Raw genomic sequence first — 71,805 nt, forward strand, 5'->3', positions numbered from 1 at the left:
CTGGGCAACATGGTGAAACCCCGTCTCTACTAAAATCCAAAAAAATGGCTGGGCGTGGTGGCGTGAGCCTGTAATCCCAGCTACTGTGGAGGCTGAGGCAGGAGAATCGCTTGAATCGGGGAGGCGGAGGTCGCAGTGAGTCGAGATCGCACCACTGCACTTCAGCCTCGTGCCACTACCTCCGGAGCGAGACTCCGTCTCCAAAAAAAAAAAGGAAAGTATTTAAAAAGTGCTTAAGTGCTCTGAAAAGTCTGAGATGTTATGCAAATAGTGCGGCATTATCCTTATTTTTATTATTAAAATGAGCGAGACTTTGCCCTGACCGGCGAAGAATGACTCACTCAGTTTTGAGGGAGGGGGCGGAGGAGTGGGAGGAGAGGGGCCACGCTTGTTTTCTCCGAGGGATGGGAATTTCCACCCAGCTGGAAGTAATAAGCGCCCGAGGCTTGGGCCTCACTGTCTCCACCCCCGCTTTCCCTTTCCTCTGACCAAGTGACAACTGCTCGGAAACAGACAGGACAGGGAATCTTAAAATAGAGCAGCAAATATTCGCGGCTCGCCGCCCCAGGCTGGGTGGCGCCATCAGCAGCTTGCGCAGGACACACAAGTCGGTTTACGCGCCGCAGCCCTCGGCCCCGGAAGAGCTGCGGCCGCGGAGCAGTGAACGCCTGCCTACCAGGGAAAAGCAGTCACCAGAAACGCGGCGTTTTGGTCGGCTGCCCATCGCCAGCCCTGTCCGCGCGAGATGCTCTGCTCCGAAGCTCCCGTGAGCTCCGCGGCCTGCGACTCCGGAAGGCGCAGCTCTTCCAGGAAGCAGCGGCGGCCCCACGGGCCCTCTCAGGCTGCAGAGAAAGGGCAGGAGGCCGCGGGGCTCTCCAGGACTCAGTGGTTTCGGAGAAGCTCGACTTCCCAGGCTCGGAGGGCCAGTTTGGGATTGTTACAGAACAAAACGTGGGCTGCATAAAGTGCTCCGAAGTGAAGCATCACCTTGAAGACTGGGCCCTTGGCTTTGTGACCCAGCAGACCCGAAATTCCAATCTGGCAAACTTTCAGCCTGACCCTAGGGAAAGGATCGCTCCCGGACTGTGGGGGTGGAGGTGATGGGACAAAGATCTTAAAATCCTGAAAAACAACCGTTATTGTCAACTGAATTTCTGCTAAGTGCATTCATTCATAAACGCTACGTGCCTGGCGCTCTTCACGTGTATTAACTGGTTTAATTCCCACAACTCTAAGTAGGGGCTGTTAATCTCACAAAGGCAGAACCATCATTCAAAGCCAGGCAGTCTGGCTCCAGCCTCTGTGGGCTTAACCGCTACCCGCCGCCAAGCAGCTCCTAGGAGCCTGGCAGGGAAAGGCATGGTGAGAACAGCAGACGAGGTCCCTCAAGTAGCTTGCATTCTGGAAGTGAAGAAAGATCGTGAACAAGTTTCAAATTGATAAAATAATTGTCAGTGGAGATTCATGCTATAAAGGAAGTGAGTAAAAGAAAGAACTACTTTCAGTAAGATGGTTTGGGATGAAGTTTCTGTTCATAAGGGCAGAAATGGACTCTCTGACTTAAAGAGAAAAAACTATGTTAAGAGTTTGGGGTAACCCACGGAATTATCAGGATGTCTCAGAATACAGACAAGAACAAAGGGAGGTTCGGCAGCCAAAAGTCCCTCCGCTAAACCACTTTGATGAGGACAAAACAGGTGCTACTGCTGAAAGCTAGACACCACATCCTACTCCACAACCAACGCTGGAACTCCCCAGACACCCCGCTGGCTCTGCCGCCCCTAAGCCGGATGCGGCAGCCACCGCTGACCCTACAGCGTATTCTCCACCACCCCATTTCTTTGCATTGCATCACCACCTCCTGAGTGTGCCTAATCGGCACCCCGCTGCTTCTGATGCAAAATTCCAAGCTGTACTGGGCAAACGCGCAGCCTCTGGCACCATTCCCAGTGCTGCTGAGCATGCAGACCTGAGCACAGTGGAGGGGGAGGGCTTGGTGGGGAGGGGGTCTTACAATTCTTCCACTCTATTGAAGTCCCCTCAAACACACACGACCCAGTTTGGCCGGTGCAGCCTTTTCTTTCCCCTCCCGATAGCATTTCAGCCTCTCTTCCAATAAAAAATAGTAGCTACTAATTTTGAGTGCCTGTTTATATGCAAATGTACCACAGAAGTAAGCCTTCATTTCTGAGGCTACCCCTTGCAAGGTAGTTAATTACTCTCCCCATTTTCAAATGCAGAATCTAAAGGCTTAGAGAGGTTAGGAATCTTGTTCAGGTTCTCTGGAGTAAGAAGAGGTGGAGCCCAAATTTGAACTCAGGTTTGTAATGCTCTGGGGACCACACACTCCCTCCTAAGGAGAAAGGCAAAAAAAAAAAAAAAAAAAAAATCAGCATAGAAGGAATCCCTGCTCCAAAATCCCAGTTATGACACGTGGGGAGAGGGGACACTCCATCGAATTCATGACCACAGGCTCTACAGCCCCTAACCCTGCCCACCACCTACAAACCCTCCTGACACCCTGACCACTGCAGCCCTCCCAGCCTCCCAGGTAGATGAGCTCTGTGAGGCAACTTGGTTTCTCCTGTGTCAAGGTAGACTTCTCCACCCCGCTGACCTGTAGCCCTCATAGCTTCCACAAAGGTCCTCTGAGGTTCTATGGGTTTACACTGCTACAGGTAGGGCTCACTTTACGCAAACGCATATGTGAGTTGAATGTTTGTGAACTGATTCTATACTGATAGGATTACATCATCATTTCAAAAACCATTGTTAATCTCCACCTGCTCTTCAGCTTTCATTGACAACCAGGCACTTTAGCTTAAAGTTTTATTGCCCCCACTTCCTTACTTTTCTTGGCAAGCAGCAATCTATAAATCAATATTTAAATATACCAAGGAAGCTCATCATTAATGGATTCCCAGGGGAATCATCTTATAAAGTGAAAAAATTACTGCTTGATAAAAAAGATCATCCCCTAAGACATTTGTATTGTGAATTTGATTTTTTTTCTTGGCTTTTACTAATCAGGTTGCATGCATATACTTAGTGGTGTAGTAATATATCAGTCCTTTAAAATGGGTAATCTGGTCAAAAAGAATGAGGAAAAAGAGGACCGACAGAGGCAGTAAAAAACAAATATGGATTTCTGGGCCTTTCTATTACTGGTTAAATGTGGGCTACCCCAGCCAACCTTTCAGGACTAGGTTTCTGTCATTGCAATATAGAGCAGAGTCTTTAGTATACATCATGAAGCTGCCATGAGATTTTAATGAGGCACTGTTTAAGCCCCTGTGAGATAAGCACAAACTATTATTGAACTGCAATCTGTGTGCACCTATGAAGAGAGAAACATATCACCTCTGGGTGTAGTGGAGAGGCTGCTGCCCCCTCTTGCTATGTGCCCTCCCCTGGGTCAGGTTTCTATTTTTTTCCCAAAGTGCCAGTGCCTGAGTCATTTCTAACAAGTGGTGGGGGGTGGCATTACATCATTCACACTTTTCCCCAAGACCTGAGAAAACACGACAGGCAAACTGACAATAAGGTTGAGAATTGTCTCTGGCTGCTGCTGGAAATCTACACAGAAGTGTTTCCCCTGGCAGCAGACAGCTGCTGTGTTAGGTGTGAATCAAACATGCAAACCTCTGGAGATTTTTCTTTCCCTTCTCTGAGACACAGCTTAGCAGAATTGCTGAAAATATGGTGACACACTGTCTCAGCGCTGGGGCTTTCAGGGAGATGGAGGAGGGGAGCGAGGGCTGCTGCTCACCAGCGCTCAGGAGAGAGTCCAGTCCCTTTCAGCATCTTCCTGTGTGCCTCACTGCTCTGAATTCATCTCTCTTTTTCACCCCGCCTTTCTGGAACTGTCAGACTCCTGCCCTGGATTCCTGTTTGGGACTGTGATTACATCTCCAGAGGCAGTGGGGCCCTGCCTAGAGACCCCTGGGCAGGGTTTGGGAAGAAAGTGAGCTTGATTCCCCCATCTTTCCTGTGATTGCTAGAATTAAGAACCCAGTTCATGTGTGCATGCCTATGTATATCACATGTGTGATTCCTAAATGAAAAGATTGAAATTCTCTCCAGAAATGTCAACAGCTTCAGCTGCATTTATTTAGCTTTCCCACTGTAGAGTTGGTGATTCCCAGATGATATATGGCTACAGTGATACAGGGAGAAGCATTCTTCAGCCTCCTCCAATGAGAGATACAACCTAGACCCAGAATGTAGAGGCTGAGGCCAGTCAGGGGCCTAAGAAGCCTATTCGGAACTCCTGCATTTGGAGCGTAGGAATTTATTTAATGTCACTATTACTTAATACACTTGGCATTTGTTTAAATGCAAATGGTGCATACCAGTTATGAATCTCAGTCCACAAACTGTTTTTTCTATTTCCTATAGCTTAACTTGATTTCTCAGAGTTTTCCTTGTGCAGACTGTTAGGCAACAAAACAAACAAACAAGAAATCAGACCTTCCCAAGGTACCTCTCTATGAGTGGTACCAAGATTATGAGGCTTTATACAATGCCAAGGCACCAAATAGTGGGTGTGAGTGATCCTCTGGTGTTTGGTCTTCTGTCCACTCAGGTTTCTGCTGAGATAGCCAATCCCTCTCTACATGTTGCTCGGGTCTGATGGCTCTCTGCTACTCCGTTATTTCTCTTGGTCTGTATGAACTTCTTGCAGTGCTGTCTATGGACCCCTTGCCCTCTCAGCCACTCCTCTCCAGCTTCTCGCTGAGTCCCCAGGGATGCCCTGGAAAACACCCAGGTTGCTTCCGCTTTAATAATCCAGAAGCTATTTATTCTTTCATGTCCCAGCCCCGACAGAATCTCTTTCCAATGGAGAGATCAAACCACTCCAGAGAAGAGACCAGATGCTGACATTTGGTCTTCCCCATGGAAAACAACAGTGAGTTGCTGTAAAAGTCCTGCTTACACACGCAGAGGTCACAGTCTTATTGCCTTGGTTTTAAATATGAGTGAACAATCAAGGATCACCAGACCTTAGAGCAAAGCCCTGAACTTCAAAGAAAGAGACTAAAATAAACAATAAAAAGGAACCCAAGAGAAACAGAAACAATTCAGGAAACAGAATAGAAGGGAAACAAATTAAAACAAAACAAAACTCATCATTCATATCTTCAGGGAAATAAGAGAAAATATTGCATCTATAAAACAAGAACATAATTTTGTTTTCTAAGAAACAGAAAAATTATAACCTCTTGGAAATTAAAAATATGATACCAAAAAAATCAACAGAAGTGTTCAAAAACGATGTTGAGGAAATCTTTCAGAAAGTCAGAAAAAAGGGACATTAGGAAATAATAAATTAGAAAATTAAAGGATAAAGTCAAGACATTTCATTTCTAACTAAGAGGAATGCCAGAAAAAAACAGTGGGGAGGAAATAATCAAAGAAATGCTCTAAGCAAGCCATACCCAAAGTATCAGTCTCCACACTGACCAGGCTACCAAGCATTCAGCTTATATTGAATATAAAAACAGACATCATTATAAATTCAGAACCCTAGGATACAAAGGAGGTCCTAAGAACTTAGAGACCGGGGGATGGAGGGGGATTGGGGAACAGACCACAAACAATATACAGGAATTGAAATGACATCAGTCTTCTCAATGGTAACATTGAACACTTACAAGGTTCTAAGTGAAAATAATAATAATAATTATTATTAAAAATATAATAATATAAAATAATATATAAAATATATATTTTTAATAATAATAATTTTTTTGAGACAGAGTCTCCTCACTCTGTCACCCAGGCTGGAGTGCAGTGGCGTGATCTCAGCTCACTTCAACCCTTGCCTCTCATGTTCAAGTGATTCTCCTGCCTCAGCCTCCTGAGTAGCTGGGATCACAGGTGAATGCCACCACACCCAGTGAAAATTATTTTCAACCTGGAATTCTATGTCACCCAACTCAAGAGTGAGCAGAGAATGAAGATTTTCAGTCAGAAAAGTCTCAAAAAAATTATCTCCCGTGTATCCTTAGAAAGCTACACTAGAAAATATGTAAGTCCATAAAACAAGAAAGAGGATGGAGTGAAAGACAGAACTTGAAAGATAAGCGGAAGGTGGAAGGAGTTCTCAGGAAGTAGACAAAGGAAGGGTAGGACAACAACGGGTCTAGAGAGCAGCCAACCTTGAATAAGACATCAAAGAGCTCCAGGAAAGATGTCTCAGAGGCAAAAAAAAAATCTGATAGACTTGACAATGTGGAAATGTTATTGAGCCATGTTTCACAGAGCTGTGGGAGCACATGGGAGGGCTTAGTCAGGTGCTGATAGAAAACTAAACAAATAAAAATTAGAGGCAATTACTAACTCCAGGAAAAAAGAAAAAATATGCAAGAATGTACAGATAATTATGATATATTACTCGGCTTAATAGTAAACAATATTTGTATAATCACAATTACAAAAGCTTTGTTAACCAGAAATTGGGGGACTAGGGAGCTAACAGAAAAGAGGAAAATGTACATGATTTTAATATCTTCATTACCATAATAGGAAGTCTATAACTAATGTCTGAAATTAATGACTCAAGAGACAGCCACATACTCTGTGAGTTAGAAATATAGGGGAAGTACCAGTTGAATACCTTAACGTTGAAAGTGGTTTTCACTGGGGAAAGGGAGGTGGGGCAGAGGGGAGGTGAATAAGAGATAATTTTACTATTTTTTTCTACATATACAACTTAAAGCCACTTGCCCAGCAATACTTTTATTTAAAATAAAACTATATTAAATAAAGTTTACAAACAAACACTACTGGTTATGTATGTAAAACAGACACATAAACAAATCAGTGAAGGAAAAAGTTTCAGGTGCTACCTGTGCACAGGTAAGGTATGGGTATGAAAGAGAGAGTAGCCAATTCCATCTTGGAAGGGCCAAGTACTCCCTGATTCCTATTTTCCCTTCTTATTCAGAAACACCACTGCCTATGTGCATCTACAGATTTGGCTCTCTTGAGAAAACCTGAGGATCAAGGTAGAAATTCACCAAACAGCTGATGGAGGGGCAGCGAAGTCTACTGGCCAGGAGCCAAGAGCAGAGTGCCAGACCACCTGGGTTTCAATCCTGGCTCTGCCACCAACTAGCAGTGTGATTTTGGACAAGTTACATACCCTCCTCGCCCTCCTCACATGTCCCTACCTCATAGGGTTATTTCAAGGATTAGATGAGTTAATGTGTCAAGGGCCCGGAGCATTTCTTGGTACATGTAAGCATCATGTTCTCTCAGCAGACATGAGATGAACCTGCTGAGTGCAGGCACTGGATAAGCACTGGAGCGCACAAACAACCTTAAGCATGGCCCTGTCCTCCAGGAGATTAAGGAGGGGTGGAGAGTGGTGCAGAAGATACAACTGTAAATAGCATATTATCAGCAATATCATCTAGGTGGCTAGATGTAGAATGAGGGGGGCCAGTTTCCTAGAGAAGTGGCTGTTAAAATTTGCTCCATGAGAGGGTTTGGGAGACACCTTTTGGATTTTGGTCCCAGTACCCCTCTCTAGAAAATTTCTCTTTCCCTCTTGCATCCACATGGTTGCAGCAGAAATGCTGTGCTCTGATAATGCGATCTTGCCTCCTTGACCAGAGTGAGCACGTTCAGATTAACCTGGGCCAATCCGTCTCTTACCTGGGAATTTTGGACCCCAGGCTGAGGGATAGATTCGTTTCCCTCTCAGTGTTTTTGTGTTAAGACTGATGATGTAAATGTGGGAACTACTGACCATGTTTTGGCATGTGAACTGGTAAACGGAGAACTGTCTGCAAGAAAAGAGAAAGGTAGCGCACGGAGAGAAACTGACAAGAGGAGGAAAGACAGGGCTTCTGTGTTCCTTAGGGTTCTGCTCACTGTTTCTGCTCATAGATTCCATGGGGTGTTCCAATATTCTCACCAAAACTCCCTTTTATTCATGCTGGTTTGAGTTGAATTTCTGTTGCAAACCAAAATTTCTCTAATAATAGAAGGGGCCTCCCCTACTTCTCCCTCCTGTATAGGCAGCAGAAAAATAGATCTGACTATATTCACTGGTCTGGCAAGACATTTGATAAGTCTAAGCCTGGAAAAAACCCCAAAGAGTCCCTAGGGTTGCATCAAAACATAACCTGGCTCTGGGCCCAGGACAGAGCAGCTCTGGCTTCCTAGGGAAGGGTTAGGACTATGGGAAGGGATGAAAGGAAGGACTGGAAAGGTTGAGGTCCTGGGTTAGGTGAGAGCATTTACAGCTGAGGCTCATTCAAGCTTAAAGTGCAGAGGCTGTGGTGGGAGGGCAGGAGAGTGGTACAGAGAGAGGACCAATAGCCATAGCAACAGGAGGGTCTTCCTTTGCCACTGAGGCAAAGGTGAACTCGGGGGGAGGTAGCCAAGCAAGGTGTAGGGAGAGGCCAAGTAAGTGGCGGTCTTTGTCATCCATGGATTGTGTCCTTTCCTGCACATTGTATGCTGGGCAGCAACATTTTAGGGAAGGGAACGAAATACTTGATTTTCAGGGACCTGGCTATAGAGGTGAGTCATGGAATTATGGGATGTTCTCATTGTGCTCCCTTGGGCACATGTGGCTGAGGAGTCCTTGGTCAGCAGGTGAAAGCATCATTCAAAGCTACAATTGAGGCAAATACCAGTGATTACAGCTGATTGAGAAACCTAAGAAGACTTCATGGAGGAAATGGACCTTGAAGGATGGATAGGATTTAGACATTTAAAGGCCAAACTTTACAGAATCCTGTAGCTAGATATTATTCCTGTTTGTAGCTCTACCTCTCACAGTTCTAACACAGCAGATGCTCAAAAATGTTTGCTTAATTGAATTGGATTCCAGGTATAGGAAACAGTATAAGTAAAGTCAAGGGATGAGAAAGGGAGTGGGGTGCATGTATCGAGGCCTCAAGGAGAAATCCTATTTGTTGATTACAGCAGGCACAAAAGGAATCAGTCAACGGAATATGTGCTGAAAAAGAAAGCTGAGGCCAGAGCTGAAACCTGGAGGTGGCTGATGAGTCCTCCAACTCCTGGAGGACAGGGAGAGGCCAGAACATTTATCCTGGCCTGCCTAGTGATGGGCTCAGGGCTATTGCAGGGTAGGTGCACAAAAACCATTTAAATGAATGAAAGAATATAAAAAGTTACCCATTAGCAAAAAGTTCACCACTGTGTTCCTTCAAATCCAATATCCCTTAGTCCATTTAATTTAGGACTCAGTGCACATGAATTAGTTTGCACAAAATTTTTAGAATGAAAACCATGGATGTAATAAATGCTTTGGCACATGAATCTGGGTCTGAATCTCATTTAACCATTCAAGGGAACACTTCTTTTTGATTCCTGTGTTTTCATGAGAAAGGGTTGCCCTAAAGTTATAATTGTGGCCTCTCTCCCCAACTTTCCCCTAAATTTAGTAAGCCCTCCCCATACAAGTAGCAACTCATTGCTTGGTGAGTTGAGAAAGAGGAACCAGACATACCCACTTCTCTTCAGGAGTGGCCTGTCCCCAGGAGACCCAAGTTCCTACTCTACGGTAAGTTTAGTGGAGCCTGCGAGGAAGTCTGCAATTTGAGAATTAAGTTCAATCAGGAGAATCTATTAACAGACCCATTTGGCAGCATGTGGCTCTTAACCAAGCCCTCAAAACCAGCTTTTTCTGTAATAAAGCTGATGTTTTCATCATCAGATGTCTGACTCCTGTGTCAAAGGGTTCTGAACTCAGGAAGTGAGTGAAAAGCAGAGGTGTTAGTTATTGGCTCCCTCAAACCCCAGCTATTACTGGCTTGAGAATGTCCTTACCAGGAAAATGGATATGATGATAATATCCGTCATGTGGAGCTTAGTGAAGATCGAAAAAGATAATATGTTTGATGTTCGGTAAATGTCTGTTCTCTTTACTTCCCGTTTGAAACCCTCTCTTTTAAGCATTTCCCCATGAAGGCAGGGGGATATTGTACCCCTCTGCATATATTCCCTCTATACGTCTAGCAAGTATTTGGATGTTCTGTAAGTGTTAAAAAGGTGGAAATGATTATGGCAGGAAGGCCCAGCAAGTGAGTCATTTATGCCCATATTTTTAAAAATAGCTTTAGTGAGGGATAATCAACATACAGTAAACATGGTTGAAATGGACAACTTGACAAGTTTTGACATAGGCAAACACCTAGTGAAATCATCACAATCAAAAGAGTGGGCACATCCACTACCCCGAAAGTCTCTCATGCCTCTGTGTAACCCCTGCTCCCCTCCTCCTCACCCTCTAGCCCCAGGCAACAACTGATCTGCTTTCTGTCACTATGGATTAGTTTGCATTTTTTAGAGTTGTATATAAATGACATCATACAGTATATTCTCTCTTTTTTTCTGTCTGTCTGCTCATATTTTTGAAGAGCAATAAGCACTCACCATTGAATGCTGAAATACTGATCTTGGAGCCCAGAGTCCAGGACTGTTGTTCTGGTTAGACAGCAACATGTTGTTTGACCTTGGACAAGTCATATAACCTTTCTGTGCCTCAATTCCCCTTATCTGCACTATGGTAGGGAATAATTGTGTCTGCTCTACCCCCCAGATTTATTTAAGGTGGAAATACTGCATAAGGTATAATACTAAAAAATGGATAATGCACAAGCCATAAAACATTTATGTGTAAGTAGCTAGATGATATTTGGCAATATTAATATGTGTGTGTGTGTTTTCTACCTAAAATTTCCTATTTCCTTTCCTTCAAGCAAATAGCTGATTCTGCACCTTATTTTGTCAGGCAAGGATTGTACACAGTAGAAAAACAAAAGTAGCCTGCAAATTTTCCTGGCTTTGGCTTTCCCAGACCTAAAGCCTTTAGAAGGGTTCAGGTTTACAGAAAAGGAAAAGGAGAAGGAATCTGTGGGTTCATAGAGATGGTATCTTAGGGAAGTGGAGGGAAGGGTAAAGTGAACACTTCTCAGTAGGCTCTGAAACAGTTCTGCTTCCATCAGCATCCCTCTTGCCCACCTTCCTGCTGATTCCTCCAGTACCTGAGCCTTTCAGGGACTCTTGAGGCAAAGAACTTGCCCCTTTTCAGTTAACCCCCACCCCTCCCTTCCCTGCTCACCCTTTGGGCTCAGGTTTGGCTTCCATTCTCTCTGGTGAGTCATTTGTCATTCCTCCCTCTGCTGTCTGTCTTCATGTGGGTTACAGATGTTATCTAGTTTCTCTGAGCTAAAGTTGATTTTGCCGTTTCTTATTCTAATTGTTTGCCTGTTTTTTTTAAGAAAGAAGGGTACAGAAAGGACTCAACTCTGCCTTCTTTCAATAAGAAACTAGTGATTTATTTGCCTAATATGTTTTAAAATTTGACTTTAGTTTTAGAGCAGTTTTAGGTTCACAGCAAAATTGAGCAGAAGGGACAGAGATTCCCATAGATTTCTGGCCCCTAAACATGCACAGCCTTCCTCATTATCAGTATCCCCCACCAGAGGGGTACATTTGTTTTAACGGAGGAAGCTGCATTGGCACATCCTTATCACCCAGAGTCCATAGTTTATGTTAGAGTTCATTCTTGGTGCCCTGCGTTCTACGAGTTTGGACAATGTATAATGACATGCATCCACATCACAGTATCACACAGAGTAATCTCTCTGCCCTAAAAATCCTCTGTACTCTGCCTATTCCGCCCTCCAAAGCCTCTGGCAATCACTGATCTTTTTACTATCTATAGTTTTATTTTGCAGAATGTCATTGCCTAACTTTCCTATGAGATATAATTTACAGAAAGCAAAATGCTGGGATCTTAGCAGTTTTAGTTCAAGAAGTTCTGACAAATGCATTCATTCATATAACCCACCTCAATATTGATACATAGAACGTTCCCATCACCCCAGATAGCTCCCTTGTACCCTCTTCCAATTTCCCACTGCCACCCTGTCCCCAACCAGGCATCTACTTTCCTGATTTTTTTAAAACATAGATTAGTTTGCCTGCTCTAGACTTTGTACAGAATGTATCAAATTTGATACAGATACTAATAATGAGGAAGGCTATGCATGTATAGGGGCCAGAAATCTATGGGAATCTCTGTCCCTTCTGCTCAGTTTTGCTGTGAACCTTTCTGCATCTGGCTTATTGCACACTACATGTTTTTGAGATTCACCTGAGTTGGTGCATTTATCAGTAGTGCGTCTTTTTCCATTGCTGAGTAGAATTCCACAGTATGACTACACCACAATTTCTTATTCATTGTCTTGCTTGTTTGGGTTGTTTCAAGTTTTTGCCTATTGTGAATAAAGCTGTGATGAACATTTGCAGATATGTCTTATTGTGGACATACGTTTTTAGACCTGTGAGTGGAGTAGCTGGGCCATACGGAAGGCATATATTTAGCTTTATAAGAAACTATCAAGCTGCCTTCTAAAGTGCTTTGTACTATTTTACATTTATACCAGCACTGTATAAGAATGGCAGTCATACTACAGCCTTACCAATCCCTTTCTGTTATCTGGATTTTCATTTTACACATTCTAGTGGATACATAGTGGAACTTCACTGTGGGTTTTGGCATTATTTTTCCTAATGGTCCCTAGTCCCTGGAAGACCCTCTTACAGCTCTGAGCAGGGGCTCTTAGCACTCTTTTTGGTTGTCATTTATATTTCACATGTGCATCTGTTTATGGGCAGGAGAAAACCATTATGGTAATACACTAATAGTAATGTGCGTTTCATGTTTACAGAGGGCAGTAACTGCAGCTCACTGGGAGATTGCTCCCTAGCAAAGAGAAATATTAATACGTCATTTGTGAACTTAGAAAAGAGGCCTCCAGGGCCACAAGTGAAGAATTACATAACCATTGACATCTATGGAAATCTAGCTGTCTCCTCATGGCTTTAGTGCTGTAGATAAAAATAATTTGGAGGCAGAGAAGGGATATGAAAAACATTGTATAACTAAAATAGGAAAATGTACTTGGAGATCCATGGAACAGAGAAGGGCACAGGCTGTTTCCAATTCTGGCACCACTGTTTACAAAGCAAACTGTTGGCAAATTATCTGATTTGCATTCTTCTAACAAGTGATGGTGTTCACCAGGTTTTGATTTGGTTTATTGGCATCCATGTATGTTATTTTGTAAAGTGTCTGTTCAAGTTTTTTGATTAATTTGAAAATTGTATTTTGTTTGTTTTATATTGAGTTGTAGGAATTCTTTACATATTCTTGACACAAGTCTATTGTCAGATATATGTATTACAAATATCTTCTCCCAGTCTGGCTTCCCTATTTATTTCAACAGTATTACATGATAAGTGGAAATTTGCATTTTTGATTTAGTATAATTTATCAGTTTTTGTTTGTTTGTTTTTGTTTTTGACGGAGTTTCACTCTGTCACCCAGGCTGGAGTGCAGTGGCATGATCTTGGCTCACTGCAACCTCCACCTCCCGGGTTCAAGCAATTCTCCTGCCTCAGCTTCCGAAGTAGCTGGGATTACAGGAGCCCACCACCACACCTGGCTAATTTTTGTATTTTTAGTAGAGATGGGGTTTCACCATGTTGGCCAGGCTAGTCTTGAACTCCTGACCTCAGGTGATCCACCTGCCTCAGCCTCCCAAAGTGCTGTGATTACAGGTGTGAGCCACTGCACCCGGCCAATTTATCAGTTTTTTTTTCCTTTTATGCTTAGAGCTCTTTACATCCCAAGAAATTTTTGCCTCTCCTCCAGCCATTACAATATTCTCCTGTTTTCCTCTAGAAGCCTTATGGACATTGTTGCTGCTTGAACTGGCATGGCCTCTGAGAAACCCATGAAGGGCCTATGGGGGCAATGGTGAGGTCCAGGCAACAGCACTCTGGCCTCCCTCCTCCTCCCCTACCTTCTCTGCCTCTCCCTTCTTCTACCTCCACTTTAATCAAAGCAGCTCCCTTTTCATTTTAGGTATTGGAGTTTTAACTAAAGTTTTCTTTAACAAAAAGATTTCCACCTTTTTAAAAGTCTCTCCACTGAACTGTAAATTCCTTGAAGGTAGGAATCATGCATATATTATTCTCCTTTGTATCTTTAGCTATATACAGTGCCTGAGCACATTGTGAACACTTAATAGAAGCTTTTAATTGAAATAAATCAACCCAAATGTGGACTGGAAAGACGGGCTCTATTCAGTTTAGCCAAACCTTACATAAGATATATTCCTGAGTGTCCAATCTGGGTCGGGCTCCAGTGAATGGAGAAAGGCTCCTATTGGGAGTGAGATCAGAGGCCTTCTCCTGCAGCCAGCTCCATAGGGAGCAGTCATGAAAGCATCGCCTTGCTCTTACGTAACCTTTTACTATTTATAAAACACTTTCATATACCTTATCTCAAAAAAGAGCTCCCAAATATCATCCCTACTCACAAAGACACAAAGACAAGCAAACATCCCAGAGTTTCAAATATATGGGAGGGTAGGGGAGAGGAGAAGGCAGGCCACATTTTCAACTAGGACAAAATTCAGCTCCTCTTGCATGGTGAGCAGGGCACCCAAAGGGCCTTTTGATTAAACTCTCCCTTCTCTCCCAAATTCTGACTGATGCTCAAAATCTCACCAAGTATTCTTCCCAGCTTGCTGTAACTGAGGTTTTTGTCTCAGCTAAATGCAAATGTGGCTGTTGTGATGGGCACATGTTAGTCATCCTCCATTTACCATGTAGTGTGGCAGGATTGGCTCTGTGGAAAGGTCAGTAATGAATGGCAGGGCTATTTCTAACTGAGCTGGGGACCTCCAGAGCCACCTTCCCCTCCGAAGTCTCATAGCTGTGCCCTGGTCAAAATCCGCAGACACCACCCCCGCCTCTGAGTTAGACAGGCAGGGGTGACCTAAGATACAGGATGCCCTCACTTCCTGTCAGTGGCAGCGGGCAACGCCCACCGCCATCAGTCACCTCCACCCCCACTCCTGGTTTCTGCACCCACATTTTCACTGTTTATCTCTGGGTAACCCCATCTGACCTAAGAAACTGTGGCAAGTCTGTTTCTTACCTAGAAAAATGAATATTTGGAGACATTCAATGGTTAGATATTGTGAAGATTTTTTTTTTATGTGTATAAAAACCTTAGCACCATGGCCAGCACATAGTGGGTGTTCAGTATATCTCTGTTTTGAAAATAAATGGCAGCGTTCACTCCAGGCTTTCTGTCTGTATCACAGACTGAATCATGCTACTGGGCTGGGCTAAGTCACATTTTTGGTAAAAAGAGGTAACTTTCTCCAGCCAAGCCTAACAATCTTTAAAAGGCCTATGGTTTATAAAATCACCAGTGCCCCTAGTCAGTCCTCTCTCCCAGCTTCTCTCACCATCAGGGCTCTCCAGAACTGCTGTTCAGTGATCTCTTTTCCCTCCTGGGACTGCTCTGATTGTTCCATTCCCTTGGTTCCATGTAGCACACGGTTGAGAAAAGAGACACCTGTGTGTGTGACTTGTCACATCTTTTCCCGGCGTTCTGCTCCAATAGCTGTGGGGCTCAGGAGGCATGGATGGGAATCAGAAAACTGCTTCCAACCCCATGAAAAATGTCACCTATCTGTCCTACCAACTTGTCAGCATTGAAACTCAAAGCAACACTTTCCTGCCAAATCTAGATAAAGCCATTTCCACTCCAGTTGGAGTGAGTGTACCAGCCAATCTCCCAGAGGGAAACTAGGGCCCCGGAGAGGATATGGGGTCCAGATTCAGCAAATGTTTTTGGAATGTCCACTCTGTGCCCAGTATTGTGTTGGTTGTGAGTGTGTCGGCTTAGTTTACATTCCAAGCATTCCAAGTTGCATTACACAGATGAGAAAAGCAGGGCTCAGTGAGGCTAATCAACTTGCCCACTTACATACAGCCAGTGAATGAGAATCTCAAGATTTTACAAGATTTTGCAGCTCCAAGTTCAAGTCCAAGGTACTTTCCATTAAGCCCACAGATGTCATTTCAGGTGCCACCTCAGGCCACCTTTTCCAGTATCCTCCTAGAATATTACAGATCACAGAGTCTCTCTCCCCTCCGAACACCAAGAGCATGGCCATGTGTCCTTTCCATCTGTGAGTGAGCCTCACAAAGGACTGGAGGCCACCTAGGCTCAAGAGTTGTATCTTCTTCTTTTATCCACTGATGGAATACAGGGCACACAAGAAAACAAGACTGTATTGGGGGCACTGAATAGTCTCAAAGCCTTCTCATATATCCTGTTCCCACAACTCTTAACATAGGACAGAGAAGATTTATTTGCTCTGGGGTGGAGCAGGAGGGTAGAGGAAGGGAAGGAAGAAATGGAAGGAAATTAGTGGGCGATTTAGGATTCAGCCCTAAAGGATCAAAGCACTAAGAATCCTGAGTTATAAGAAGCATGATAAGGTCCCTGCTTGGCTAGGAGAGTAGAGAGATTAACTTTATTTTTGAACACCTGCTGGATGACAGCCAGTGCATTAGTAGGTCATGATGTACATTATCTCATTTAATGCGATCTCACAATCCCTGCAATCATATTCGTTAATAGACTTTAGTACACAAAATTGAATTAATCTTTATAATCCTTGGTTCATTTCATGCTATACTTATTGGTGCATGCTTGGGTCTTAAATATTTGTTTGTTCTCTCTTTCAATCATTTATTTTAGTGATTTGGTGAAGAGCCTTGAACCTATACCCAACCCAGGAATTACACTGATGGTAACTTACATCTATTCATCTGCTTCTTTCCCTCCCTTCCCTTACCCAAGCCAACCCCATCCCCAATCATTTCCTTGCTCTCTTTTAGATTTATTCCATGTATATGGAAACCTTAAAATATATTGCTTATTTTGATTATATTTAAATTGTAATAAAATAACTTGCCTTTTTCCAATATTATTTTGCTAAGGTTCATCTATATGGTTACTATAGTGTCCCTAGAGTTCATTCATTTTCACAGCTTAATGATATTCCACTGTGCACATGTACCACACTTTATCCTTCTCATTCTTCTCATGAGAGCTCTTTGTATGGTCTCCAGTCTTTTGCTATTGCTAACAGTGCTGCTAAGAGCATTCTTGTACATGTTTTCTAGTGTTCACATAAAAAAGGTTTCTGAGATTTACATATTTAGGAGTGGAGTTGCTGGGTCCATTTTACAGATGAGGAAACTGAGGCTAAGAGAAGTTAATGAGACTGTTCAAAATAATACGGCTAGTAAATAACCAGAATCAGGATTTGAATCCAGGGTTGCTCTGAAGAACAGAAGTTGAGGAAAACATTGGAGATGGGGGATATAGGGGGAAATCAGAGTGATGATTTACAAACTATACAAGCTTGAGACAAGATTTTCTATTTACTGAAGGTTCTGGGCACTTGCATACCTGTTTTCATGTGCCTCTGCCTATGCTGGGAAGCCCCAGAGGTTGGGAAACCTCTGGCCTTGGTTCTGAACAAGAACCCTTTAATCTCCAGGACTGAGGGCTTTGTTACAGAAGTGGCAAATCTTTCCGGGCTTCAGGATGAGCCTGTTCCCAAGACACTTACTCCCTCTCATCAAATAAGGTATTCCCAGGCTCTGCCCCAGCCGGGCCCACCCTCCCCCACAGTACACTAACACAAAGCCTGAGGCTCCCTTGTTGGAGACCTCTGGCCCTCTAGCCTGGGCTGTCCCCAATCCCAACCCATACATCCACTAACCAGGGTGAGGCCACCCACAGAGCCATTTAATTATCCCTGAGTGCAAGGCCATGCCGCAGGCGCATGAAACAGGAAGGAAAAACAAGACCTGCAGCTGCACTATGATGTCAGTGATGGGGCAGATGGGCATTCAAATAAAAATTAAAATTACCAGGCAAATATGCCCTTGGCACACCAGCTGTCCGCTGCCCTCAGGCTTACAGGGTTCACCGATCTGTGTCTATTTACGTCATGGCAGGGCCTATAAAACCCCTCTTTGGAGTCCCTTCAGGCTCAGGGACAGGAGTCTCACTCTTTCCCAAGGCCACAGATCTTCCCTCAGCCTGGCCTTCTTCTTCTGGTGGAATTTACTGAAGATTTTAAGGGAGATAAGGAGAGAGTGTGGATCATAGCTGGAAAAATGACCTAATATTGAAGCCCTACATATAGAGGGTCAGGATATCATCTTCGCACAGAAGGACAGCCCCGTGTTACCTTGATGCATCGCAGAGCATGTAGGTGTTAATCATGCATCCGGTAAGTGTCCCGGCCAGGAGGTATCAGATTTGAGTCTTGTCCTCTGAGAGTTTATAGTCTGGGTAAAAAGGGAGAGAATAAACATTAGAGAGGCAATGTGGCAACTGTTGGCTCTGATCGGGCCTGCAGGGTAGGCTGCATGTGTCCTTGTGGAGGAGAAAGAAGAGTAGGTTGAAACCCCGGAATTCCTCCAAAGTGGCCTGGCCTCACTAACCTCTGCCCAGCCTCCCGCTAGTTGGCCCAGCTCTGCAACAGTTGCTGCCTCTGGTGCAAGGAAGTGGGAGCAGGTCTAGGTGTTACTGAGACAAAAAGGTCAACAAGCAAGGACAGTTAAGGGGTCCCTATGCATGGAACCTCAGCATGCTGAGGGTTCCCTGTGTATGGGACCTTAGGTGGGGCGGGCACCCAGGCCACCTTGGGAAACTAATGACCCAGGCTAGCAAAAACACACCATGCTCTCTCAACACTGTACCTCCAGCCCTGTATTCTAGGGATCAGGCTCCTATACTCCTGCTCAGAAAAGGGCTTAGCCTGGGCTGGTGAGCAGGTGGCCAGCAGCTGCTCCCTCGACAGAGCAAGTTTGTCTCCAAGACTGCAGAGCAGGCCCAGAGGCTGCCCCTCTGCATGAGGATGTGTCCTCCAGGCTGAAACAAGTCTCTCCACAGAGTCACCTGCAAAGGGCCATTGGCCAGCAGGATGAGCAAGGGTGCCATAGCTCCCCTCCTCTTCTGCAAGTCACTTTACCACAGCAGCTGCAGCCCCTGAGTCCAGAATGCAAGCCTATTTTCCCTCTGGTCTTGGATCAATCCTCACTGGGCCTGACTCATTTCAACCAGGCCATGGCCAAAATGAGGGCCAAGACTACTTATAAGCACTTGCTCTATATTCATTCCACAGAAGCCAACTCTCCTTCTCCCCATGTTGCAGGGAGACGGGAGAGGAAGCTTGCCCTGACCCAGCATGCCACTGTCTCCTAGGCTGCTGTGATTTGGATGTGATTATGATACACACGGTCCCACAACCCCTTCCAAGCTCCTCACCCTCTCCTCACCATTTCCTGGGAGATGCTGCCGATCTAGGCTCTGAGGAGTTGCAGGTTTCAATCAACCTTGTTTATTGGTAAAAACTGACCTAATAAAGCACCTACTGGAAAATCCTGACCATTTCATTTTTAGAACATATGATTAAAACCATTTCCCTTAAAATCCAGCAAATCGGCTGGGCACGTTGGCTCACTCCTGTAATCCCAGCACTTTGGAAGGCCGAGGCGGGTGGATCACAAGGTCAGGAGTTTGAGATGTGGTGGCACATGCCTGTAATCCCAGCTACTCAGGAGACTGAGGCAGGAGAATTGCTTGAACCCAAGAGGCGGAGGTTGCAGTGAGCCGAGATCGTGCCACTGCACTCTAGCCTGGGTGACAGAGCAAGACTTTGTCTCAAAAATAAATAAATAAATAAATACAAACCCCCCCCGCTCCGGCAACAAACCTACACACAGCTATTCTGTTATCAAGGTGGGTTCCATTTTAACCTATTCCAGAGCCGCTTACAAACTCTGCACCTTGAATGAGAACATCCACATCAGTTATGTTTCCCGTGTTTCCCAAAAGTCAAGGCAAAAGTACAATTCCGGTCCTCCGAGGATAAATGAGATAACAGCATGTCGAAAGTACGTGATCAGTTGATTTGGCTCAGGGATTTTACGGGTTTTTTTTAACTCTGCCAACTCAAATATCCAGTTAATCTGCTTGCATTTTGGGGGTTGCAGGGAAAAGCCTGTGTGAGCAGTCCATCATCCCTGTTATATTTAGCTCATAGGGCACCTAAGGAGGGCTGCTAATACCCTAGTTGGGGCAGAGCACAATTCTGAATGAAAGGCATTTTGTTTTGTTTCTATCTGACAGAGGGCCTCCTTTTCTGCAAGTACACTTATATTCAACCCAACTCCATTGACTGTCTGCTGCTAACTGCTCCACAATATGCTCTGTCCCCTAGACAAGATTCAGAGACCAGCTGGGTGTGGTGGCTCACACCTGTAATCCCAGCACTTTGGAAGGGAGAGGCAGGCGGATCACGAGGTCAAGAGATTGAGACCATCCTGGACAACATGGTGAAACCCTGTCTCTACTAAAAATACAAAAATTAGCTGGGCGTGGTGGTGCGAATCTGTAGTCCCAGCTCCTCAGGGGGGCAGAGGCAGGAGAATCGCTTGAACCTGGGAGGCAGAGGTTGCAGTGAGCCGAGATCGTGCTGCTGTACTCCAGCCTGGCGACAGAGCGAGACTCCGTCTCATAAAAAATAAATAAATAAAATAAAGATTTACAGACCCAGTGCCAAGATGTCTACAAGCCAGGATATCTCCAATTCTCACAGCTTCTAATTTTTGAGCACCTACTCAATACCAGGTCCTGCTGCAGATGCTTTGCACATCATCTCTTATCCTTGCAGCAACCTGCCTGGAAATGTGGGTTTTGTGATCCCCCTTTTTCTAGTAAGAAAACTGAGACGATGAGCGGCCAAGTACCATCCCCAGCATCTCACACACACCGAGTAAGCAACAGCATCAGGATTCGAACTCAGGCCTGTCTGCATCCAAATCTCACCTCTATTCCTACATCACATGAATCGGGGAGAGCCCCCTGCCACTCATGGTGCCTGTGAGCTGGTATTAGTGTGAGAGGAGATGGGGGCTACTTCTGTCTCCTTGAGAAGGGCATCCCTGCAGCCTGCACCCCACTGGTGTGCTCTCCTTTTTGCAGATTCAGGGGATGGAGCAACACTTGTCTTCGGAGTTGTGGGCATGGCCAGGACTCTGCCTCCCCAGGAAGAATGACATGCTCCGAGGATGTGGGACAAACTCGCATGGCTGCGCCTGTACCTGCTGCCTGGAAACAGACATCTTGGGCGGATAATTGCCTAGTCCAATTTCCAGCGGGCTTTGCAGCATGTTTGGAAGAAATGGAAGGAAGTTAGCCACCAGCATTTCCCACCAGGCCTCCAGCTTCTCCAGGAGCTCACATTTCTGAGCGAGCAAAAGACAGAGAGAACTGACCCTCCCATTTCTCCTTCTACCTTCATCTCTAGCCGACCAGCATTGGTGTGGACTCATCCATGACATCCTATGAGCAGTTTAGCTCCAGCACCCCTGACAACACCCTGCCACCCCCATTTCCTTGCCGCCTGGCACCTAGGCACCTGTCCCACTCCCACCCCTTCCCCATATTTACATCTAGTCCGCAGCACAGTAGAGGTTCAGAGCACCAGCTCTGGACTTCTATATCGAGGGTTTTAAATCCCAATTCTGCCACGTACACACTGTACAGACTTGGGTAGATCACTGAAGTACTTCTCTGTGCTTCGGTTTCCTCACCTGTATGTGGGGATTAATAATAGTGTCTATCTGTGATGGGCTTAACTGAGTCCCCCAAATTCCTATGATGAAGCCTAACCCTAGCACCTCAAAATATGACTGTATTTGGGGAGAGGGCTTGTACAAGGTGATTAAGTTAAATGAGGCCATTAGGATGGGACTTTAATATGACTGGTGTTCTTACAAGAAGCGGAAGGGACACCAAGGGTTAGGGTACAGAGGAAAGATTGGGAGGACACAGCAAGAAGGCAGCCATCTACAAGCCAAAAGGAGAGACCTCGGAAGAAACCAACCCTGTCAGCACCTTAATCTTGCACTTCTAGCTTCCAGAACTGTCAGACAATAAAACTCTTGTTTAAGCCACTCTGTGTGTGACATTTTGTTTTGGTAGCCCGAGCAAACCCTTACATTGCCTCATATAATTGTTGCAGGAGCTGGGGTTGGTGGCTCATCCCTGTAATTCCAGTTACTCAGGTGGCTGAGGTGGAAGGAGTGCTTGAGCCCAGTTCAAGACCAGCCTGGGCAACATAGGGAGAAACTGTCTCTACAAAACAATTTTTTAAATTAGCTGGGTGTAGTGATGCACACCTGCAATCCCAGCTACTTAGGAGGCAGAGGTGGAAGGATTGTTGAGCTCAGGGGTTTGAGGCTGCAGTGAGCTATGATAGCACCACTGTACTCCAGCCTAGGTGATAGATGAGACCCGTCTCTGAAATAATAATAATAGTAATAATAAACCGTTGCAGGGATCCAACTAGATGAACCATCTAAATTGCTGGTAAAGTACCTGGCCCCTAAGTGTTTCCTATTAGTATAGCAGCTTCTCATTACACAGCCATTTACTTTCTATACCACTCATTTGGTAAGTGCCAAAGCTTATAAAGCATTAAGTCTTTCTAAGAATCAAGTAACTTCTACGAGGGTCCAGGTTTTAGATTTCTTGCCTCCACCCCCAATCTACCCAAGTGACTATAAGAGGTGGGGCTGGGCACGGTGGTTCACGACTGCAATCCCAGCTCTTTGGGAGGCCGAGGTGGGCGGATCACAAGGTCAGGAGATTGAGACTATTCTGGCTAACACGGTGAAACCCCATCTCTACTAAAAATACAAAAAATTAGCCAGGCGTGGTGGTGGGCGCCTGTAGTCCCAGCCACTCGGGAGGCTGAGGCAGGAGAATGGCGTGAACCTGGAAGGCAGAGCTTGCAGTGAGCTGAGATGGTGCCACTGCACTCCAGTCTGGGGGACAGAGCGAGACTCCATCTCAAAAAAAAAAAAGGTGCTCAAAAAATATTTGTAGATGTAATGTTCTTCCAATAAATATTTAGGAACTAGGGCAGTAAACAAAAGAGACCCAGGGAGTCTGGGTCTGGAATTACAGTCTCTCTACCTTCAGGGATTTTAGAATTTAGTAGGGAAGGGATGTGATGTTGATTCTGTAATATCGTTTGCTTTGAGTGTTTTCCTTTTGCGTTTATCTGAGAAGCAAATGAGCTATGAATGAGGTGCTGGCTTGACTCCCTAGTGATTCCAATATGAGAGAACGATGCCACTTAGCACACACTGTGTGCCTACTAGGTGCCTTGTTCTTCCTTGCTTAATGTTCATAATGACCCCAACCAGTTGAGGTTATTATTTTAGTTTTACAGATGGGAAAACTGAGGCACAGGGAAGTAAATTCCCTAGGATCACACAACATGTAAGAGTTAAAGCTGAGATTCAACCCAATTTGGCATCACAGCCCAAATTATCAGGAACAGTGTGCTCACATAACCCTAGTCAAAGGCTCTCAGGCTTATAGCTTTTCTGTTTCCATGGCTGGGCATCCAGCCAGTGACCTGGGGTGTGGACTGGGATGTCCCTCTGTTCTGTGGAATGAGGCAAGAACAGGGGAGGCATGTCCCTACCCTTTCCCTCCAGCTTTATTCTCCTTTCTGGATAGGGGACCAGGATAGACTCTAAAATGGACTGAATATTTGTGCCCAGACCCCAAAACTTATATACTGAAACCATGAACCCGACGGGATGGTATTTAAAAGTGGAGCCTCTGGGAGGTGATTAGGCCATGAGGGTGGAACCCTTGTGAATGGGATTAGTGACTTTTATAAGAAACCAGAGAGCTAGGTAGCATTCTTTCCACCATGTGGGGATACAACAAGAAATCAACAGTCCACAACCCGGAAGAGAGCCCTCCCCAGAGCACAACCGTGCTGGTACTCTGATCTCAGACTTCTGGGCTCCAGAACTGTGAGGAACAATGTCTGCTGTTTATAAACCACCAGTCTATGGCACTTTGTTACAGCAGTCCAAACAGACTAAGACAGGCCCAGACTAAGCAGCACATCCTCCAGAGGGAGTCATCTCAGTGACCTCTTCTGTCTCTCTCTCTCCATGGCTTTGTTTGTAGATCCTAGGATCAGAAGGGACTTGGCTTGTGTTTCTCTACATGTGCTGCATGTTAGCGAGATGCCAGGCATAGTGCTAAGTGTTTTACATGTGTAAGAGCCTCTGTCAAGGTCTAGGAGAGTGATCTCAGATACCAAAGTAGGTTCCAGACCAAGCCTACACTGCAGGGAGGGAGTGGAGAGCCAGTGAGTGGCACTGAGAACCTGTCCCTCAGCAAAAGATCAGGGGCTGGAGAGAACTTGTGAAGGTTTTCGGAGAAAGCTGTTTGTGTGCTGTGAGTCCCAGCCCCCTGGAAGGACGGGCAGGGTGCCTACCTCTCACCTCATTCCAAGGGAGTGTGGGTTCTGTGGGTCCTTGGAGCCTGACATGTGCCCCTCTGATGCTTGAGGACCCAGGAGACTGGTGTCTATTCCAGCCTGGAAAATAAAAAATGTGAGCAGTGGGCTGGCTCGTGGCTCAGGCTGCAGAGCAAGAAGAGCAGCTGCTTTCTTCTAATTCTAGGGAAAAATAAGATCTAAGTGGTGCCAGTGGGCCCGCTATGGGCCTCTGGAGAGGAGACTACCATGAGTTCAACCTAGGACCTGTCCAAGTGGGCAAGTGGACAGCAGCAGAGAGAAGCTGGGGCACTGTCAGGAAGGACCAGTCCACCCGCCAGAGGGAATCATTCACCCTCACCAGGAGACTTGCAGGGAGCAGATTCCCGAGACACAGGGTCTCCAATGAACCAGAAAGGACTCCCCTTTCCCCTCCATAGAGTCCTCCGAGGCTGGAGAGCCCACAGCCTATCTCAGATGGCAACTACATCAGGCCTGACCCCCCGCCCACACCCCTCATCCCTGGCCTCTTATCTTTCCCCTTCCACTCTCTCCTGCAGGGGTCAGGAGCCCCAGGTGGGAAGAGGGGTAGAAGGAGTAGAAGAGCAAAGCCAGAAAGACAGAAACCAGCCACACCCCGTCCCCAGTGGTGGACTCCTGTCTGCAGCAGCCCAACCTGCCACTACTCCTTGCCCAACTGGAATTGAAGGTGATCATTTGCTTTACAAAAGGACTTTTCTTTTAACCCAAAGGATTCACCTTTGAAGAAGCATCAGCTTTCCTTTAAAGACAGACCTTTTCCAGAGCATTTTCAATTATTTGGATGGTTAAGGTTTTGCATATCTCTGTCTTATCACCCCACCTGAAGAATGAGCTTTTGTGAGCAGATACAGTGCCTTATTCTCCTTCCTCCCCTCCACAGGACCTGATCACCAGAGGCACTTAAAGATCTGATGACTAATACACACTTCTCGGGGACACGTTGATTGTATAAAGTGAGGTACAGCCCTAAGCAAGATCAACCCACTGCATTTCCAGATTGCTCCAGCTGAACAAATACACAAACCATCCTCACCCTTTTTTTCCTCTCTGCATTTTCAAGCAGTAGGTGGTAGTAATAAAAACACCACCTCGAATTGGGACAGCACTTTACAGTTTCAAAGCAACTTTCATAACCCAAAGTCACTCTCCACCCCACGCTCATCCCCAAGCCAGGCCCATCCATTTCCACCCACACCCCTGCTTCTGCTGATGGCCAGCCCCGTGCCAGCTGCTGCCAGATGGGGCCACGTGCCCTCCCTCCAGCAAGTCCATGTGTGATGTGGAGAGTTTCCTCATAAAGAGTCAGCTGGGCAGAAATGTGGGCAGAGACCAGAGGGCAGCTTGTTCAGGTTCTGTTTATTATGTTCTCACAGCCTTGTTTATAGTAAAGGTGAAAGACATGATTCCACTTTACATGGTAATGAAACAACTCAATGAGGACACCATCAGCCAAGCGGTTTATATGGCAGATGAGCTGCTACAAATCTGTTGTGTGCTCGCCGCGTGACTCAGCTAATGCTACTGGGGTTGGAGCGCACACCCAGCCCAGCCACCTTTTCCATACCTGGCAGAGGGAAGGGAGCGGAAGGACCAAAAGGGAGTAAGAACCAGGAAAGGAACAGTTTATTAAAAGGACCCAGAGCCCAACCTAGGAAGGCCAGTGGCCCCATCCTGAGATCTCCCGTCTTGGTCCACAGCATCTTGTGGAGTCCTGAGAGGCCACGGGAACAGGAAGGCATCTCTGCTCTTGGTTTCTTCCTCCACCATCTCATGCCGAGTGGCACGTTGGAACAGGCTCTCAGTGCCAGGGAGGCTTTGCCACCTCTCTTGCTTCTAACCCAGAGGGATGCAGATTTAGAGAGGCCTGACACTTGGCAGGGTGGCCTGGGATGGAAAACCGTGATGCCTCTGCCTTCCGTGGAACTGGGCACAGACAGGGTCAGGAGAACTCTGGACACTCTTGTTGCTGGGAGACCATCCTGCCTCTGCATTTTCTACTCATCCCTTCTCCTCTGGTCCATGGAGAAGCAGACACCATGTTAGCGGCTGGTCTCTCCCACCCGCTCCTTCCTCTTCAGTCTTCCCCATTCTACCCTCCCCAGCTTTCAGCACAGTTAAGTTCACAGCTTGCCCTCACAGCAGAGCCAGCTGAGCTGCCCAGCTCAAGCGCCCAGGGCCTGCACCCAGAGGCTGGGCCCACAGCCTGCGCAGAACGCTCTTTCACAGCTTTGGTTTATTCAGAGCAGCAGTTCTGGGGAGAGCACCGGAGATTAAAATCAACTAGGACCTTCCCAGCTGCCCACCCAACCTGGGACCAAAGAGGGAATGGTGAGGGCTTGGAAAGGCCTCACAGATCTTGATATCCCCAGGATGTGACACTCTCCATTGATAAATTTGGAAGTTGTGTTACTACTATTATTATTACCACGACGCTCTTCACTCACCACGTGAGTGGGGGTTCCAACTACCTTGTCGTGTGGCCTTGGGTACAGAGACACACCCTAATGCAAAAATGGCCAAACACAAGGGCGCAGGAAAACAGACAGGGGAAACAGCCTAGGAGACAAGCTTGGAGGAGACAGGACTCGGAAAGCACGGCAGAGCATCTTTCGATCAAGGATCCCTTCAGCTACCACCTTCGGCATGGCCGCTGCCCAGCAATGCACGCAGCTTGGGCCAAATCACCTTTATCTCAAAAGAGCAAGTCAGACCCTGAGGGCATCGAGGCAGCATCCCGAGTCAGGTTCCAGGACCAGCCAGGTTCCTCAGTATCTACGTGCTTGCATCTGGAAATGCGCCAGCCCCCTTGGTCCACACAGCTGTGTTCCCCCCTTTCCCCTCCCCCACACTGCGTTCCTCCTCACTCCTTAGACCAATGCTTTCTAAGTTCAGCTGCACATTGGAGTCACCTGTGGAGCTTTAAAGTGACTGATGCCTGGGTCTCTACCAAAAGCTTCTGATTTGGCTGTTCTGGGGTGGGACCTGGACATCTGGGTTTTAAAAACTCCCTAGGTGATTCTAAGGAGCAGCCAAGGTCATGAGCCACTGTCTAAGACCATCCTTTTTCCAAGTCCACAGGCCACTAGCCACCTAGGAACTTATTAAATATATTGATTTCTGGGCCCCATCTCAGGTCTATCAGATCAACATCTCTGGGTGTGCACCTGGGAATTAGCACTTGTCACAGGCTTTCCAGGTGATTCCTGTGCGTGCTCAAGTTTAATGAGAAGGACTGCCTCAGAGGATTCTTCCTCACCCCAGAGGTGCCCAAGGCCATGAATGGTTGATACTGACAGTATTCTATTTAGTTTGCCAAGGGCAATGATGAATCTCACACCAGCCCCCAAACAAGTTAGCCCTCCAGTGTGGCAAGGTCACTCAGGGATGGAGAGCAATTCTGGAAGTCACAGCTCTGCCTGGACTCCTGCCCTGGCTTGCCTGGAGCCTGCACAGGCCCAGGACCCAGCAAGCCTTGAGTCCAGAGAGCAAGTCCACAGCACAGGCCCGGCTTGAGGAGCAAAGGAAGACAGGAAATAAATGGAAGTCATACCCAAGGACATGAGCTTGTGGAAGAGGCAATGGGAGAGAGGGCAGGACTGGGAAACATGGAAGCTCAGGGATGAGGTATGCTTGGATATTGCTCTAGATGTTGTAAACATTTCTCTTTGTTTTATCACAGACCAAAATCTGGGTTGGCACAACCAGAGTGCCTAAAACTAGGCATCAGAGTCGAGAGCTCTGCGCCTCTTGTGGGAAGCAGGGCATACAGGGTATGAGGAAAGCTCCACCCCATGGGAAGATCATGTCTGCCATGTACTAGTCTAATGCTCACAATTGTCACACACACACACAAACACACAGAGACGCTCCACAGGAGTACCATAAATTTAGCTATCACGTTCCTCTACACACGGACACACGCCCACATACCCTTGCTTAGCTGCAAAATTCAGGATCCCCAAGCTGGGTCTTTCACACCTCCCCATTGTGGGAGGAAGTCACCAGGGCGCCATGATACCATCACCTGCAGCCTTCGTTTCCTCAATAGTTGGCAAGAACTCTAGGTCCCTCTATGAGGCCATAGCACGACACTCTCGTTCAGGCTTTTCTCCTTGGGATAGTGGAAGTGGTGAAAAAGGCCCCTTTTAGAATGTTTCACATTTCTATAACTCTGTGCAATTCCAATTTATATGCACCTCATATTCGACAGTAGAGTTGGCAGCAGATGCACATTTCATATGTAAACAATGTTTAAAATACCCTGTTAGAGAATTTAATCATTAAATTAATTCTGGCAGCTTTATCTAAAAAAGAGTGATTTGTTTTTTTAACCACGGTTGGGAGGATACTACCTGATCTAACTAGGACCACCCATTTGAGGCTTTGGAGTTCTCGAACACGAAATTCCACAGGTCTTTTCGGTGTGAGGGCTAGGAGACGTGTGTTCTTCTCTCCCCTTGAGGTTCACACAGTCACACCCACCCTCACTCACAGATAACAATGTGCCGTGGCAGTGCAGTGGGCCCTAGCACTAGTGGGACTCAAGGGCCTTCTTGGCCTGGTCTAGCTATAGCTAAAAAAGGAAGAGATTCTCAAAGTTAACGGAGAGGAACACAAGCACTGGAACACCACCAGCATAACCTTAAAAGGCCCCTCACCCCTTAAAACGAGAATGGTTCAGCTCAGTTTGCAATCGCCTGCACAGAGCTTATGCTTAATCATGTGCTGTTCCACTTAGTCAAGCTGAAAGTTTTGTAGATCTGCAGTGAATCCAAATCCATTGGTCGTGAATTATTCCAACAGTAACTCCACCCTGTTAGCCTCTCCACCTGGAAACCAGCCTCTTGCATGCCCCACTTTCACTTTCTGGTCTCTCTGCTAAAGGTTCATCTCCTTGGCACTACTCTTGTGCCAAAGTCAGCTTTTTCCTGGGTAGCTAGAGTAGGTTCCAGGCTGTTCACTCATCCTCCAAGGAAGAGTTGCCTGACACACTTCCAAGAGCAGCTGTAGGATACCATGAAAGCATTTTAGGAAGGTTCTCCACATCCAGATGCTCACAGTGATCTTCTTAGCCACACTTCCTATTTCATGCTCAATTCCAAAAGGTCAAAGATCAAGAAAGAAGCTGCTTCATGGTATCCAAGAAAGAGATCTTTCTAAGTAAGCATGTTCCCAGGAAGTATGCTGGAAAGAGTTTCAGCCTAAATTCCCGTTCTCCCCCATCATAATTACATGACCGGCATGGAAGGGGGGAGGTGGAGATACAGGGAAAGTACTAGGCACCGTGGGAGCACTCCATGCTACAGGGATTCACCTCCCTTTGCCAAGTTGTCATCCTAAGAGATCAGTGATGTATGATGCTGCAGAGAGGTGAGGGCAGAGAAGACAAAGAGCAACAGACAGGTTATATGGTACCCCTTTGAATAGAAGTCTACTGGTGCTACATTCCCTCGTCTCCTGACTTCTGGAAAAGTTCTTCGTAGAATTGAGGAAGATTTGTAAGCTGTATCTTTCTTCATGGCAATTCCACTTCAGAAGTCATGAAGGACATGTCCCAAGACTCTTTCTGGAAATGTAAGGGTAGGGTAGTCTTGTGAATTTCCTAGGCCAAGATGGAAAGTAATCACAGTTTTTCACACTGGTCCAATGGAAATGGAAGAAACAAACAACTCCATGGATTTCACTCCTTCTCTGAGAGGTCACCTGTCAATGACAGCACTAGAAACTTGGAATTCCACAGAAACCTCTCTCCTAAGCTGTGAGGTCCCAGTGAGCAGAGCTGGCCACTACAAATCACAGAGTGGAGCCCAAGTCTTTCAGCTACTCCTCCCAGGGATTTACAACAAGTGGAGTCAGGAATCCTAACTGAGGAGGGTGTGGAGGTGGTGGGAATTGCATTTGCATTATTTACAGATTAGCCTAGCACAGCAAATCTGCCCTCTCAGCAGAGGTGACCCAAGGCATTATGAAGGGCGAGTTGCTGACCCAGAAAAGGGTGACAGCGGCAAGGCGCTACCACTAACCAAAACACAAACATGGGTAAATGGAATAGAGTCCAAGCTCCAGCAGCTGGGTCATACTTTGGAATGGCCCTTCATTCCTCCTCACCCCCAGCCTCTCACCCCCAATGCCACCACTTTTGAACACCTATGACATTTCACATTAGAATATGATCTTGGCAGCAAGAGGAGGGGAAAGCCAGTGATTTCCAGGAGTCCACTTCTGAGGTCTAACTGAGCCTCCTCTGGCTTTGGGACAGCAGATCTAAGTACATTTTGGACCTCAGGAACCTGGGGTAAGAGTCTTTCTCCATGAGGCTGTGTACTTTTCCTTGGGCTTGGTCAAAGCAAGTCAGGGACGGCTCCTGCATGTTCTTCCTCGTGGCTTCTCGGGTCTGGAAGTCAATGTTTACCTAGAGATACAAACAGAGAGCAAGGTCACAGGCCCTCAACGGCCAAGGTTTCTGGCAGCTGGCCCTAACTATGCAGTAATTATTAATGACAGCATCTACATGTTTAAGGCGATTTTGGCTTTACAAATTGCTTCCATGGAGGTCATCCCTTTTGATCACAGCAAGAATCCTGTGGGGTCTGCAGACCAGATATTCTCAGTCCCAATTTATAGACAACAGTACTGAAAATAAGAGACTACAAAGCTTGTTTAAAGTAGTATGGAAAGTTAGCAACAGAGCCAAGGCAAAATCCCAAATTACTTGAATCTCTAATCCAGGGACCTTCACCCTGGCAGGCAAAGAGATAGATCCAAGCCAGTTGTTAATGCAAGTCCCCTGAAGTAAGCTTTTTCTGCTGTCTTATCTTGTCTACTAAGGAAACAAATGCCTTGTGGAGGGAGGCGCTGGTTAGAATGTACATCTCTGTTCCAACCATCTTTATAAAGGGCCTGTAGCATCCTAGACAACTGGTAAAGACTTCTTGTATCCCAAGTCAAAGCATAATTGAAGGAATCTAAAAATACAATGCACCTAAACTGGTAGCAAACATTTTTCTTCATGTAAACCCTCCCCTCCCAAGTAAAATTCTGTATTATAACTCAGAACAGCAATATAATAGAAATTCATCCTATTACTATAAATCATTATAATTAAATAATATAAATAATTATAATTACTCATTAATGAGCAGTGGCAAATACTGAACAGGTGCTTCATCTCTCATCCTCTGAAAGGTAGGTACCCTTTTACATTGGGGAAATTGAGACCCAGAGAGGTTTAGTAACTTGACCAAGATCTCCTAGCTAGTAAGTGGTGGAGCTAAAATTGAAACAAGATTTCAAAGCAGATCCACATTTCATTAAGCTATGCTGCCTTCCACCAGGAAAACGAACATAGACTCGGTAGCATTTATTCTTGCAGAATCTCTGTAGCAGCACAGTTCCTGCTAGCGCATGCTTAACTGACAGACAACTAAAACACTCCTAATGGAGCTCCTCTGATGGAAGTGCTGGGTTTCTGTTTCTTAAAAATGATCCTTTTTTTTTTTTTTCATCAAGGGCCACCAGAGCGATGAGGTTCAGTTTTGTATAAGAAAGTCCTCATCAAGCCTGGCTCAGATCCTCTCTGAGAGAGAAATACAGGCCAGAAGCCATGGACAGACAGGATGGTCGCCGCTGCCAACACACCTCCCGTGGAGCCTGCACATCCACAAACTCCTCAAAGATCCTATGGGCCTTAGAGACCAGTTTTGCTGTTGACCTGGTCTTCTTGAACTCCTCACAGGCCAACCAGAACTCCAGGTTCTCCTCACTGAACTCCGTCTTCAAGAAGGCACGGAATGCAGCCACCCCATCTGTGGATGTGAGAGGAAGAAAAGAAGAGAGATAGGAAGCAGCTTAAGTTTAAGAACTGTAGAAGAAAGAAAGGAAGTAATAGTGTGAGGGTGCCCCTAATTGTCCAAGCTCACTGCTCCTCCACACCCTCTTGAAGACCCCATTCTCATCTGGGTGCAGTGGTTCACGTCTGTAATCCCAGCGCTTTGGGAGGCCGAGGTAGGTGGATCACCTGAGGTCAGGAGTTGGAGACCAGCCTGGCCAACATGGCGAAACCCCATCTCTACTAAAAATACAAAAAAAATTAGCTGGGCGTGGTGGCACATTTCTGTAATTCCAGCTACTTGGCAGAGAGGCAGGAGAATCACTTAAACTTGGGAGGCAGAGGTTGCAGTGAGCTGAGATCATGCCACTGCACTCCAGCCTGGGCGACAGAGTGAGACTCCATCTCAAAAAAAAAAAAAAAGACTTCATTATCCTAGACACACGAGTGTCCTCAGAGGCAAGTCATGCTTCTTATGCAAGTCATGGGGCCAGGCACGGTGTCTCACACCTGTAATCCCAGCACCTGGGAAGGCAAAAGCAGGTGGACCATCTGAGGTCAGGAGTTCGAGACCAGCCTGGCCAACATGATACAACCTCATCTCTACTAAATACAAAATATTAGTTGGGTGTGGTGGTGCATGCTTGTAATTCCAGCTACTTGGGAGGCTGAGGTGGGAGAATCGCTTGAACCCAGGAGTCAGAGGTTGCAGTGAGCCGAGATCATACTACTACACTCCAGCCTGGGGAACAAGAGCAAAAATATGTCTCATTAAAAATAATAATAATAATAAAATAAAATAAAATAAAGAGTCATAATGATATTACAAAGCCACATTTAGGAAAGTGTAGTAATATGTTTGGGGCACAGGTGTCTGTTCCCTAGGTCTATTGGTGAGCTATGTTGCTATTTAATAATTAGGTCAAATTATTTGTTCTCTAACCTAATCCAAGTCAACCATCCTGAGGAAACACAAAACTTGTTACAAGATGAGCTAGAGGGAATGTGAATGTCTCATTCTTTGCTACTACCAAAAAAATCTGAAAGTAAACTACCTACTGAAATGTAGTCAGCAGTGTCATTCTGTTACCTGGATGGGGTTGCAAGCCTCTTTTTAAAAAAACATTTGAGGTGCTGTATTTTGACGTTTTTCTTCCATATATACTTTATTTTAAAAGACATTGCCTATCAAATTATGTTTTAGTTAAGATTGATCATAATTTTTCTGCCAAGTGATTTAACAAATTAATATGCCTTTTCATTTTTGTTAATCAATATCATACATATTGTCAAGCAGTGCTTCCAACCAACACAAGATGAGCAGGGTTACCATGTCGAGTTAGAAAGGGAAATCACATTTATTGATAGCTTATGCATCCAGTTAATGTTTTTATTTAAAAATATTTTTTATAAGTTATTTCAACCTCAACACACTCCCCTCTAATCAAATAACAGCTATAGCTTTCTATAAACTGTCCTCAGGTGAAGGGCACATACAACCTAGAATAAAGAAGTGTTCTGCTGGTTATAAAAGATGCTGGCAATAATCTTTTATTTCTTTTCTAAAATTTCCTAGAAGAACAAAATGTTAACAACTCTTAATCCTAGATGACAGGATGACCTGGGCATCTGACATCCACCACTATCCACCAGGACTGTGCACAGGCCAGGGTCATTCGATGGATTGCTGGTGCCAGGCTGTTGATACATTCAAATGCTTACTTTTACTTTCTTGAAATGTTTTCATTTCTCTGAATAAAAAAGTCATTGTATATCTTTGTCTTTCAAAATAGATATTTTAATGTCTATACTAGAACAGTATCATAAAAGCCAAGACCTTTACTTGCAAGAGCCAGGAACTTAAGAGAAAGGTTTTTGGGTGGCTCCCAACACTGAGCTTTAAGTTACAAGGAGATTTAAGTTTGGAAGCCTGAGCTTAAACTCATTTTGAAAAGTAGGGATGGTCGGGCACAGTTGCTCACACCTGTAGTCTCAACATTTGGGAGGCTGAGGTGAACAGCCTGCTTGAGCCCAGGAGTTTGAGACCAGCCTGGGCAACATGGCAAAACCCTAACTCTCCAAAAATACAAAAATTAGCCAGGTGTGGTGGCGTGTGCCCAGCTATTCGGGAAGTTGAGGTGGGAGGATCACCTGAACCCCAGAGGTTGAGATTTTAGCGAGCTGTGATCACACCACTGCACTCCAGCCCAGGTGACAGAGTGATACCCTATCTTTAAAAAAAGAAAAAGAAAAGAAAGATGACCATGTAATTTACTATCCAAACCAGGTCATTTTGAGAGTGAAGCCTGCGTTACTGTTAATTACATGCAGACAATAGTTATAAACCATGACCACCACAGGCAAAACCCGAACACATGATCACCTTAACTCTAAACCATAAAGTATAGAGAAAGTAGAATATAATGTAAAGCTACTTCCTGTCAGGCAGGTGGAAAATAAAATTGTTCCGTACTGAAAGAGAAGAGGAGAGTAACGTAGTTTAGACTCATATGAGAGGTCCGCTCAGGGCACCTCCTGCTCCCATTACTACACTGGATTCAAAACTCTGGAAGAAGGGATTAGAAACCTGAGATAAACTGAAAATCAAAATGAAACAATGACACAGCAATGTTTAGGCAGAGATGGACTGAGAATCATTCATTCAATTCAGCAATGTCTTTTAAAGCAGCTACTAATGTAACAAAGCACAGATGCTTCTCAACTTATGATGGGGGTATGTCCTGAAAAATCCATCACAGATTGAAAATACCAAGAGTCAAAAATGCACTTAATAAACCTAACCTACTGAACATCACAGCTCAGCTGAGCCTACCCTAAATGTGCTCAGAACACTTTTGGTACAGTATTTAGTAAATTACATGAGCTATTCAGCACTTTATTATAAAACAGACATTGTGTTAGATTATTTGGCCCAGCATTGCAAGAGAGTATCACATCACATATTGCTAGCCTGGGAAAAGATCCAAATGCAAAATTTGAAGTATGGTTTCCACTGAATATGTATCACTTTCACACCATCATAAAGCTGAAAAATCGTAAGTCGAACCAGAGTAAGTCGGGGACCATTGGTACTGTAAGAGAACAAAATCTTAAAATCCTTGCCCATGAAATCTCTCAAGGAAACTCTGTCACCCCTCCCTCACTCTGTCCCCTCCATGGAGAAGATCCAGAAGTCTCCACAGGCTCTAGAGGGAACTTGGATTAGAGAACCAGCCTCCCTGCCAGGAGATCCCCACTGCTTGCAGGAGGGGCCCCTGAGGCAGAGGCTATTGGCAGAGGTCGAAGGGAAAAATAGCTGGAGCTGTAGAAGCCTCAGTGCTCTTGGAGAAGGTTTTCTCCTTGCAGAAGACCCAGTGCCCTTGAGAACTCAGTGAAGGGCTGGTTTAGCAAGGGGGGACTCTGAGCAGTGACCAGTCCATGATTTCACTATCCATGGACACAGTGAGGACCCGAGGGACCGTAGGCCAGAGGTTCCCTCTCCGCCTCCAGCTTAACACACTTTCCACTGTATTCAGTGAATGAGGAGGGGAATGAGGGGGCCCTAAAAGACTGTGTGTTTATCTAAAAGAGTAACTGGAAAGTGACTTGGAAAAGCAACTCAGAAGAGCCTGTGGTTGGTTTTAAACCAGAAGAGACTACATTCTTCGAATGGGAGAGTTTAAGTTTGTTTGTGTCAGATTTTAATTTCTAACCGAACAGAAACAGGTGCTTATGAGCAAGGTGAATGTAGTTATAGACAAGGAAAGAATATTACTTTTCTGCCTTCTTTCATGGTACTGGTAAAGCTAGCCTTGCTAAGGAAACTGTCTGGCCCTGTGCTAGATGAGGTACAGGCATCACCTCCTTAAATCCAGGTTTCAACTCTGTTGGGTCTTTGTGCGGATGAGTAGAGATAACTTCTGCAAAGTGCTCTCAGGAGGCTTGCTTTACATCTCATCTTACAGATGAGGAAACCGATGCTAAGAAAAGGGACTTGCCCGGTTTTAACAGGTAACAATATGTAGCATTGAAAATTTCATATAAGGTACACTCACTTTCAATCCAACATAGCAATAATGAATGGATCTTCATTCATTCATTCACTTGTTATGTGACTCAGGCTATGCTATGCGCTAAAAGCAAATATAATCGTGGCTTCACAGAATTTGCCATCAAGGGCAAGCTTGAGCCAAGAAAACATAATTATGATGATTATGCTGTAGTATGATAAGTTACATGATAGAGAAAGCAGAGGGGTCATGAAGGACCCAGAAGGGGTGCCTTTGCCAGCCCTGAGGAGCGAAGGGAAGACCTGTGGGAGGAAGAGGCTTCTAAGCTGACATGGGAAGTAGAGGAGAGGGAAGCTAAGTAAGGGAAGGAAGGAGAGGAAGGAGAAGAGAATTTCAGCGAGAGGGAACCACAGGAATGAAGGCCTAGAATTAAGAAAGTTTACTTGGGTAACTGGAAGTAGTTCACTAAGACTAGCATTTAATAATAATACAGCTGAAAATGACTAGGCCTACTTATAGGATAGCATACACCAAGAGGCCTGTGAAAGAGCCAGAGAGACAGAAGAATTTTGCAGGACTACAAAAGGCCAGGAAGACAACATTTCAAGAAGGAAGTGGTCATTGTGTCTAGTGCTGCCCAGAGGTCAAGCTAGATACAGTCTGAGAAACAGTCACTAGATTCAGCAAGCGTTGGCAGGAAGAGTTTTCATGGTGTAATGGGGCACTAGCTGTCCCATGGTATGTACGGTGGTGAATGAGACTGAAGGAAGTGGAAACAGTCATTCAGATGACGCTTGCAACAAATTTTGTAGATAAAAAAGTAGAGAAATAAGACAGCATAGCTGGAAGGAAACATGAAGTCAGGAAAGAGATTTTTTTTTTTTTTTTTTTTTTAAGATAGACTTGGGTAGGGCCGGGCGCAGTGGCTCATACCTGTAATCCCAGCACTTTGGGAGGCTGAGGAGAGTGGATCACGAGGTCAGGAGTTTGAGACCAGCCTGACCAACATGGTGAAACCCCATCTCTACTAAAAATACAAAAATTAGCTGGGGCAGTGGCATGCGCCTATAATCCCAGCTACTCAGGAGGCTGAGACAGGAAAACCACTTGAACCTGGGAGGTGGAGGTCGCAGTGAGCCAAGATTGCACCACTGCACTCCAGCCTGGGCAACAGAGTAAGAATCTGTCTCAAGCAAACAAACAAAAAAGATAGACTTGGGTATGTGTAAATGTTGATCTGATCAGAAAAGACCAGTTGAGCAGCAGGAATTGAAGTTCGAGAAAAGAGTCTAATTGACAAAATGTTGCACCCAGGAAGGTAGACGAAATATGATGAGGAGCAAAAAGAAGGACTATGTGTGAAAGCAGGGAAGTTTCTCATTTCAGGCAGGAACCTGAAAGTCTGTCTGACATTAGCTGGAGAAGATGGTAGGGCCTAGGAGAGGTAGGCGTTGTTTTTACTTATTTAGTTAGGATCTGGGGCAAGGAATTTTACTTATTTACTATACACCATGCTCTTTGCTCAGGACTTTACAAAACATTAGCCCAATTTATTTTCACAACGCTGATCCACAGATAATATCACTCCACTTTCCGCAGGAAGAAATTAAAGCTTAGAGAAGTGGAATACATGGCCCAATTACACAACCAGCAAGAGCAAGGCCAAGATTCCCAGCCAGGTCCGTGTGACTCCAAAGCAAGATCTCTCCTGATGTGTGTGCAGACAGAAAGGAAAGGGCATTGAAAATGGAAGATTAAAAGAAGCAAAAGAATAGTATTTGCTGAAGAGAAATTTTAGAGGAGAGGGACCAAGAAAAAGTGAAAGAACTTCTTTTCCTTAAGGACAAAGGCAAAGAAAAAAAGAGAGAGGTAGAGGAAGATAGAGAAAAACAGCCAGGAAAGGGACATATTTGAGATATGTCAAGTGGGACAGCCTTAATCTTTGTTATTAATTTGGGATAAGGTCACTGTGAATGTGGGCTGCACCTATGTGCTAGGTTTTGGGGCTATGGCACAAACAAATGAGATAAAGTCACCACCTCATTGAATTTAGAGGCTAGTCTAGTGTAACCAACATTAAGTGATAATTTAAAATAATCAATTGAGTAATTATAAATGCAGAGTGGGCTATAGTGGGGAAGTCTAAGAGAGTGGGAAGGGTTTGGAACAGCGACCTTGGAAAAGTAAATAAGAATGTGATTAAAAAAAAAAAAAAAACAGTCAAACAATTGTAAAGGCTTAGACTTAGATTCCTGGAGGAGTTACAGTGCATCAAAAAGGGAGCAAGAACTTTTAATTTGATGGTGCATCAATCATTCAAAGAGAGGACCCATCAGTTCCAGGCCAGCAGATGGTCCTTGAAGCTGGAGAATAGCAAGGATTTAGCAAGTGGCAATTGGGACATAGAGGAAGGGGAGAATGATAAGAAGAAAGTTAAAAAAAAAAGTTGAAGCCAGAGAAAGAATTTTAAAGTAACATCAGCAAGCATTGATAGCACACTTACTTTGGGCCCGGCACCATACCTAGTGGTTTATGAATCTTACAGTACTGGCTTCTCATAGCACATCTATAGCTTAGGTCCTGATATTTTCACCACTTTTTAGGAGAAAAGAACAAAGCTTAGAGAAGCTAAATAACTTCCCCAAGGTCACACAGTCAGTAAGTGGCAAGGATGCTAAACTGCAAAGCCAGCATTCTCATGCATGTAGAAAGTCTAGCCTCTAGCTCTGCGTGACAGTAGCCTGAGGGATGCCTGTGCCAGTGACCACTGAAGTGGAGGGAGAGGACCCCCACTGTAGGGCAAGACAAAGAGGTCACAAGTGACACCATAGATGGTGACATTTCCAGGTGGGGTGGAGAGAAACTGAGAAAAGTCACGGTGGAAGGCGGAGGGGTATCTGAGCATATGTCAACATAGAAACAGGGTGTACATGGGCAGGAGAGTTCAACCAAGTTACACCGTAAGCAGTTAAGGCTGACTCAGCGGGGCATGGAGATTTGGAGTTGGAGATGTGTGGTGAACTCATAGCCAGCTCTCATTACCTGGCAGCCTGCTGAGGCAGAAGCACCACACAGCTGGCAGCACCAGTTCTGACCAAAATCAACCCCATCATTAACTGTGTGACTTTGGACAACACACTCAACTTCACTAGGCCCCAGTATCCTCATCTGTAAACTGAAGGGGTTGAATATGATGAGCTTTCCCAGGTAGAGTTAGCACTCCGTTCCATGTCCTCATGGCAACTTAGATTAGCCTGTATCAGACATAGCTCTTAGCAGATTGATTTTCACAGTTCCACGATTCCATCTTTCTCCTCGTCAATGTCAATGTCAATGTCATCACTGAGTTCTGTGCTGCCCAGTTTATATACATTAACTCAATCCTTACATCATCGCTCCTAAGCAGACAGAGGCTCTGGAGTCATACAGCCTGGGTTTGAATTCTGCATGACCTTGGAAAAGTGCCTTAACATCTCCAAGCCCTTGTGTTCTCATCTCTAAACTGGGAATAATGAACAATGTCAGAATCTACTGAATTGGGCTGTTATAAGGATCAAATGAGGCAAGCCATGTAAAAGTGCCTAGTAGTTCATTATAAGCAGTCAATAAGTGTTAGCTCTTAGCAAAGTGTGTTTTATAAATAAGGAAAGTGAGACATGGAGAGTTAGTCTGTAGTCACTTGACCAGTAAAAGGTGAGAAGTGGATTTGCACACACATGTGCGTGACTTCATAGCCACCCTCCTCTCTCCTCTGGTGATGGCTGGCAGGCCTCCAAAGGAGGGATAGACAGTAAGCCCAAATCAGGCAAACACATCACACACATACTATGGCCCAGCAAGTGTACCATTTGGCTCACAGACCTAGAGATTCTCCAGCAAAAGGACACCTGCTGTCACCTTTTCTGTGGCGAGAACTGAGGCCATTATGTGCCACCAATAACTTGGAACCTGCCTAAAGTCTCTTCTCTCCCACAGCACTGATGGCCCAGTGGAGTGGCTTTTTCATGTAAAAAGAGCTGAAGTGTGAGCAGAAAGGCATCCTTTCCAACCATGTCCAGGGGATGCTGTAATGAAGAACAGCTGAGTGGCCTTGCAAAGATGCTATGTTCTCTCAGGCAGCCTCAGCCCAAAATGTGATGGCCTGCATTTTCAGGGCAGGCTCAGAAAAAGTGAGAGGAAAACCGAAAGAAACTTGAAAGTTGCCTGGAATTTCAAGGGAAGTGCTTGAGAGATGGGAAAGGAAGGGAGAATGGCCCTGCCCTCATGGGCCCTTCCTGGGAGGGTCTGGACCTGAGATGCAACAGAGAACAGATTGTGGAAAGATGCCCCAATAGACACAGATCACAAAGGCTTGTGCAGACTGCACCTGCCCTCACCCCTCCTCCTCTGCTCACTCACTTTGTATGCCCACCCCTCTCAGCCCCAATCTCCCCCAACCCTTTTTATATTCCCAGAGCCTGCACTGAACAAAGAGATATTTTAGTCTGAACAATGGAAGGGAGAAGGTGGTAGAGGGCACTGCTGCAGGAGCCCCTCCTCTTGCCTGGAGCAGATGGTAGCAGCGGGCCTCTGTAGACAGACCACTTGTTTCCCCACCCACCCACCTGGCCCACCTTTCCTGCTTATGTGACCAAGCAAACAAATCCAAGCACAACTGTAAAATCCTAGCCTATTGCATAGAATAGAGCCAGCTCCACACTGTTTCTCCCCTTCCATCTACCTCCCACCTCCTCCCAGCAAGCTTTTCATCTGCTCCTTTCCCTGACTCCTCAGCATCTTTCCCTGCCCCCTCTCCCTGTTCTCCTGTTCTCTTTCCTTTTTGTCCTCTTCCTCTATCTTTCCCCTTTCCCTCCACCGGGACCCTCCTACTTGTCCATGAACTGCAGTTGGTTCCAAACACAGGATGCTGGTTTATTTCTGAAAGGCTCATTTGTGTCTCCCAGCATCTCTCAGGGTGACATGCTTTGCATTAGCTGTGTTTCCTCTACCGGGGCCCCATGTACCCCAGACCCTGCTCCCTCCCCAAGCCCAGGCAACTGGAGTGCCCCCCCAGTTTCCCCCAACAGACCTCAGGTAGTTGGAAAGAGTGACTACTCTTTGACCCCTGAATTCTGGGATTCTGTCCTGGCTCTAATCCATACCAGCTAAGTGTGAGCTTGGGCAAGAGACTTAACCTCTCTGTGCCTCAGTTCTCTCACTTGTAAGATGCAGGTCCTAACAGCATCTACTCCATGGGGTTATGGGATGCGGTAAGTTCATACGTGTAAACAACATGCAGGCCTGACACATAGACAGTGATTGCTCAATCCAGGTTAGTGACTATTATTCCTGTACTTCAGTGGCTTAAGGAGTCATCACACAGAACATAATATACCCAATACAAAACAATCCTGAGTAACTGAAAGGCAAGGAGGTGGCGAACAGTTTGGGAAAATGGGAAGAGAAATGACAGAAGGACCTGCTGTTTTGTCATTTCATTTTTATTTCACTTTGGTTTTCTTTGTATGACCCTTCAAGAAGTCAAGGGTGCTAAGAAAATTGTAATTTTTTGAGATTGATACACATCTAATGACAGAAAGGGAAAGACCTGTGTCCAGAATTCTTGGAACAGTGAGCAGAATATTGGCATCCACCTGAGCATCCACAGAACCTCCAAGAACATGCCGCGGCTGTACATGCTGCCTGCGGCTGACTTTCTCCCTCTAGTTATTTGATGGAGGATGCTTACATAAGAAAGGAATCTGGGTCACTATGAATGAGCAGTGCAGCTGGTACAGCAGGGAGTGGAGCGTAGGTGACAGTTCAAGGCCCAGGAGCCCTGATGTAGCTGGCATCAGGGTGGGCTTGAACCTAGCTCAGTTCCCAGGCTTGGAAAAATACAAGAGCACAACAACAATTTATTTTAAGTTCTCTGTTTATGAAAAATGCTGTCCCAAAAACCAGAGTCCTCTTGTATCCCCGAACAACTGGAGAAAATAAGCTGGTGAATGTGTTCCAAGACCAGATAGAGGAGAAGAATGGAAATTACATTCCTAAACTCCAGGATACATATACTAATAGTGATGCCAAAACTTCTTTGATCCAGAAACAAATCACTGCTTTGAAATTCGTGATGAGAATAGCATCAGGATCAGAGCTTTTCTTTTGCAAAATCTGTGAAATAAATGCTTTTAAACAAATAACTGGAGGTGGCCACAGTGGTTTGTACCTGTAATTCCAAATATTCAGGAGGCCAAGGCAGGAGAATCTCTTGAGCCCAGGAGTTCAGGGCTGCAGTGAGCTATGATCATGCTACTGCACTGCACTCTAACCTGGGCAACAGAGCAAGTCTCTAAAAAATTCTAAAAATAACTGGGGCTAAGTAAGATTTATGTAGAGAGATTACGTAGAGAACAAACTATTTCCAGTTGTGACATTTTATTGGCAACCATTTGATATGCTAATTATACTTCAGTAGTGTGATTAACGTAATATTCTTTAATGATCTCTACTTCATTAGTATATACATAGCAAGGTGATATATTATAGTTGTATTAGGACTTGAAGATTCTTAAAGTCTTTGCACCAGAAAGGACATGAGAGAGCCTATGATCAAACCCTACACCAGACATAAAAATGGTGAGCTCTGAGATTGCATGACTTCTTATTCCTAGGATGTGATAGCAGAAGAGTAAGGAGAGCCTGGGTTTACAACTCCTATTCCAACGTTCTTTCCTATTTTATCAAGGAGAAGCTGAATTAAGTAAACAGAAAATCCAGGTGGAGCCTGTATCTGCAACTATTATAAGAAATCAGCAAGAAATTTCCATTAAGGGGTAGACAAAAGAATTGCGCCCCTAACAGGGTGAAGGTTTAGCATTCACAAAGGAATCCTTTAATACAGGAGAAGTATTATAAAACCTCATGTAGCCGGGCACAGTGGCTCATGCTTATAATCTTGGCACTTTGGGAGGCAGAGGCGGGCAAATCGCGAGGTCAGGAGTTGAGCCTGACCAACATGGCGAAACCCCGTCTCTACTAAAAATGCAAAAATTAGCCAGGTGTGGTGGTGGGCGCCTGTAATCCCAGCTACTCAGGAGGCTGAGGCCGGAGAATCGCTTGAACCTGTGAGGTGGAGGTTGCAGTGAGCCAAGATCATGCCACTGCACTCCAGCTTGGGCGACAGAGTGAGACTCCGTATCCCATCCCCCAAAAAACCCCCATGAACACCAGTCCATAGTCTAAAAGATTTTGAAAATCAAGTATCCAGAAATATTGGTCTAGTTAGTTTGATATAGAAATATTGCAGGGACTCACACACACACAAAAGGGAATATATCAAATTTACCTTCTGGGCTTTTAAAAACTACATCCTCAATGGAATTCCCGCACATGCATGGGGAGGTTTGAAGAGGGGCTGCCAAAAGCTCATGAGGCAAAGGGGACGAGTATTATGGGATTCAAAGAAGTCCTACTGGCAATTCTAATTCTACCTCCAATCCACAAACTCAAGCTGCCCGTGGGATCAAGAAGCTGACACCATCTCTGGCACATAAGAGGCATGAAATGCATGTTTTCTCAATGAATTTAATATTATGTTAGAGCAAAAATAATTAGAATAGCTATTTTTTATTGACTGCCTCTATGGAGAAGTCATCATGCTTAGCATTTCAGAACCATGATCACACTGAACTCTCACAACTGTACAAGGTAAGTCTCATCATTCCCCTTCTACAGATGAGGAAAGTGAGGTTCACAGAGGTTAAGTAATCTGAATATGGTCACATTGTTGGTAAGTGACAGAATAGGTTAGAAGCCTGTCCAGTTGCTTTCATTCAGACTTTTCTCAACAGACTTTTAATAGTTGCCTAATATATTCCAGGCATTCCTTCAATAAACACCAAATGTACCCACATTTCTGGGTCCAAGTGCAAACTACAACAATGTGAAGATGATGGCAAGGAAGCAGACGTTTATTTTCCACCCGTCTCTACTTCGCACATCTTTTTCTAGCTCTTATCCTCAATCTATCCAGAAAGCACACCTGCCATATTTGTTTGTTTACTGTGGAACCCTCCTCCCTACATATGTGGAAACTGGGATACACAATGCACCGCTAGGGACGCGCTGCCTGAGCACTTTGGAAAGCTTCCATACGAGATACAGTCTTTAGTGTGTTTCTTGGAAAGCACAGGCCACCTGCCCTGCCAGGATGCTCCAGATTCCTGGTTTTACTTATGTGCCTTTGAGAACAGGGCTTCTCAAGCTGAGATGTGCATAAACCTTCCTGGAGGGCTTACGGGAAAAAGATCCCCAGGCCCCAGCCCCAGGGATCCCGATTCAGTAGGTCTGAGAGGATCCCCAAATTTTTATTTCTCACAAGCTCCCAGCAGATGTTGGTGCCGCCTCCCTTGGATACCACTTGGAGTAACACTGTTCTAGAACGTTTTGGCTTGGAGAGGGATGTGGGGAGGGTTGTGCAGTGAACGGAAGCCTGACTGTTCAACTGTACATTCCTGAGCTACAGGCCATTTAGATGAATAATTTAAGAAATTTCATGAATTGATCATTTTAATGTTTATTTATTTGATTGTTTGGGGTCTTCTGCTTGGTTGCTGTGTGACCAGCTCCAGTCATCATATTTTTACATCTCAACCATTATCTCAAAAGGGGCTAGTTTTTAAAAACTAAAACTTTCTCTGTGGATCTCCTGTTCTCAGAGGTGGATAACAGCTCTGCAAATGCAGAAGAGCTTTTAACTGTACTATCCATTAACCCAGCATTCGCTGGGCCTGGTGGGATGGGTCAGGGAGAGCCTCTACGCTCTGTTGAAACAGTGAAACAAGGCTAAATAACAAGTAAATGACTGGGGTGAGGTGCTCATTCACTCAGGTGTGTGGTCACACATAAGAAGTGAGAGGGAAGGGGAGGGAACCCTGCCTTCACCTTCACCTTAAAACTGGAATAAGCCTAACTTTTTATGTCCAAAAAGTATCAAAGGACAGAGAGATGCAAGAAGGAAGGGAGAAAGAAGGGAAGGAAGGCAGGGAGGAAGGGAGGAAGGAAAGAAAGAGAGAGAGTGAAGGCAAGGAGGGAGCACCAACTCAGAGTTCAGGACTTAATGTCCCACTAAAAGCTAAACAAATAAAAAGCATTTGCATGAACCTCATGAGGAATAAAGAAGAATACACAGCATTTTGTGCCTGTTTCCCAGCGATCTGTCAGAAAAGATCTTCCACAAACGAGGAATCTTTTCTCTCTTGGGTATGAGCTGCAGAGCAGAAAGTCTCCTGAGTGTATACACATTCTCTCTCTCTCTCTGTCTCTCTCTCTCTCTCACACACACACACACACACACTCTTGGGGCCAGACTACATGCACAACTCATAGACATGAAGACTAATTGTTACTGGTGGACAGGAAAAAGATGCCAAATTAATGCACATTAGAAATCCTTCCCTACTTAATGAAGCCATCAGCAATTTCAATTTCATTGTTCGTTTGTTAGTGTTTGTGTGTTTTTAAGAGCACTTAGCTAGTGGTTACTTCCCGGACCTCCATGGGTACTTCTTCCACTTTGTATGGTGTTTGTAAGCAAATATAATTGGAAATAAAATGGCTCCAAACATTTGCCCTCCAGATTTTTTTAAATTCTAAGGTTTAAAAAATAGCAAAGTTGCTTTCTTTTGCTTGAGATTTCAGCCTATGAGGTGCTCAGTCAAGGAGAGGAGCAGCGTTTTAACACAGGCACCATAGCCCCTCTTCTGGTGCTGGAGCCATTTCAGCTCTGAAGCAGTATTTTACATAACCCTGCAGGCAGCGCTGAGTCAAACTACCTGCCAAAGGTGATTGGTTATTGCCCAGCCTCTCTGTTTGCTACAGAGAGCATCCTGGATCCAGCTTCTGACACCTCCTCCTACTCCAGATCCTTCATTATGTAGATGAGGAAACAGAATTTCTAAGAGACTGAGAGACTCCATCCTGATCATCCAGATATCCAGTAATAGCTGGGTCAAAATCGAGAACACAGATCTGACTACCAGACAATGCTCTTCACTTAATTGTCCAAAAGCATGTTCCCCAATTAAGCGGAAACCATTCTGTAAACCAAAAGCAGCCTCTACCCCCAGATCAGTTAGGTCTTCTAATATTGACAAGACGGAATTGAAGAGGAGCACTGATGTCAGGATTCTATTTGGCATCTTGAGGCCACCCAGCGTGCAGTCAGCACACTGCATTGTTTCCTGTGTTATTGGTATGCACGCCTGTTCGCTCAGAGGCTGCGTTCTTCACCAGAGATGGACCGTGCCTTGTTCATTATTGTGCTTCCCCTCCTCCAGCTGCTAACCATAGATTTTGCACATAATGAGCACTCGGTACATCTTTTTAAACATAAATGAGTGCCTAAAACACCCAACAGAACAGAGATGGCAAAGATGTACTATAGATTGAGAATGCGGGGGTAAAATAATCATCTGTATTTTCTGAAATAGAAACCTTAAGGGGGACAGCTGCCTACAAGTATAGAATTGCCAGGGAGTGGGTTCTAGACTCATGTACTTTTTTTTTGGAGCCCAGTCATTCAGGGATTCTTCACTCTTCACTTCTTAGGACATGTTACTGTCTTAATTGCAAGCTCCACAAACCTCTGATCAACAGTCTCTCCTAAGAGACCTGCACACGTGCAATCCCTTTGGAAAAGCTCAATCAGCCCTAATTGAGTCACAATACCAACCCAAATTAATTAGACTTTCAGAAAGTTGTCAACATCCTTCAAGATAACCTGGGCTGACTACTCCATAGCCTTCACAGGGGAGTACATGCTCAAATTCTAAAAGCTTGAAATTCTACCAGTGACTCCTGAATAAAGACCCCTTTCTTTTCAAAGACATTCACTCCCCAGGCTTTTTACTTCTATACTAAACAGAAATATAAACAGAACATCAGACTCCGAGAAGGATCACAAAACTTCAAAGCTCAAAAAGCATATTTCTGCAGTAGTTTTACAAAGAAGCAATCTGGTGTCAGCTTGTTGCTTTGTTTTTTAAGAAACAGGGTCTCACTCTGTCACCCAGGCTGGAGTACAGTGGTGTGATCATAGATCACTGCAGCCTCGACCTCCTGGGCTTTAGCAATCCTCCTGCCTCAGCCTCCCGAGTAGCTAGGACTGCAGGCATTCACCATCACACTCCACTAATTTTTTATTTTAGTAGAGATAGGGTCACTATGTTTCCCAAGCTGGCCCTGAACTCCTAAGCTCAAGTGATCCTGCCACCTCAGCCTCCTAGGTAGCTGGGACTATAGGCACCTGCCACCACATCCAGATAATTTGTTATGATTATTACTTTTTTAGAGATGGGGTGTTGCCATGTTGCCCAGGCTGGCCTTGAACCCCTGGCTTCAAGTGATCCTCCTACTTCAGCCTCTAAAATGCTGGAATTGTAGGTCTGAGCAACTGTACCTGTCAGCTTGTAAATCCTTATCAGAGTCCCCATCTCAGAAAAGTGTCATTGCATTCCTGAAAACCAAAAGCATCCCTGACAGAAGCAGAACCAAGTGTCTTCAGATTTAAAAGTCATCAAATCAGACAAATAAAATTAAACTTCTTACATTTCTAGGTCTTGCTACTGCAGCAATCTAAATATACCCTAAGCTTCCTATCACTAATTTCAACACCATAAACTCTGACCATAATGGCTTAATATTAATAACTGGCAGCAAAATTTGTAATCTTATTCTCAAGGCACATTTATTTTGCATTTGATAAATAAAAGTATCATTAAAAAAAACCCCACCATATCCTTACAAAAGATTCTTAAGTAGAGAATCTTTAAGTAGAGAACCCGAAATCAACTAAAGGTGTCCTCTTATTAAATTTCTCATATTCAGTGACAGGTAGCAAGCATCTCCATCCCCATTTTAGAATGAGGAAACAGCCTCAGGGACTTGAACTAAGTGAGTCAGTTGTGAGGCTAAAATAGAAACCAAACTTCAAGATGACCTTGAATGAAATCCAGCCAGAAAAGAAGGCGAAAATTGGTAGTGACACTTGTTTAGCCTAATGTGACTCCAGAAAAAAAGTCAGAATAGCCTCATAAAAAAAAAATAGCATTACTGCAAATCCTAAATATTATTATACATTTGCCATTAACTTGGCAAATTCATCACATAAGCTTGCTGTTTGGGGTGTAGCCATAAGTTACATATGCTATATCTATGCTGTCTTATTTTCCTTCCTAAGTGCAATCCACAGAATACTAAAGTGACTATTTGTCTCACAAAACTGCTTGCTACAATATGTACTTATTCTTAGATTTTGCATTTCATTTTAAAATCTATTCAAACGTATTTATTAATCAGTGTATCCAGATCAGCAGCATGGTTGAAGGGAACTGCTCATCAAATTGAAAGCAAAATCACTTCTAAAGACATCTGAAGACTGAGAGTTTCTGTCAAGACCACCCAACTACTTAGTAACAACGCTGAGTCAAAATCAAGAATGCAGGTCTGACCCCCACTTTCACTTAATTGTACCAAACCATTTTCTCCAAGTAAGTGGAAACACTACTCCAAACTAAAAGCAGCCCTCTGTTCCCAGATCACTTAGGGCTTCTAGTGTCACTGCGACATATTTAAGAGGAACAGGAAATGTCTGTTTGAAGCCTTCTTTCTCTTCGCAAAACCCCTCCCTCTTCCTCACCCCTCCTCTGCCATCTCCAGGTATTAAATGCCACTAGTTTCAAAGGCCATTGAATGTGAACTTGCACATAATGAGAAAAAGCAAGAGATGAAAAGTTTGGCTGACATCAAATTGCCCTCTCCACACCACAATATGCACAACTATTTCTGCCTTCGTGGGAAACAAAAGGCATTACAGACGAGGAAGGGAAAAATGGAGGAGGAAGTATAGCAGAAATTGTATTCCAGTAAAATGTATACTCAGTAAGAAATTGAGGGGTAAAATGCAGCTGGGATAGCAAACCCTCAAAACAAAAAGCAGCAATAAAACTCAAAAACTGTCAACTCAAGTGAATAATAAAATGCACAAAATATTCATTTGACTGATGCATAGCCCAAGACTCTCCCATAATTTGGGGGGAGGCCATTCAATTCTGCAAATGAGATCTGGCTGGAACCTAGCTTCTCTCATTCCCAAATAAGCCCATCATTCCAAACCTCTAAGCTAAACTCTCTCTTGCTAAAACTGCTGAGAATACAAAGGCTTCTTGGGATCATACCTTGAACCCAGAAAACAGAAAAGAAGGCCCTCATCTCACTGCATTTAAATTATTCATTTTCTTTTCTATATGCTCCTCTAGGCAGGAGGCTCTGTGACAGCATGGCCCACAGAGGTCTGGAACACCTAGTACATACCTGGATCATCACAGGCCTTTGGTACATCTCTCACTAAATGGATGATTTGCCATGTCATGATATGACCTGAATTCTACTTACACTTATGAGAGAGAAGCACATCAAAGGAATCTGCCCACCTCGTAGCTTCTTCTGTGGATAATCTCCTAGAAAAAAAGAAACATCTGTCTTGAATGTTTCTGAAATAACCTCCTTGCCCTCAACAACCACTAAGATTTTCTCAAAAAAACAAATTGGAAAAATGTGGGGAGTGGATGGGGGGTGGCGGGTAGCAAATGAAATGAAGACTATACCTGGATTCCTGCAATTCTGTTGCTGTAAATTTGTACATTCTTAAGTAACTGATGAAAAAAAAAACCTCAAGACTGGAATCCAGTGAATTTTGTCTGTTGACTTGTAGTCTAAAGAACAAAGCTAAGTAAGTCCATGATTTAAAGGTGTCGAGGTAACAATGGAAAGAAACTGGTCTTAGAGTCAGAAAAGTTAGACTCAGCTCCTGACTCCATTCTTACTGTCACCTAAATGTCTGCACTCCTGAAATGGGGATAATGATGCCCATTACCTAGTTGTGTGAGGGTTACACAAGGTAACATCCATGACATTTAATACAGCACCAGCACAGAAGAGGTGCTGAATTCAGGTTACTTGAATCTAAGCATATTTTTAGAGTAAGTTTGAACATTTATTTCCAAATTGAGAGCTCAGATTGACAACTAAGTAGAACCCAGAAGTATCCTTTGCCACCCACAATTTTAAGAGTGATGGATGATACGGCTTTCTTAGGGAAAAAAAAGAGGATTCCCATTCTGAGATCACCAAGCTATACATTTTGAAAAGGAAAATAAACAATCCTTTCACTCATATCCAGTGATATAAAAGGAGCTGCCAAGAGACAGGATTTTTCCTGTGGCTCCTCTGGTCAGCAACTCACTAAAGAAGTGAGCTATATTACTCGCTGTATTACCCAGGGAATGGCACGTGGCCGTACTACTCACTTGAGAGCGCGGTTGGGTTTGTCTGGAAGAATAGCTGTGAAATCACTACACGAGTCTGACTTGTGAGACAGGCATCCCAGTCGAGTCCTCATCCCTTTGTTCCTGCAACAAGCACAGGGGCAGAAGGACGGGGAAACTCTCATGATCACAGCTGTCAGCTCTATACAGGGCCCCTGGAGCTGCTGCTACGGAAGCCAGCACTGCCCCCACCCTTCCCCAGGTGGTCTCTGAAGACTTCCTGAACAGGAAGAGAACACCTAGAGAATCAATAACTACCTGAACAGTCATAGGTACCCTACGTGGCCCCCTAGAGGCTTAATGCTTTTTAAAGCTGACACGGCAAGTTGATGGTAAATCAATGAAGGTCATTAGCTTGGAAGAATTTCTAAATTAGGATTCTCTGTAGGGAAAGAAAATACAGTGATAACAAAATAACAATCCACATTTTGCTTTTCCACAAGGAGGGCAAAGTAACAGCAGCAGCTCCTGATGGCAAAGACCCAGAAGGAGTACCCACACCAGGAGCAGAGGAATGTTTGCAAGGTGCAGGGTGCATATCAGAGTCTTAAGCACAAAGTAGGGGGCCTCAAGGCAGGTCAGTTCCAACTCAAGTTCTCCCCACTCATCCCACAAATCTAGCTATAGTCAACCCATAGGATTGATGCTTGCAGGGGGAGAAGAGTAATTGGTACAATCAGCAATTAAGAACCAATGTCCCCTTTGTCAGTTCTTATGCTTGCCTAACTAAGCTTATGTATTCCTACTTACATTTAGGCTTATCTCAATAAGTATAATTAAATTTTTAACATGTATGTTTACATTTCTCATATGTTTTATTTCCCAAAGGACCCATATAATGACATCGGGCACTCAAATAGTTATCTCTTATAACAGATCCAGTGAGAAGTTACTCTAATGTCTCTTTCTGACTCCCAACATTAGCCTCCGTTTACCAGTTTACTTTTTTTATATGTTTAACTTTTTTTTTAGAGACAAGGTCGTGCTATATTACCCAGGCTGGTCTCAAGCTCCTGACCTCAAGTGATCTTCCTGCCTCAGCCTCCTGAGTAGCCCAAGCCACCATGCCCAACTAGCCTCTGTTAACCTTTAATCAGAGGTTGACAAACTGTAGCCCTGAAAAGATGCCTGTCTATGTAAATAAAACTTTATTGGAACATGACAACACCATTTGTTTACAAATTGTCTAAAGCTGCTTTCAACTACAAGGGCAGAGCTGGGTTGTTGCAACACAGACCATACGGCCCACAAACCCGAAAATATTTACTCTCTAGCCCTTGACAGAATAAGTTTGCTGACCCCTGACCTTTAACTATGACAACTCCTTGTGTTGAGGGCAAAGGTAAGTGGGATGGGTTTAGTGTAATCAAATCAGGACTTAAGAGTGACTTAGAAAAAGGAACTGCCGCTTGCACGTTCGCAACAATTTGCCACAGAAATAGTCCTAGAAGATGCCATTCTGCATGTTGAAAAGGAGTCATTCTGGCCTAGCTTTCTTTCCTCTTTTTCCTAGGGGTGGGAAGAGACCTTAGAGGTCATCCAATTCAATCTCTTTTACTTTAAATGGATTTTCATCCCTGGTAATTGTCTTCGTTCACAGAAATTTTATCCAAGAAATGTCTGCTGGGATGGTATTATATTTGGCAGGGATGGACAGCATTTGTATTCCACAGCACGTCTCTGAAGAGCCTCCTAGGGCTGGAACATCCAAGTTCCCAGAAATATCCTCTCTCCTGCAAAAAATTGGGCCTGCACGTCCCCTGCTCCCACCTTGAATCTCAGCCAGGCTGCGTTGTAAAGCCATCCATTTCATGGCATTTCCAAACATTGGCTACTGCTATTCTCTCTCCTGCAACAGCGGGCATCTTATGTGTCCACTCGTGCTTGCAAATTGCAGGGTGTCTGACAGCACGCCATGCGAGCAGCTGATTAAGGGCCCTCGAGTCATCACATTCCATGAATTCAAGTAAAGGTCCTGCTCAGGCTGCCCCATAGGCCAAAGCCCAACTTTCAGTGAGTTGGTTCATTCCTCGTGCCTCAGGATCATCAATCATAAAACACTCAGGTCACTGCCCTCAAAGAGCAATCAAGAGGACTTTTGAAAAATGGCAAATCCACGCAAGCCATTTAACAAGGTTTAGCAGGGGCCAGTGTAAAGGATGCTACTTGTTACCAAGACAACTGTGATTCTCCCAAATAGTTTGCAAAAATCTTCAACAAAATATTCTTTAGGACAAAATGGTTTTATTTTTCATCTTTCCAGCTCAGACCTCAATTATAACCTTCTCAGCTAGGTCTGAAATAATGAGGTTAGAAGTAGGAGTCAAAGGTTAAGGATACTTTTTAAAAAATAACGAGGCTTTCCCTTGTCTGTCTCTTTTCTACAGCCCCTATCCAAGTAACTCACAGAGATCCCTAAATGGTTCCATACAAGCTCATGCACAGTCCCTCATCCCACCCCATAAGTCACTGCCAAGCTGTCTCACCAGTCAATGGGAGGGCTTCAGCTAAGGCAGTTCCTGCTTGCAAGGCCACAACTTTGCAAGAGGCATACAGACAAGAACCGTGCAGTTCACACAGGAGGCCTATGGGGACAGATGCAATTAGACCACGCATGGGCTAAGGAGGCTTGGGCCAGGCTCAAATAGCAGAGGGGGTGACAAGGTGGAGAAAAGAGGAAAGGGTCAGGGGCAAGAAAACAGGCCATTGATTCATTACCTGCGTGGCATCAGTAAGGCCGCCATACAGGCATCCGCTTACGGTTAACCCTTGGGCTGGTTTGCAGGGACGTCAGGGCAGCAAATAAGACTGCGGGGCTCAGGAATTTACCCTTGCACGTCCTCTCACCTAAAATCAAAGAATCTGCTGTAAGAGGGGCCACCCTCTCTCATCTGACTGCGCTACATTTCCTCTCAGACAGGTTTCCGCCAGCGGAACACCTCCCCACACACATCCCCCCAGGCCCCACAAATGTCCACTTGTCCTTAGCGGGGGCGACAAACCAAGGATGGACAAGAACAAATTGTTGGTGGCTTCATGTTGTTGATTATTGGTTAGGAGTTCCTGATTCCCCAACCACTGGCCATCAAAAATAAAGTGGGACGTGTGCCTCAGGGGAGGCGTGGACCTCGCAAACCAAAAATTACTGTTCTCTTTCTCTTACTAAAGTGGGGCCCAAGTGACCAGCCAGCGGGGTTGGAGGAGGGGGTCAGTACTTGCTCCAAAATAATCTGATTGGATGCTGCTCTGATTCTCGCCTCCCTCCAAGGGCACCTGTCCCAGGTGGGAGTGCGTGGAGACTCGGGAAAGTGGGAGTGGGAGGGAGGTTGGAGGAACTCCAAAAGAGGCTTGTCAGGCACCGTCGCCACACAGGCTTGCTCCTCTGCAGGGATCACAGGTGCAGGCTGAAGAAATGAATATGCAAGTCACCCTTTCTCGCCCATATGGAGCCTACATGACCTTCCTCAGTGTGGGGACTGGCCTATTCTTGACACAAAGCAGGAAGGACATGAGTGTGGGGAGACAGGGGTCATTGAGGTTGAAAGCTGATTGACTCACAGTCTTCCTCTCCTGAGGGTCCCATTCTCAGTGCTTCAAACCCTTTGTTCCTGCAGAAGACCTCTGATAGGAAGAAACACGTGAGGAGAGCAGCCTATCCATAAAGGGCTCCCCTGGGGAACTCTGACACCAAACATAGAACCCATTTTAAAAGAAACCTAATTTAGATAGATAAGACTCCTATGTCAGCTACACCATTTAAATTATTTTTATATTACCGTGACTATTTCACAAGCACTTTTTAAAAATAGCTTCTTTAATAATACTACAATTAATAAAATTAAAAGATTGCTTTGTGAAAACTAGAAAAAATAATTAGTTAGACTGTGTATGAGGGCCCATCGTCATGGATTGTGTTCCCTGGCTGCAGGGACATTTCCTTAATCTTTCTCCTAACCAGGCTTACACCTAGACCCCAGGAGTCATGAAGTCAAAGCTTTTGCAGCTGTGACGGTCCCTAGAAGTCATGTTTGGGGCACCTAGGCCTCTTGCTGTGGGATATGGCCTCAGGGGAAGGGGAAATCCATGCAAGGACCTTTATTATCCTAGAGCCAAGTGGAACCAGAGACGACTACCCACCTACATTGCAGGCAAGGTCATTTGGGGCAGGGGTTCACCCAGCCTTCTGTCCCCACCTTGTCTCTCTTCCCATCCCACTGCCAGCCCACACTAGCTTGCCCATGCTGTTCAGATGCCTGTCTCTCTCCTTCAAATCCTTCAAATCCAGCACTGCCCGAATTGCTGCTCAGACCCTCCACTACCCATTTGATGCGCTCAGTCACAGATGCCAGTAAATAAGAATCAGCAGGACACTCTGACCCAGCTGCCTTGCCCATCCCAGCACCTCAGGGCTTTTATTCCATTTGGCCCTGGACTTCTGAGAGTTAGAAGTTACCCAAAGCCCAGGAAGTTCAATGCTGTGATTGCCCACACAGTGCATGTGCCCTCATAGATGGACATCAAGTCACAGGTGCGTCTGGGGCAGACAGGACGAGACATAATGGGAAGAGGGGATACTCAAGAAAAAACAAAGGTTAAAAGCAAAGAGCAAAGATTTATAAAGAGGGGGAGAGAAACTAGAGCCTCTGCGGGAAGAAAGCAATCAATATGCATGAAGAGGCAAGTTAATTAAATATGGATAATGCAATCGGTGCACACAGACACCCCGGAGAAGAAAGAGAAAAGCAAAGGCAATACTCACTGTCTTTGGCCAGTCCTCATGGCCTGAGGGTCTTTGCCAACTGGGTGGTCAGAGAGGCTGCGGGTTAAGGCGCTCTGGGGAAAAAGTAGATCTTTCTTTTAGCAGTCAAATCCTCGGTGAGTGAAGGGCATGTGTGCATGAACACATAGGCGCACACACACACATATACACACACAGGCATGCACAACACACCTCCCACCACTTGAGCCAGGCAGCAAGCGGCCCCGCTGAAAGCTCTTCTCTCTGCTTGTCACATCCAGTAAATACTGAAGCAGCCTACACCCAGCGGGCGGCGGCTCAGCTCCCGGGCACGGTCTGCACGCCCATCCTCATTGGCAGGATGCAGAAGGTGCCCCTGAGCCGAGCTCAGCCTCACTAACCTGAAGCTCCTCTGGTTGCAGCTCAGGGAGAAGTCCCCACAGCCCACAGCTGCCTCCCTCTGCACCCAGAGGCTGTGCGGGGGGCAGCAAAGAATAGGTATTAACTCTTTCCAGTCACCAGTGAGCTGAAAATCAAGTGTCCAGGGGGCCCTCTTCTAATGAGCCCTGCTGCTGGCTGAAGGTTGGCTGCTGCACTGGCAGTGGAGAGCGTAAAGATCTTGCCCCAGACAGCTGCTGACAGCAGGAGCCACTCCAAATCAAATCTCCTAATGAGTCAGGAGGAGGGGGGCTGTCTTGCTGGGTGTGATGTGATGTGATAAATGCAGAGAGCAAGAAAGCTACAGGGCAGGTCACACATCTAAATTCCACCCCCTTTCTCCAAATTTCTATTGTGCTGCACTACCAAGCCAAACCACACAGCCCTGAACTCGCCCTCTCTGCCACATCTCAGCTGTGCCCCTTACTCTACAGAGGCATTTCTCCCCCAGCTCATCTCCACTCCCACCCTAACCAGCACCAACCACACCACTCCCCACTTCTTAATGAGAAATTTCCACCTCCTCTGCCTTCCCAAACATGCATATTTCCAACTCTATGCTCCTGCCTCTCACCTGGTTTTTCCTACAGTAGAAACTCACCTCTCTCCCTCATCCATCACCTAGCAACTTCCCCCTACTTGCATTTGTTATGGAATGAGACTTTTTCCTTTGTTCTGCCCGATCTGCACATGATCCCTATTTTTCTGTCTTTTCCATTTTTTTTTTTCTTCCAAACCTCCTTACCCACATGGGTCTTCACACTGCCTTCTTCAGTTCCAGAAGGAGGACTCTCTTCCTGCTTGCCCTAGTGTAGTGGGTCTCCAAGCATGGTCCCTGGACCAGCAGCGTCAGCATCACCTGAGAAGTATCAGAAATGCAAATGTTCAGGCCCCACCCCTAGACCTACAGAATCAGAAACTCTGGGGACAGTAATCAGCCTTCCAGGTGACTCTGATGCATGCTAAAGTTTGCAAACCGCTGCCCTGGGAGAAAGCTTGTCTTCTCATTATGCTCTAGGTCCCTAAGGCTGAGTCTATACTCCCTCTCAGGAACTAGCTCTAAAGACACATAGCCTTAGCTGCAAACCATTTCTGAAACCCAGAAGGCAGCAGAAATCTCAACAGAAAGTGATGGCTTTATAATAATGGAAATGAATTCCATTTTTTCATCCTTTTTAAATGTATAAAGCATTTTCATGTATTGTCACTCAACAATCCTATGCCATCGTCACAGAGGGTAGTATTATTATTCCCATGTTACAGACGAAAAAACCGAGGCCAGAAAAGGTGATGTACCTTTATCAAAGTGACGCAACGTGCCAGAGGAGGCACAAGGACCAGAAATTAAGCTTTATGACTCTAACAGCAGAGCTCTTTCCACTATATCATACCAGGACCCAGTCTTTCTGGGCAGATCTATTGGTGCATAACCTGAATTCTCTCAGTGAAATGATTCTGCCGCAACTACTCACTGCCTGATGATAAGATGAAATAAAAATTCTGATGCTGCCTCCACAGTGACTCATTGTCTCTTTCTGATATCGTCCACAGTGCCCCTCTATTAAAGAAAGGGAACTTTGTGTTATAAAATGAGAGGCAAAAGAAAAGTTTCTCATTTCTTATTACCCCTTTCTTGAACCCTGTTGCTAATTGGGGTTTAGAACTTCAGCAGAAAGAGAACCCTTCATTTCTGGACATTTTCTTGGTACACTGCACCATAAGAAACTGGTACACAGATAAACTGATGAATAAAAGCCCATTGATAAGCACTCCCCTAATTCAAGATATGTTTCTAGAATAAGGTGAATCCACATAGCTAATGTTTAATGAGCAGTTAGTATGTGCCAGACACTATGCCAAACATTGCTTTGAGTTATCGATTTAATTTTCAGAACAAATTTGCAAAGCCAACATCTTTATCACCCCTCTTTTACAGATGGAGAAACAGAGACACGTCATTTAAAAGTGGCAGAGCTAGTATCTAGCACCAAACCTGATGCTTCCAGCCTCTGCTCTGCTCCTCACTTTAACACAAACGTAGTGCCATCATAGGACACTTCCTACCAGCACTAAAACAGTAGAACAAAGGTCTCCTCCAAATCTCTTACTGCCCAGGCCACTATCCAGGGGGTAAAGGCCCCGAGGAAAGAGAGCAGGGCTGCAAATGGGCCTGAGTCACAAGTGGAAGCCAATCAATATTAACCAGGCATCAGAATCTTCAATTAGCCTTTGGAGAAATAATATAGTCATAGGAAGTCAATAAGTCCAATGTTTAAAAAGAGCTATAGTAAACAAGAAAAAATGTAAAAGAAGTAACAGGAATATAAAGAGCAGAAGGAAAAAAAGTGTGTGGACATGAATAATACAAGGAAACAGAACATTAAAACTAGTCCAAACTTTCTTTTTTTTTCCTAACCAAAACACTCCTAAATGCCAAGGAGTAATCACAGAGGACCACAGTTTGAGAAGCACAGACCTAGCGCAGGCCCCTCTCCCAAGAGGACACCAGCATAATCTTCCAAAGAGGCCAGTGCATAATTTCAAGGAGAATTAAGCTGAACCTAAAGTTAAGCATTCTAGCATTGTCTTCTTTCCTGAAATAAATAAACAGAAAAGGCAAGCAGGGTTAAGTGCTCGTGAGAAAGGAATTCATCACCTTGGACTCTGTAGTCCCCAGGCTTAGAGCTCTGCCCCAGGAATGTAGAGCTCTGGGTTCTTTTCCGGCTACTGCTCCTGACTTGCTAGGTGGAGTTGGCACAGGACATCTCAACTGGCCACAACTCACATCTCTTACAGGAACACAGTGATTGCAAGCCCCGCTCCTGCCTCTGGGCTGTCCTGCCCCCCTCTGCACTTCCCAGTCTATACTCACTTGCCTTGGGAAGCCCTGCCCTCTCCAGGCACCCACCACTCCTCTCCAGAATCAGTGCTTCAATCTTGCCTCTTCAGCTCTAGGCTGCTTTTCCAGAGGTTTGCTGGACAGCTCCTCACATCTTAGACCCTGCACGCTATACTGGCTCTAAATAGACCCTGCATGCTGTACTGTCTCTAAACAACTACCTTCCCACATCCTCCTTTCCTGCTGGGCTCCCTGTGTTTGCTTGTGACGTTACTCTGCCCAAGTCCCACAAGGGACCCTAACCGTAACCCTAACCCCAACAAGTACAGACATTTCTGGCTTCTTTTTCTCCATTCCCCTTCCTAAATTGGTTTTTAAATCTTGTCATATTTTTGAAATATTTCTCAACTTCATTCCCTCCCATCCATTGATGTTGACATATGAGAGGTTATTCAACCCCCAGCACCTGCACAACCCCTGCCCTCTCTTAAATAACTGATCTCCCTGCTGTTGTTTCTTTCTCTGTCCGCCCACAAACCTTGCCCACTACACTACTGCTGGAGTACCACTGAACAGATACCATAAAGTGGATCATCTGTGCAATCATCTTTGATGGGCCCCAAATCTAATATCCAAATGACTCCTTGTCCTGCCTGACAATGAGTTTGTCCCGTTTGCCTATCCCAGTTTTCTATCCCACACATACGCATGATTCCTCTGCTGTCTCTTCTGCCCAGAATGTCCCCACCCTTGATCTGCTTGTTAACTCTCAGCTTCTTCCCTAAACCTATTACCTCAAGCAAAAATTCTCCTTTCCAAACCTTTTTCAGAATTCTCCCAATCAGAAGGAACCCCCTCCATCCCAATAGCACCACCCTGCTGTAAGGCTCTCTGACAGCCCACATCACAGGCATAGTTTATTCTTGAGATTTATGTTTTATGATCTTCTCAATTGACTGTGTGCTCCAAAAAGACAGACTCTTTTACTTACTGCCCTTACTATTAATTCTCATTGCCTTGCAGAGAGCAGGTGTTGAGTAAATGTCGGCTTAATTTGATTTCGAGTTCATGAAAAAAATCTGAAAAATCACAAGGATTCTTTATGGCAGAAACACATTAGACTTCTGCAGCCTTCTGGTCAAGACTGAAGTCAACAGAATGCTAATGACACCCAGGGTCAGCTGCACAGGTACGTAAGGCATTTGCAAACTAACCCAATAGCCGGGTCAGAGCAGGGTGGAATTCATCAAGAGCAGAAGGAGCACCTGGCATTGTCACACAGGCCATGAGAATGTAATTAAATTGAAGATAAAGGGAGCTTAAATCTGCAATATAATATTTTAAAAAGCCACGAGAGTGGAAGAGGAGGTTTATTGCCAAATGCCCCTGTGTGTTTATCTAACCAACATACCACCTAGGATAATACCGCATTTAAAGCTTTTAATAAAACAGTCATTTGGATATTAGATTTGAATTCTGGTCAGCATGCTAAAGCTCTTCCGTAAATCTTTTAAAAGCAATTTCCACCTCATAGCTTCCTAGTAACAGTAGAAACATGAATCAACATATGCTGCATTGATTTAGGGTTTCCATGGAGACCGGAAGGACACAGGGAAGGGCAGGACAGAAGGAGGCCACTTGGCCCAAAATTCTACTTTAAAAAATGCATCTCGATCTCATTCCTCTGAGCATTAGCAGCCTCATTTCCTGTTCATCAGTTCAAGCATCCACATATTTAATTTGTAATAATGCTGCTCAGCTCCTCATAAGGAACATCAGAGGGGACATGGAGAAAAGTCAGCAGTTAAAGCTGTGTGCCCATGAGGTTTGCAAAGAAAACCAAGAAGTACAGGATTTGGAATCAGAAGAAAGGGCCTTTGGTACTAACTCTGCTATTAACTAGCTCCATGACACTAACTACTTCTACTAGCTCTGTGATCACCAACTAACATCACCAAGACATTTCAACTTCAATTTCCTCATCTGTAAAACACAAATTAACACACCTGCCCAGTCTATTTTTCAGGGTGATTATATGCAAAGAAATGAGAAAGTGTGTGGGGGAAATGCTCCGTAAATTCCAGTACATCACACCCTATTATTATATTTGAAGATGATTTTGGCTTCCCTTTAAATGGGATTTTGCCAGTGAGCAAGGAGATGAAAAAAAAAGAGATTCCTGATTTACTGCAGAGTAGACTGACTGGAAAAGAAAGTGTGGTGGATTTGACAGCCCTGAGCTTCAACCTCAACTCCATAATTTTCCAGATTAAGGGCAGATCCAGAATTGTGAGCAAACTACTCGCCCTCTCTGAGTATCATTTTTATCGTGGGTAAAATGAAGATAATAACAATAGCAATGTCATAGTCTTGTTATAAGGATTGAATTAGATAATGTAATGGAGTCTTCACCACAATTCTTGACAAATGTCAAATAGCTGTTCTGTGTGAGCCACTTTTATCATTATTCGTAGTCTTTTCAACTATATTTTATCATCTGTAAAATGGGAATTAAATTTCCTGGTACTTCCTCATTTTACGTAGAGGATTACTTAGATGTCTGTTCAGCTATTTAATAAGCTGTTTGGGGAAAGGTGCTATATAAATAGAATGTCATTATTTAAAGATTCATTTTTTGCCACCTGCTCACCAAGGTGAGACAAAAATGTATAAGATAGCACATCTGTAATGATTCTCGAGCTGCTCAGTGGCTGGGGGTTACGTAAGTCTCTGTTACCTTTCTCATTTCCTTTTGTTCCTCTTGAGCATTCATTGTCTCCTCACTGCTCACTGCAGGGTTTTCCTCTTGCCAGCCTCTTTTCTTTATTCACTATCTTTATACTCCCCCTTCTAAGTGTGTCTAGAAAGAAATTTCAAAGTTAAATTTTGGAGGCTTTGGTATCTAACCCTGCAATTCTTCCTTATGTCTCCTAAAATGAAATGGTATAGCAACAGCAAGGAAAATGAAACAAAATCAGGAGACGTTAGAGGATTACACAGTGCTCCCTCGCAGACAATGGCCATCGGGGTTAAAAATAAAGCTTAAGAAACACCTCAGCCAAATATAATACATGGACTTTGTGTTGAACCCTGATTCAAATGTAAAATTTTAAAAATAATTCAGTGCAGTTGAGAAAATCTAAACACTGATTGGATATTTAATGGTATTAAGATATTATTGTTAATTTTTAGTGCAATTTTGATATTGAGGTTTTTTTAAGAGACCTTATCTTTTAGAGGTATACTCTGAAATATTATAGTTGAAATGGTATGCTATCAGTGAACTACTTCAACATCATCTTGGGTGGGAGGCTGGGTGGTAGGTACTACCACCCAGGGACTCACTGTTCTGTTCTCCTGACTTGTGTATATTTGAAATTGTGCCTAGAATGTGTAGCTTTGGTAAAATAAGCCAGTAAAGTGCAACAATACTGAAATACAGAAGGAGGAGACTATTTGAATGGAACTTGATTTTCTGTACATTTTCCACTGTAAGTTTTTCTCACCTTGAATAAATCCATTTTAAGAAAAATCTATTATTTTATGCCTAAGGGGCAGGCGCTAAAATTCACAGAGGTTTAGAGTGGGTATAGCTCCTAGACATCACCTACAGAGACTAAACTTTGAAGACTTTGTCCAATGTCGCATTTCTTAGAGGCATGGCCAGGACTCCGACTCAGAGTTCCTGGGTGGAATCCAGCCACATCCTTTATTCCCACTGCTGAGCTGCCTATCTACACATGCAGAATCCAGGGCCATATCTTAACACTGGACAAGGAGACAAATGATGGCCTGTTTGCTCACCTCCCCAGCCTTTCTCTGTTCCTACTATGATAGCAACCTTAAACACTGAACTCAGGTTTTAAAAATGACCTTTATAGTGAACAACTAGTTTCTGTGAGGGCAGCTGAAGGGCAAGAAGGTAGAGTGGAGAGAGAGAGCTCATGCAACACACACAACTCTTCACACCCTCACGACCTGATCTCCTTGTCCCATCAAGATCATCAAAGCCTCGGGTATGAAATACCTGGACCTCGTTTTGCTTCCTAACCCTTACTAATCTATCCATGTTACACACACTCTGACCCACTTCCAGCTGCTCTCAAATATGTCTATGTAAGGAGAATCCTTCCTCCTGTGGCCTTCTGCTTATCCTTTCCCATGGACCCTGCTTTATGAACTCTCTATCTTTATTTTCTCTTTCTCACATGTTATTCTGCACTTAACAATAACAATGTTCATCTCTTCTATTAAAAAAAAATTTCCTTTGGGAAACACATTGGACGTTTCTCCTTTTATCAGCAAAACTGCTTGAAAGAGTCTCCTCTGCTTCCTCACTTCCTATCCCTCCTAGCTTCTTTTGCCATTTGGCTTCCATTCCCACCACTGCCCTAAAACACAGCTTCCATACTGTGAGGTCCAGTGGAAATGTTCCAGTACTTGTCTTTATGAACCTCTTTGCTGCCTTTGCCATGGTGGCCATTCATTTTTTGTACCCTCTCCTTTGACTTCCCAACATTACATTCCCCTGGCTGCCCGTCCCCTTGGTCTCCTTTGCTGGCTCCTCCTACTCCTCCACTGTCCACTCCATAAACACCGTTATTTTCCTTCCTCTCTAATCTTAGCTTCCTGCTCCTCTCACTTTGCCTGCTACTTGGGCAATCTCATCCTTGCCCATAGTCCTAACTACATTGGGTATATTGACCATTTCTAAATATTTTTCTCCAACTCTAGCCCCTATCCCAACATGTAGACACCAATAGCTCCCAGTCATGTAGACTCAGATAGCCCTTGGGTTGCCGAACGTACCCCTCAGATATCCTACAGGCCCAACAACTGCAAGTATATCTAAATAATGGACACATCATATTTCCATCTTTTCTTGGCCCATTTTATCTGCCACCCTCACCACGCCCACCTCCCACCCCACCCGCACCCCCTACACACACATACAAACCTTGGCTTCCTCTGGAATTGCTGATCTCAGTTTCTGGCACCACCATCTACTGAGTAACTCAAGCCAGAAATAGGAAAGTAATTACAGGCAACTCCCTTTCTCTCATCTCCTGTCGACAACCAATTACCAAATCATACTGATTAAATCTTTCATAGTTTTCAAATCTGTCTCCTTCCCTCCATCCCCGCTACCACTGCTCTGGCTCATGTCCTCATGGTCCTGGTTCGTGTCCTCACAGTCTCTGGTCTCCATGAGACAGCCTATTTTCTTAAATTCAGCTCCAATCTGCAGCCATAATCTCCTGGTTAGTCACAAACATGACTGCATTTCCTTCTCCTCAAAATCTTTAAGCCCTTCTACTCTAGGGGTAAAGTTCCAGCTTAAGAAGGATCCTGACACACAAACTCCCCAAGGTCTGGCTACCTTGAGAGTCACCTACCACTCGCCTGGCTTGTCCTTCAGGCCCCAACAACTCTACACTCTCCGCAATCATGAGCACACATCACAGGGTTCCATGGCTTTGGGCCTCCTTTGTTTCATTTCCTCTGCCTTAAGCTGCACTTCAGGATGACTCCTCCAAAAGCCTCACCTGAACACCTAAGTTCAGGAAGTGCCCTCTGTGCTCCTATGGCTTCCAGGCACACTTCTCTATGTCAGCACCTGGCATAGCTAGGTACCTGCAACTGTCTTCCCCTAACCAGACCCTAAGTTCATCAAGGGCAGGGAGCATGGGTTCATTCATTCATTCACTCATTTAGTCATCTGACTAACATTTAAGTGTCTCCTATGTGCCAAGCAAGGTCCCAGGCATGGGTACATTATATTCCCTATGTACATTGCCTAGGTAAAAAAATGTATTTTTCATCTCTACACCTCCAAAATGTAGCACAGTCCCTGGCAACAGGAAAAGGCTCAGTTAATGTATGTTGAACTGACATAAGCCCCCCAGCAGGTAGGTGAGGAAACTATGTTTGGTGTAGGATGCTGGCCAACAGAGACAGTGTGGAGTCAGTGTGGCACAGACTCCAGGGTCAGCAACAAGGGTTCAAGCTCCAACTCTGCCCTGTATGGCAGGTTCTCCTTGGCTTAGGACCTTGCCTTCTCATCTCTGAAATCAGAATTACTAAGGCAATGCCCACTTCCTGTGTTACTGCAAGAATTCAGTGAAATATATAAGTAAACATTGGATGTAAATCACTTAGGCTTACAAAAACATTAAGTCACAGGGAGAACATCAGAGTTAGAGAAGGCAGAAGCCCCACACCCAGTGGGGAGAAGTGTGGAAGCTGCATGGATGGGACAGCAGGGCCAAAGGTGGAGAAGCAGAGGGATGTAGTTTTCAAAGCCATGGAGCTGAGAGGCAAGCATGAAGCCCTGCCACAGCTGAAATGTGGCTTTCCCTCCTATCTCTCAGTGCCAGGGTGCTGGTTATCAATCTCTTCCCCTTCTCAGATAGTAACAAAAGCTTTACCGTTTGCCATCAGAGTCTACAGCTGTGGGCAGAGAGCAGCTTCAGCACTCTCCCCCTCCTCTGAATATAAAATAAGCTCTTTCTAATCCTCCATTTTTAATGACTTCAGGCAATGGCTTTCATGTCCTCCCTCCCAGCTCCATTCTAGCCAGACACCTAGAATCACACAGCAAGGAGAATCCACAGCCATCAGACCCAGGAGTGGGGTTCAGCCACAGCAACAGCAGCAGGGAATAGTGGAGTGGAGCCTGGGACTCTGGGAACAGTTCTCCCACTGGTATCTGCTCCGAAATTCAGAGAACTGAGAACTGAGAGCACTCAGTGAGATGCCTTGCTTGCGGGCATGTGCTGGTGCACGTTAATGTCTGTGCTGGGGGCGGGAGGAGGGACGAGGGCTGTGTGGGTGGGTGCACTGTGATGCACAGAGATGCTGAGCAAATTCCCCCTGACACTTTTCCTTGAGAGACAAGGCCCTGGGAGGAATCTACCTTAAGTCACTTAGCTTTTCCAAGACCCTCTTCCTTCTAGAACCTTTTACAGATGAATTCAAAAGCCTTTGGGAAATTCCATACAGAGAACATTGACAAATTCCATGCAGAGAACACTGGCAAAGGTTCTGATGATGCTGCTGATGTTTCTTGGACAGTAAAAAATACCTCCAGGCACAGAGGGGAAGCAAGGAAGCATTTCTGACATCTCTAGAAATGTAGTGTTTGGACAAAGAAGAAACCAGAAAGCACAGACAGCCTGGAATAGAATGGACAGGAAAATTGTTCTAAGCCATAAAGTCATTACATGTAACAAAACTTACATTTGTATAGCACAGTCACAAGTTGGTGTTGTGCTATACAAATGTGAGTTTTGTTACTTATAATCACAAGTCACAAGTTGGAGTTGGGATTGAGAAAGGAAGATGGAGAACAAAAAGGACATTTGAGGCTTAGCACCTGCTAACTAGGAAGAACAGGCAAATTTCTGCACCCTTGCTCCTGGCAAGTGTGGCGGGTTTAAAGGTTCTGAAGAATCTGTTAGAGAGTAAATGGGGATGCTGATACAAGGACAGGTGCTTTCACTTCTTTGGCTAAACGTCATCGAGTTTTTTTTTTACCCCCCTTGAGCCTCAATTTGTTCTAGGAAGTTGGGAGAATTAAACAGCATCATGTAGGGCAAGCACCTAGTAAAGTTGTTCAGCACATCTTGACCACTGCAAGCTATCATTCCTTTCAGCTGATTCTCACAAGCTCCTTTGAAAGTGAGCCAGGCACTTGTTATCGCTCTCATTTTACAGATGAAGCTGCTCAGTGGCCCTGAGTGGAGGGCCTAGGGTAATTCACTTAATGGTCCTAGGAAGACTTAAACCCAGGACCTCCAGTATTTTTTCCACCCCAACTCTGCCTATTCAGCTCATGCTGCTGCTGACCCATGGCTGAGATCCACACTTGGAGGGGTTTTCTTAACAGAAAGATGAGGGTTTGGCTCAGCTGTCTATCCACATTCTTGCCCTGTCCTCTAAGAGCCCCTAGCAGTAGTGGCATGGCTGTTGTGACTAAGGAACCGTGTTCTCCAGGTCAGAGTTCACTGACCCATGGGAGAAAGACCTTCACCTAACTGGCATGTTTCATTCACCTGGACAAAGAATAAAAGCAAGTTTTCAGATCCCCTTGTGTGTTAGAAACTATGTGGAAAAAATTTTTAAACAAAGAAGAAGCTAAAAGGAGGTGATACCCAAGGGAGGCTTACCTTAGCCTGGCCATGGTGAGATGTGAGCCACACTACACGCTCTACTCCCCACTCACTCATCAACTTTCCAATATAACACACACTTCTTTCAGGAAACCTGCTCTAAGAATTGGGGGAGAGCAAACAGTTAATAAAGACTAGTTTACAGGAGTGAACGCTCACCGGACTCTCATTCTCAAAATAATAATGGCCATCATCAGCGTAATACCATGTTGCATGTTCAGAGCTTTTAACTGTAAACAAGCACTACTATGATCTCATGAATACAGTTATCTCACTCCCACTTGCCAGCACCTCCTCCATTTTCCAGGAAAACTCTAAAGTTCTTCAACTCTACAGGAACATATAATCCAGAATTAACCCAGACTTCAGGATGGGGTAAGCTTGCCTTCATTATTTCATTAGATTGTAAGCACCCCAAGGTCAGGACCTACAAACACTTGCAAGCCAGGTTCTCAGTATGTAGTTCAACAATAGGTTGATATTGAGTCACCACTCTATCACAGAAAGAGAAGAGCAACTCTCATCCCAGTGATCAAAAAAAAAAAAAAGTCACTAACTAGACAGTGCTGAGAAGGACCCATTTATCTGATGCCATGGATTCTTCAGTCCCTGTAGCAGGTAACTGTGCCCTCAACTCACTGCTTAGAAATTGGTGACCTCCGATTTTAATCTCCCTCCAACTCATTGTGATTGTGAGTTCTTCTGCATCGGAATGTGTCACCAACGCTAGTCACCAGCAATAGGAAAGACCTGCACATGTACTGGAAACAAAACAGATTCTGCGTGCAGCCAGACTGCTGTGCAAGCAACCCATTTAAGACAACAGCAGAAAAAGACATGAATGAAACTAAAAATAAAGAGACAGTGTTATCGTCCAGATATCAACCTACAATATTTTCAGAGCCCCCTAAGGGAGCTGAGAGAAGAAACAGGATCACCTTTGAACAGAAAGTAGGTTTTAGGGGACCTGAGGAGTTGGGGTTGAGGAAGGAGGATGGAGAACAAAAAGGACATTTGAGGCTTAGCACCTGCTAACTGGGAAGAACACATATTTCTACACCCTTGCTCCTGGCAGGGGTGGCGGGCTTAATAGCTCTGAGGAGTCAGAGAGTAAATGGGGACAACGACAGGAGGCCAGAACCTTTTCTGCCCTGCAATGTCCTGCACCTCTCAGCAAGACTTATAGCCCGGGCTGACCTGCCCAGGGACCCACTCAGGCCCTGCTGGAAGCAGCTGCTCTCTCTTACCTGCCTGGCGGTGGGCAGCGCAGCTGGGAAGGTGTGGCTGGTGCGGTCCCCAGCTGGGCATGGTTCGGTGAGGCCCTGAGTGACAGTCAGCCACCTCCTCCTGGCACCTGGGAGAGGGTGGCAGAGGGCGGCCCACTTCACCCAGCGCCCCTAGAATAGCGGCTGCAACATGCTGCTCCCGCCGGCTCCGCTCCTCTCCAGGCTCTGCATCTCATGAAAAGGGAAAGAGCGAGTGAGCGGCAGGGGAGGGGGTGGGGAAGTAGAGGGAGGGGAGAGGGGCACTCTGACAGATGATGCGCACTGCCACGCAGAGTCGGGGGAGGACCACAGGCTCCAGCAGGATGGCACTGCCTGTGTGGCTCTCCCGCTCCCAGCTCACTCACGGGCAGCTGCCTCCGAGGGGCTGGTGGCTCTCCAGAATTCAGGGAGAGGCAGAGCTCAGAGGGGATGGCAGAGGGGGAAGTGAAGGAGGGAGAAGATCACCTGGGACACAAGGAAGTGAAGCAGGGTAACTGGCTTGTGGGAGAAAAGGTAACCTGCTTTTGCTCAAAAACATTCCAGGGTGAAAGTGGTTGCTTTATGAGAGATGGTGAAGGGGGAAAGATAAAGCCCCATATTCCTAGTCTGGCTTCAAGGTTGTTGCTCTCCTTTCATAACCAACAAGGCCACTTTTGATTAGGATTTCATCAATGGCTAAGGCAATTTATATCACGCACAGCTCCAACTTTCTCAAAGAGGCAAAAAAAAAAAAAAAAAAGACATGAAAAAGTGTAATGCATGAAATGTTCTGTGTCATTTGTCACCTTCTGCTGCAAACAAGCCTGACTGTCCCCTCGACCACCTGCCCATCCTGTGGCCAGGGGGTCATGGTGTCAAGAACAGGAGCAAGAGGGAGCATCGTGGAGAAATGGAGAGAATGTGATGCTTCTATCTGTAAAGGTCCATTTGGAGAGTCAGGACAAAACCTCCAGGACAGCTTGGGCCAGAGCCCAGAGCAGCTTTGGAATGGAGAGGTGACCCTTCCCATGGATCCCACGGTCTCCTGGACCTGCCATGCATATGAGGCAGGTTCACTGCACAGGCCCGAGGCTTACAGTCACCAGCTCTATTTACAACCACAGCCAGAGAAAGAGGATGACAGGGAAGTAAATCAACAAACCATGGAAGACAGAGAAGACCAAAGGAAGCTGCAGCTGGGGAACTCTCCACAAGCACAGCTAATGAGGGGAAGAGCGATCTCAAGCAAGGGCCTTCTCTGGAGGAAGGGAACAGAAGGCAGAGGGACCACAGAACAAGACTGCCACAGGTCTCCAGGGAACCATCCTTCCCTGCTGTACTCTGGGTGTTCTCAGTCAAGCCTAACTCCAGAGGTCCTAACAAGTGCTGACCCACGAGATGACCCCTCAGGGGACAGGTCATCGTTTCACTGTTGCACCATTTCAGCAAAATCAGGCCGATTCAGCAAACAACTCTTGGGAACCTAGTATGTGCTGTGGGGGATGCCATGACGACTAAGACCTCCTTGTCATGTCTTAGGTGACCTAGTGGAGGAGAGAGAGATTTAAATAGCTGACTCCAATGCATGGAGAAGTGAGTTAAGTACTCACAGAGCTCTGCGGAAATGCTGGGGGAGCACCGAGGAAGAGGGACTAAGTCCAACTGGGAAGTCGGGGAAATCCCCTCAGAGGAGGCATCCTCTGGACACAACCTGCACCCTGACAGTTACATGTGGATTTCGACAAGCAGGGTTGACTGAGCTAGAGAATGCAAGGCTGAGGAACAGCCTGGGCAATGGCATGGAGTCTAGAGGTACCTGGTATGTTTGGGAAACAGTGAGTGTTCTTTCCAGGGAGGCAAGAGAAAAAAGTAGAGTGTGATAGGATGCCATAGTGGTGAATGCAATGTAAAGGGTCCATTGGGACCAGAGGGTAAAAACTTTAAACAAAGAAGTGTTGATCAAATGTATTTTTTGTATCATCAGATCTGTGTTTTGAGAAGATTCTAAGTGGAGAGGGATTGTAGGCAAGTGAAGCCCATCAAAACTTATTATAAATTCCTAGGTGAAAGAAGATGAGAGCCAAAAAAAAGACAATGGGCTTGAGAGGAAAGGACAAGATACAGAGATTTGGGGAGACTGAATTAGCATGACGTGATCCTCTGTGAAGGATAGGGTGAGCTCAGAATGGAGGGCTTGTGGATGGGAAGGAGCTGAGAATGATTCTACAATCCCATTTGAGAACTAGTTTTTAAGGCTAAGGGACCTAAGAGGAAGAGCAGACTTTGACCTGTAAATGAAAACTTACCGTGTGTTTGGCTGAGCTCTGCGGATAGGCCAGGGCAGAAGATGAAGAGGAGATGGAAATACAGCATTGGATCTTAGCAGAGAGGTAGGAGTTGGGAGCTCTCCACCTGAAGAAAACAGATGAGGGGAGTAAATGGAATCACCCAAGGACAGCAAGAGAAGAGGGGCCGAGGGCAGGACTTTGAGAAGTGACTACATTTACACGAGGAGCAGAGAAAGAGGAGCCGACCAAAGATACTGAGAAAAATCATCGGAGAGAAAGAGAGTAGGAGGACCAGAGGAATGAAGTGTCACAGGAGCCGGGAAAGATGAGCTTTTGAGAAGAGTCAAATACTGCAGAGAAGTTAATGTGGGTGAGAACTGAGATGAAAATGGCAAAATGAATTTTAGTCATAGGTGACCACTGGGAATGTGGCTTAGTGCAGTGGGCCTCAGACTTTAAGGAGCATGAGAATCCTCTAGCACACTTATTAAAATACAGATTTCTAGCTCCCACTCCCAGAGTTTCCAGTTCAACAGGTCTAGGGTGGGGTCTAGGAATTTGCATTTATTTTTTTCCTATTTTTTCCCCCAAAAGATGGGGTCTCACTATGTTGCCCAGGCTGGACTTAAACTCCTAGCCCCTCAAGGGATGCTTGGGCCTCAACCTCTGAAGAAGGTGGGACTACAGGCATGAGGGCTCCAGGAATTTGGATTTCTAACAACTTTCCAAAGATGCTAATGTTGCTGGTCTGGGTACTACACTTGACAACTATTGGCTTAGAGTATTGCTTCTCAGATTTTCAAATTATGGCACACACAGAAAATAATTTTTGTATGGAACACCAGAGTAAATGGAACCCAGGGCTCTGCCAGACTGCCCAAGGGCTGAGGGAAGAAATATCTCAGCACATGGCAGTGTACACTAAGCAGACAGGTTGGGGAGGTTTGGCTGAGAAGGATAAAAGGGGAAAAGGTCAAATACCAAAATATAAGTGGATCACTAGGCTGTCAAAGCAACAGAAATGGATTTTGCTTTCAAGAACAGGGACTCTCTTTCATCTTTGTACCTCCAGCACCAAGTAACTATCAAGCACATATGAGGACTCTATATTTGTTAGAATAAATTGAATTAAGAAGTTTGGCTGAGAAGGAAAAAAGGAGAAGTTGTTGCCTGCAGAAAATACAGAACCAACTGAACCAATACAGAAAATACAGAAATAAAGAAGAAAGAAACCCAAGTTTAAGAAGGCAGAAACATTTCTTTATCCATCCCTGGCCAAGGAACTTCACCATTCCTTAGTGAAGAGGGATTGGAAGGCATCTCAGACTACACGGATTTATGCTACATTTACACTGACTTGTGATAAACTGCATAGCCTTTAAACTGCATATGTCCCATTGTCTGGTAGAGGTAAGGCTTTAGAAACCTTCTGCCACTGTGCAAATCTCTTTATTCATTCACTTGCCAGTATTTAGTTAGAGTGTTTATTCTTAGGATAAGAAGATCTGAATATTCAGAGGAAGAGATTAAAGAGATTAAATGTATAAGAAATTTATACCACCTAACACCTTGTCTTGATTTTTATCT

At 45.0% G+C, this 71,805-nt stretch overlaps 2 protein-coding genes across 3 annotated transcripts in view; one reads left to right on the plus strand and one right to left on the minus strand.

Annotated features, from left to right (window-relative positions):
- The window catches only part of LOC105550440, a 9,498-nt gene extending 7,362 nt beyond the window's left edge, over nt 1-2,136 (plus strand). Inside the window, exon 4 of the mRNA XM_011995363.1 lies at nt 538-2,136. Coding sequence (XP_011850753.1) covers nt 538-1,101 — 564 coding nt within the window. The 3' untranslated portion in view covers nt 1,102-2,136. The remainder of the gene's footprint in view (nt 1-537) is intronic.
- A 27,763-nt stretch (nt 2,137-29,899) lies between these two features.
- Nucleotides 29,900-56,535, minus strand: RGS8 (regulator of G-protein signaling 8). Of its 2 annotated transcripts, XM_011995326.1 has the most exons (7): nt 55,452-55,532; nt 55,260-55,333; nt 53,219-53,347; nt 50,483-50,584; nt 49,569-49,633; nt 31,935-32,101; nt 29,900-30,708 (listed from the first exon to the last, which is right to left on the minus strand). In XM_011995326.1, exons 3-7 carry the CDS (start codon nt 53,242-53,244, stop codon nt 30,526-30,528), a joined length of 543 nt encoding a protein of 180 aa, XP_011850716.1. In that variant the 5' UTR covers nt 53,245-53,347; nt 55,260-55,333; nt 55,452-55,532; the 3' UTR covers nt 29,900-30,525. The 2 variants fall into 2 exon arrangements, with proteins under 2 accessions (XP_011850716.1, XP_011850714.1); XM_011995324.1 differs by lacking the exons at nt 53,219-53,347; nt 55,452-55,532 and adding an exon at nt 56,422-56,535 and having other exon boundaries at nt 30,447-30,708.
- Between the last annotated feature and the right edge of the window lie 15,270 nt (nt 56,536-71,805).

This window comes from Mandrillus leucophaeus, unplaced genomic scaffold, assembly GCF_000951045.1.
Source record: "Mandrillus leucophaeus isolate KB7577 unplaced genomic scaffold, Mleu.le_1.0 Scaffold484, whole genome shotgun sequence".
Lineage (NCBI taxonomy): Eukaryota > Metazoa > Chordata > Mammalia > Primates > Cercopithecidae > Mandrillus > Mandrillus leucophaeus.

What these genes read in the sequence shown, in the direction of transcription:
- RGS8 (XM_011995324.1), bottom strand. An exon ending in ATGAGGACTGGCCAAAGACA is followed by an intron (nt 50,585 to 55,259) that starts GTGAGTATTGCC and finishes TGCTTGTTGCAG; the next exon opens with GAACAAAGGGATGAGGACTC. An exon ending in TGTGCTTCTCTCTCATAAGT is followed by an intron (nt 32,102 to 49,568) that starts GTAAGTAGAATT and finishes TCACATCCACAG; the next exon opens with ATGGGGTGGCTGCATTCCGT.